The following is a 60,948-nucleotide window of genomic DNA, read 5'->3' as shown; positions in this document are numbered from 1 at the left end:
ACAAATTTTTGGGTTTTTAAATGCACGCTATTGTGACACCAGATATGAGTGGCAATGTGCAGTGGCAGAGGTTGGCAGAGTACACGCTGTAGGCCTGACACACAGACGCTTGAAGACAACTAACTGCTATTCAATCTATAACAGTGAAAAAAACATTTTTTTGTTTTTAAATGCACGCTATTGTGACACCAGATATGAGTGGCAATGTGCAGTGGCAGAGGTTGGCAGAGTAGACGCTGTAGGCCTGACACCCGCTTGAAGACAACTAATTGCTATTCAATCTATAACAGTGAAAAAATGTTTTTGTTTTTTAAATGCAAGCTATTGTGACACCAGATATGACTGGTGGCACTGGGCAAGTGGGCACAGTATCCGCTGTGAGCCTGACACAGAAGCTGGCAGGCAGGCAACTGCAATTACATTACACAGGAAAAAAATCAGACTGATGTTCTAGCCCTAAAAAGGGCTTTTTGGGGTGCTGTCCTTACAGCAGAGATCAGATGAGTCCTTCAGGACTGTAGTGGACACTGAATACACTAGCCTAGCTATCGATTTCCCTATCAAATCAGCAGCAGCTACACTTTCCCTCCTCTCACTAAGAATGCAGTTTCAGAATGAATCTAAAATGGATGCTGTACAGGAGGTGGGAGAGTCTGGAAGGGAGGGTCTGCTGCTGATTGGCTGGAATCTGTCTGCTGACTGTGAGGCACAGGGTCAAAGTTTACTCAATGATGACGAATAGGGGGCGGATCGAACCGCGCATATGTTCGCCCGTCGTGGCGAACGCGAACACGCTATGTTCGCCAGGAACTATTCGCCAGCGAACCGTTCGGTAAATCACTAATGACTAAGGGAGGGAGGGGGTGGAGGAGAGACCACTGAGGGGGGGTGGAGGAGAGACTCTGTTGAGCCGAAACGTTGCACTTTGCACTATATGAGGTGGTGTATCCAGAAATAAACTTACCTTCTTGATCCTGGAGTGTTACCTGTGTTCTTCTGCCTCTATAACTGATAGATTTATCGCTGGATGTAAGCAGTGCCTTCCTGATTATTTAAGTATCAAAAATTAAGCACAATAAAAATAATCTCTCTTTATTGGGGATACATAATCCAAACTAAATCCCACTTGAATAAGTAGGTGCCCATATTATTCACATAAAAATCAGGGGACATCCCTGAAGGAATACTGTTCCTCTCTTTGGATTTTAATAATGCTCAAACATCAAAACTCTTCAATTGTCCATTCCCCCCAAAACGGGGGGAGTTATGTCTTCTCCACTCAGTTACAATATTATCAGATAGGCTATTTTGAAAGTTCCCCTTCAGCGATGATGTCGGCAGGGAACTCTAATAGAAGGTAACCGCCTAGAAGGTGGAACTTAATCTGAGAGGCTGCAGCTGATTTGAAGGTGGGACTAATCACCTTTATATTCTGGAAACTTCCAATGTGAATGTTTCTCCTCTGTCGAAGGTGCTTCTATAGCACCAAAACACGATTTTTTAGTTTTTATGCACCTAGCATTATGCACTAATTTGTTTTATCTCACTTTTCTTTCAATTTATTATTTAGTAATGAGGAAGAGGAAGTCCAGTGGTTAGACACGAGGTTATCTGAGAAGGCAGATAAGAGTGAGAAAGGAACAGCTGCAGGGATACTTAGCATTACCGGCACCCACGAAGGTGTGATAGGGACAGCACTGCTGACTTGCTATTATCTATATCGGCAGTTCAAGAGGGAAGTGGCATGTATGCAAACTATGTGGAGATGGTAATTATACATCTAGATACCCTATAATTTATGATCGCTTCAATAGTGCTCTGTACGATATACTTGACGATATTTCATAACTTTGTTATACCGAGGCAGATGTGACTAATCGAAGAGTGTTTCAAACATGTATATATGCAGGGTATGTGGGAGAGGTTATTGGACACCAAATAATCCCATGAGCTGTGAGTGTTTAAACACTACTTTTCACCATAGTTTTGCTGACAGTGTATAACTGAGTTGTACCTAGGCAGACATAAATAACTGAGCTATAGCTGCAGGGATGTCTGGAGCTGATTAAGAAGCCTAAAGTGGTTCAAACACCTATATATGCAAGACACATGGGGGAGGTTAATGGATACCAAATAACCCCATGAGCTGTGAGTGTTCAAACACCATTCTGCACCACAGTTTTGCTGACAGTGTATAACTGAGGTGTACCTAGGCAGACAAAAGCAACTAAGCTATAAATGTAGGGATATCTGGAGCTGATTTAGGAGCCTTAGGGACAGCACAGCTGATTTGCCAGCCATCAAGCTAATAGCATCCAGTGCTCCCTGTGACAAAACGCTCTAGATACCTTCGGCTTATATAGGTTTTAATGGCACTCTAATAACTAGACCACTATAGTTACATTGAAGATATCCAACTGCTTTAATTGAGTGACTTCCTGATTACCTCGTATTGCTTAGGTTTTGCCTTAGAGCCTTATACCTTTTATTCCTATTATAATATCAACCTCTTACCTTACACTCGGACAAGTCAACACCTTAGCGAATCTCTCCCCTTTTACCATTCTTTTCTGTTTTTTGGTTCAATAGAAGCCCATTAATCTAAGGTCGATCCAAACCAGATATCCTGATGGCTTATTTGAAAATGGACTAATATAATATCGGTTTGTAATTGAGAGACTGTAAGATGCCATAACAGACTAATACCATTAGTACCATTTTCCCATTTATTGACGGATATGAGTGTTTCTGGGTAATACATTTTAGGCAAATAAATATAGCCCGTTGGTTTGCCTATTAGCTATATAATCATCCTACAGTCACTATATGGTATCTGCCATAGGATCTCTTCCTCGTTTATTGTTATATGTTGTATTTTTTGTCACAGTCTTTTTACCATTTTGCACCCCGATGGGGATCTCTCCTCAGGAGATCTTCCCCATTTTCTTTTCTTTTCTTACTTTTCTTTCTTTTGTATGCTTCTGATGTCACCATGATATATGTGTATCTTGCAATTGTAATTGTATATCATGGTTCAATGTGTGTGTATAGAAGTGTGCGCCTCCCATGAGATGTTTATGTGATTTGTATAATTAAGGATGGATTTAAACTGTATGTGGTGTTTGCAAACCCAATCTTAATAACAAGGACCATTCATCGGCAGGTCTCTAGTGGAAAAATCTCCTTCACATTACATCTAGTATTGCGACTCCATTATTTGTGTATGGCACGGGGTGGGGGACTTGGTATCATTTTTCTAAGCTCACATACCATATGCATATCTCATGTTTCAAATCATATTTTCATGTTCCTTTTTAAGACAAAATATTAAATAACACATATGTTCCGGTATTTTGTTGTGGTTTATTTTATTTTTCTGCTTTTTTTTTTTCTAGTGTTCAGAAGTGAATGTCAGGGTTAATTAAAGAGTTTATCAACCATGAAAGGTTTCCTCTTTAGTGATAAATGTAAAGATGCATTCTAAATCTGAACAGAACAATTAGCAAGAAAATAAAAATCAGGAAGTGAGAGGGAGATTTTAGTTTCCATTCTGTGTGTAAAAAAGTCATTATTCTTTCTGTCTCAGAGTCAACCATCATGTCCGTCCTGATATTAACAGCTTTACTCTGTAAGTATCCAGATTTTACTCGTTTTTTTAACAATCTTAATTTATTAACATTCTAAAGGATATAAAACTGACAGAAATAAACATAGATGCAAAAGACAAAAGGGATAATATATACAAACAGTTAACAGACAGAAGCATATGGACATTGATAATATATTACCACTTGGACATTTATAATAAATTACCACTGCAGAAGAGAAACATCAGTCAAATACATCGGAGAAAGGTTGACCACCTGAAAAAGGAGAAAGAAGGACAAGCGATTACATCTTAGTGAGGTGAATATCATATTGGGGAAAGTTGAAGTTTATTTTATGAACGATCAAGTCTATGAGGCTTGTTGTAGAAAGCCAAAAAATGGTGACTCGCATGGCACAGATGGGGACAAAATTCTATTGTAATAAGTAAGTTTATGTTCTTATGCTGCTGGTATCCCCGGAGGGTCAAGCCCAACTTGTCCAGCTGAGAGGAGAGAAATTTAAACAAAGGGGCAGTAGGCTTTTGTGTGGGTTATTTAGAGAAGTAATTAATGCTTCAAGTAAACAAAAAGTCACAGTAACCTCCCTTACTAGGAAGAGGCAGTAACGGGGAATGAACACTGTAAAATATAATAGTAGCAAACAACTCTAACTTTTATTAGAAACAAAAGCATAAAGGCAAAAAGTAGCTTAACATGTAGTGAGAATAAAATTGTATCGAAGGGAACAGAAAACCGGGGGAGCCAAGGTGATAAATGTCTAGGATAATTACCACCCTATGATGCCCACTCCTAAAAAGATACTATCCTCCAGTGGACCCTAGGGTATAAAAACCCACAGCAGGTATGGTCACACTACTTGGAGTCTCTCAATATAGAAGGACGCAACATACTAATGCAGGTGTATGAGGGGAGGGTGCCCCAAAAGACAAGTACCTCAGATTTTAAAAGGAGACAGGGACAGCTTTTGTGCGGCTCATTTAGAGAAGTAATTAATGCTTCCATGCTAGATTTAACTTGGTTTTACCTGCACCTCATGACATTATATATGATAATTATATTTATAGCATTCTAACATATTATCTCTCTAAATGTCATCAGGAAAACACTATTTAAAATAATGTAATGTCCAGCAGTTTTGCATTCTCCAGTTTTTTTCATTATTTTAAGTGTCTTTGAACAAATCCAGAACATACTTTACTGTAATACAGTTATGTATCTGAAATTAAAAAAATATATACTCTGTTATTGTTTGTCTTGAAGGAATATACTCTAGAAATTATAAACATTTAGCAAACTGATCTAATTATATTTCATCAACACTTACTGAAAGCCAAATGTTGTTTTATCCAGGAACAAAATTTGTTGTCTAAACCAACTGATTTCAGCTTTGATAGTAACCTATTGTGTGGATCTGTATCAAATGATTTAACAAATTCAAGTAAATCACATTCACACCAATACCCTGATCTATATGTGTCACGTATTCATCTGGACATAAAAATGTGGTTAATGGCATTTACTGCCCTGACAGGAAAATTTGCCGAGCAACATTACTGTCCTGACAGGAAAAGTTGTGCTGAGCAGCAATCATGCACATGGAAACCTGGTAATTACTTTTGGGGTCAAAGGCCGGTCATGGCAAATCAAATCCACAGGAGGTCCGGATATACATTATCCTTAGTCCAAGGTGTGACACAGTACTGCGTGCTGGATCAACTTGTAATCCTGAAATTACGACAATATGTCTATTAACTTCTTCATAGAACACAATTAAGTTAGGTTGGCATTATTTGTCTTTTTAAATCATGTTGATTCCTGCTAATGACATTGTTCAAAATGAATTCCTGACTATTATCCTACGTGGGTGAATACCAACTGGCCCTGGGGCTTCCTTTACATTAAGTTTATGTAATTGCTGTAAGGCTTAGTAACGCAAATTTGCAAACATACAGCCATAGATTCTTTTTTTTTTTTTTTTTTTTTTTTTTTACGGAAGAAAAAATGTATTTAGAATTTCTTACTTTTTCTATTCCTGGAAATATTCATTTAATTTCCTTGTTGGTCATAGATGTAAACTTTAAAAGCAGACACAGACCCAGAGACTTTAAACCGTATTACCACTACAGTGAGCTTAATTAGTCAGTTTAGTTACCATGGTGCCAGGAGTCCAGTGATCCAATTTTCCAAGTAAGAGTCAAAATACTTGTCAGGATCCAAAATCTAAATTCTGAACTTTTGTTTTTTCCTGCGGTAACTAATATTTGCCACTAGTGGCCTCCCTAACCACTAGCACTGAACTTTCCATCTTTACCTCTACTGCCTGCGTTAATTACTTCAGCTATAGAAGGCCTCACCCACCTCATTACAGGGCCTTTACATTGAAGTTGTTGATTTGCCTGAAATACTTCAGATCCTGGCTCCTGTGAACTGACCTGAGGAATTACCTTCTTTGCTTTACACCTTATTACCAACCTGCTCCATACTTGCCTAAACAACACTGCATTTCTGCTATACTTGCAAACTTGCTCCATACCAACCTGAACAACTCTGCATTCCTACTAGACTTCCAAACCTGCACTATACAAATCTGAACTTCACATCAATCCACCTTTACCTTCCCAGCCTGATCCATACAACCTATCTGCTCCATACCTACCTGCATAACACCAATCTGGACTTTGCCTAAAAGTTATATTACATGGTGTTATTTTCCTGCTTGAGCAATACTCCTTCCAAAAGGGAGCTTATTATTAACTTAAGTTCTCCTTTTCCTGTAACCCTGCAACCTTGTTGTTCTGTTCTGTTTGTCGTTCTATTTAACCTATACTTTTATAGGTTTTATTATTTATTTACATTTCTGTTAATAACCTATTAGGGGCATATTGCCTAAAAAAAACTCCCTCTCCCTCTCCGTATCCGACCTCCTTGAGTTCAGTGCAGCTATGCTAACCGAACCAGGAAGTAACAGGACCCGTTGTCTTGTTGAAAAGCCAGGGGGGTTGTAACGGGACGTCTCGGTAACCTGACCGGTTGCTCCCGCTAGTTCCCTTCCTTCAGCCAATCAGGAACTCATACATGGTTAGGGGACTTAGCTCTATGCACTTCCAGGCAGAGACGACACTCAGCCCTGGAAGCTCTTAGTCCTTACAAGGACCTTTCCCCGCTGAATCCCCTGCAAGATGGAACAGCAGACACAGGGGTTAAATCTTCTTCCTTCCCTTTCATAACAGGTCGATACACAGTTTTGGAGTTTTAAGCACTGACTTCTCTTTATTGCAAAATGGGCTTCTTTTATGCACAGACCCCCGCAGATTGTCTCCATTTGTCAGTATATTTATATTGGCAGACATTTTGTGATAAGACAGAAATTAAAAGTGTATACTGTAAGTCACCCTCAGAACAAAGGTGACTCCATTTTGTATTACAAGGCTAAGACAGACACACGGTTTCTCTCTCTTTTACTCTATTCATTCAAGTCTGAGCTAAAGAATGCGACTAATGTAAACATTAGAGATAAAACCTGAGATAAGGCATAATGTCTAACAGCGAAAGTGGGATGGAATGCTACAACTAACCCAGAGACAAATGTATACATAATTATATATACATATATACACTATCCACTTATAACTTACTATATTATATTAATCATATATATAATTAGTATTATGTTAATATATATACTATTCATGGATAAATATCAATGAAGAAATATCATATTTACTAATGTTAGTGGAGTATAGATAATCTTAAACACAGTTTCACACAAGAAAACCTGACACCAATGACAGATAACACTAAGTGATTTTACTGTCTAAAAAAAAAAAGAAATAATGGAACATTACTAGTTCCATTGTAAGAAAAGGGTGAAATTAAGGTTAGGAGGTGTCAATTCTAAAATTACGATCGAAATTGCAGACACCCAGACTGGGATAACGCTTTGAAGTTTAAAAGTTTTTTGCTTTTTTTTAATGTATAGGGGCCATAAAAGATAAGAAAATTACGTAAAAAGCATCACAAATTTCAGTTAACCCATTATACAAAGAGGTAAATGGACCCCCTGCCAAGAATTTTCTGTGATGTAATTGCGCCATCTACTGACCAAAAGCTAGATGATAGTCTGTAGGGAAGACACACCTACAGTTCCATGTCCTATCAACTAGTGACGTGCAGAGAGTTTTCCCCATTAAAAGTAAGGACAAAGGGAAGAGAGGTACATTGGGACTCTTTGAAACGGATTCGAACTCTCTTTGAATGTGTGTGTGCATATATATATATATATATATATATATATATATATATATATATATATATATATATATATACTCTCTTTGAAACATTTTCTGACTCTTGGATTGTACTCCAGAAACTCTCAACTCTCACTTGGACACACCTAATTCTTACTATTACCTTTTCCAACTAACACAACTCCAGAACCTAAAACGTTTATATATTTTCATACAATCCTCTCATCATACTTGAATGCGAAATTTCTGGAATATATCTACACATCTGAGAGAAAATCTACAACATAACTGGTAATTATGCTAGTTTTATTTAATTTAATTTAATTAAATACATTTTTACTAATAGCGGGAATATATATCTGGATAAATATTGGTCAGATTTTAATTATTAGAACTCATAATTAGCTAAGGAATATATGGTTATGAAAAATCCATTCCTGCAGGTTGAATAAAAGATAACGATATATTAACTGTAAATTTGACAAATGTTTTGTATTGTAAATGTATTGACTTGTTCTGATATAAGATAGTGAATCTTATTTAGGAAAGTTAAAATTCGGCAAACGTAAAATCTGGTAGAATTATTCATATTGGATGGATAGGGGAATGGTCAAATGATCTGGTATTAACATAACTTTAATTGTAAAATATCAATATAATAGGATATCTTGCCTATGAGGATTGTAGCCAGCATGGAAGAGTTAATGTATATGTGTATACACACACACACACACACACACCTCTTTATGATATTTAGCCATTTTCTTCATTTTGGGTGGATACTTTGATGCTCATTACGGCTTACTTGTCCTACTCTCAATATATATATATATATATATATATATATTTATGCACACTATCCCGAGCCTTCAATGGCACCTATCTTTAAGACTGGCTAACATTAGACACAGCTGAGCTATCCTGTGATAAATTGCACCCTCAAATTACAATTAATATGATTCAAGTGTGAAAAATACAATGATGCCAGTGCAAAAAAATATATCTCTATTAAAGGGGCACTCCAGACCCCTAAACAACTTTAGCTTGCTGAAAAGCTTTATGTGTGAACTCTTTTTTCATATTGCACAAAGTGCATATTTAAATAGAAATTTACACTTTTTAAAATTAAACTCTTAACACCCCTGTAGCAGGACATTGCCACTAAGTGCCATGCCCACTGAATATTCAGATGTTTTGGTTCTGCATTTTGTGTCCCCAATGTGTATTTTGTGTCCCCAGTGTGTTTCCTCTTGTATTTTTACACTGTACAATGCATTCTACTTTTCAACCAGGCGGAGGTGCTCCGGCGGACGGAACCCCGTGTGCTGGACCACCCCGATACTCCATTTAGAATGTTTACTTAATAAGGTGTGAAAACCACAAATAAAGGAACAAGCGCCGCGTGTCGGGGACCGTCCTACCTGCTCCCAATCTTCACACTGGGTTTTGTGCCCTTTCTTCTGATTGGGCGGCGAAATGCCTCTCCTCCCTGAGCGCTGATTGGCGCGAATTGGTTTTGTGCCCTTCAGCGGATTGGCTGTTGCTTGGTTGTGGCGCAAAATTTGAATTCACCGAACCAAACCAAGCGACGCTGTGGAACTTATTTCGGGGATGTACAGAACCTGGAGCCCCAGACTTTAGACGCTACTGTCTCGGACTCTGTACACCCAATAGCGCCACTATTTGCAGGGATCCCAGATAGGGCCCAGAGTTATCTAACGATATATGTTTTACCTGTGTGACCCCTTCCCTTACCGGGGCAATGAGCCCCAAAGTTTACCCCCTCTGTATGTTATGTGTCACAAGGTGCAACCCTGTGTGCTGTTGGTATCTCCCAGAACGGGAGATGTTATCTGTAACCCATCCCCCTCCTGCCTGGGATTGTGTTATGTTGAATGTGTGAGGATATTTATGGGGTGATAAATCTTAAAAATAATATTTTCATAAAAAGTATAAAAAATGAATGTAATAATTTTTATTATATCAGAAATTAATATCTTGGCACTGTTCCCCGAATAATGATATAAAGCTGAGAATTACTCACTATTTTTAATTCTCTTAGATCCTAGAGGAAGTTTCACTAGAGGATTCTTACAGTAATCACAAATTAATTATAAAAATATAATTTATTGTGACAATATAAAAAAATAAAATATGCAACATGCGTGACAATCAGTGAATAATTAGCATACCATAAGTATACTATATGGCAATGGTTTCAACACATACAGACAGCTAAAAGCAACCAGTAGTGATGTACCGAACGGTTCGCTGGCGAATAGTTCCTGGCGAACATAGCGTGTTCGCTTTTGCCACGACGGGCGAACATATGCGCGGTTCGATCCGCCCCCTATTCATCATCATTGAGTAAACTTTGACCCTGTGCCTCACAGTCAGCAGACACATTCCAGCCAATCAGCAGCAGACCCTACCTTCCAGACCCTCCCACCTCCTGTACAGCATCCATTTTAGATTCATTCTGAAGCTGCATTCTTAGTGAGAGGAGGGACAGTGTAGCTGCTGCTGATTTGATAGCTAGGCTAGTGTATTCAGTGTCCACTATAGTCCTGAAGGACTCATCTGATCTCTGCTGTAAGGACAGCACCCCAAAAAGCCCTTTTTAGGGATAGAACATCAGTCTGCTTTTTTTCCCTGTGTAATCTAATTGCAGTTGCCTGCCTGCCAGCTTCTTTGTCAGGCTCACAGTGGATACTGTGCCCACTTGCCCAGTGCCACCACTCATATCTGGTGTCACAATAGCTTGCATTTAAAAACAAAACATTTTTTTCACTGTAATAGACTGAATTGCAGTTAGTTGTCTCAAAGCGGGTGTGTCAGGCCTACAGCGTATACTCTGCCAACCTCTGCCAGTGCACATTGCTTCTCATATCTGGAGTCACAATAGCGTGCATTTAAAAACAAAAAACTTTTTTTACTGTTAAAGATTGAATAGCAGTTAGTTGTCTTCAAGCGGGTGTCAGGCTTACAGCGTGTACTCTGCCAACCTCTGCCACTGCACAGTGCCACTCTTATCTGGTGTCACAATAGATTGCATTTAAAAAACAAAAAACATTTTTCACTGTTATAGATTAAATAGAAGTCACCCCTTTGCCTGGCGTCTGACAGCTGGCTTGTCTGAACTATTAGCCCGCCAGCTTTTACGATACAAGCTGGTGGAGTCTGAGGCGTTCAAAAAATTTGTAGCTATTGGGACACCGCAGTGGAAGGTACCCGGCCGAAATTTCTTTGCACAAAAGGCAATCCCCAACCTGTACTCAATTGTGCAAAAGGAAGTAATGGCATGTCTGGCACACAGTGTTGGGGCAAGGGTCCATCTGACCACTGAAACCTGGTCTGCAAAGCATGGTAAGGGAAGGTATATCACCTACACTGCGCATTGGGTAAACCTGCTGACGGCTGCCAAGCATGGAATGCGTGGCTCTGCAGAGGAGTTGGTGACACCGCCACGACTTGCAGGCAGGCCTGCTGCCACCTCCTCTACTCCTCCTACTCCATCCTCTTCCATAACCTCCTCGGCTTAGTCCTCTTCTGCTGCTGCGTCTTGCTCCACATCAACAGCACACCCCCAGCTCCCCAGGTACTATTCCACATCCCGGATACGGCAGTGTCACGCCGTCTTGGGTTTGACTTGCTTGAAAGCAGAGAGTCACACCGGACAAGCACTCCTGTCCGCCCTGAACGCACAGGTGGAAAAGTGGCTGACTCCACAACAACTGGATATCGGCAAAGTGGTTTATGACAACGGAACAAATTTGTTGGTGGCATTGAAGTTGGGCAAGTTGACACATGTGCCGTGCATGGCACATGTGTGTAATCTGATCGTACAACACTTTGTGCAGAAGTACACAGGCTTACAGGACGTCCTGAAGCAGGCCAGGAAGGTGTGTGGCCATTTCAGGCATTCCTACATGGCCATGGCGCACTTTGCAGATATCCAGCGGCAAAACAACATGCCAGTGAGGTGCTTGATTTGCGACAGCCCGACACGTTGGAATTCAACACTCCTAATGTTCGACCGTCTGCTCCAACAAGAAAAAGCCGTTAATGAATATTTGTATGACCGGGGTGCAAGGACAGGCTCTGGGGAACTGGGAATTTTTTTGCCACGTTACTGGACGCTCATGCGCAATGCCTGTAGGCTCATGCTTCTTTTTGAGGAGGTGACAAACCTAGTCAGTCGCACCGAAGGCACCATCAGCGACATCCTACCATTTGTTTTCTTCCTGGAGCGTGCCCTGCGAAGTGTGCTGGATCAGGCCGTAGATGAGCGTGAAGAGGAAGAGTTGTGGTCACCATCACCACCAGAAAAAGCCTTATCAGCATCGCTTGCTGGACCTGCGGCAACGCTGGAAGAGGATTGTGAGGAAGAGGAGTCAGAGGAGGAATGTGGCTTTGAGGAGGAGGAGGAGGAAGACCAACCACAACAGGCATCCCCAGGTGCTCGTTGTCACCTATCTGGTACCCGTGGTGTTGTACGTGGCTAGGGGGAAGAACATACCTTAATTGAGATCACTGAGGAGGAGGAACGGGAAATGAGTAGCTCGGTATCCAACCTTGTGCAAATGGGGTCTTTCATGCTGTCATGCCTGTTGAGGGACCCTCGTATAAAAAGGCTGAGCGACCTGTACTGGGTGTCCACGCTACTAGACCCCCGGTATAAGCAGAAAGTGGTGGAAATGTTACCGAATTACAACAAGTCGGAAAGGATGCAGCATTTGCAAAATAAATTAAAAAGTATGCTTTACACAGCGTATAAGGGTGATGTCACAGCACAACGGGAATCTAACAGGGGAAGAGGTGAAAGTCATCCTCCTCCTCCCACGACCACGCGGCAAGGACAGGACGCTTTAAAGACGTGTTGTTGATGGAGGACATGCAGAGCTTTTTAAGTCCTACGCATCGCCACAGCCCTTAGGGATCCACCCTCAGAGAACGACTCAACCGACAGGTAGCAGACTACCTCGCCTTAACTGCAGATATTGACACTCTGAGGAGCAATGAACCCCTTGACTACTGGGTGTGCAGGCTTGACCTGTGGCCTGAGCTATCCCAATTTGTGATAGAACTTCTGGCCTGCCCCGCTTCAAGTGTCCTGTCAGAAAGGACCTTCAGTGCAGCAGGAGGTATTGTCACTGAGAAGAGAAGTCGCCTAGGTAAAAAAAGTCTAGATTACCTCACCTTTATTAAGATGAATGAGGGATGGATCCCGAAGGGACTGACAGTGGGTGATACATTCGACTAAAAAGGCCTGATGAGATGAGCTGCCTTGGGCTAAAAATGGTCCACACGCTGCTGTATTTTAGCTCTGAATGCCGGTTGACTTGCGTGACTTATCCGCCACCAACTAGGGTTCAAGCCGCAATGTTTTAGGACACTTTCTGCTTGGGAAACAAACATAATTTTTTTATGGCCGCTGCTACAATACCTAATTTTTCAGGCATGTGTACATGCCTAATTTTTCGGCCCTCTGGTGCTGCACTGTGGCTTCAAAAACCAAACCAAAAAAAAGGCACATAACAGGGATTAAACTGATAGTACTACTTAACACACCACAAATTTGAAGTAGGAGGACCGACCAAGCATCTTTTTCCATCTCCCGGTTCCTAAACTCGATGCCATATACATGTCCCCGCATAGGGCGCCAGCTCGTTATTCTCTTGGGCGCCAGCTCGTTATTCTCTTGGGCGCCAGCTCGTTATTCTCTTGGGCGCCAGCTCGTTATTCTCTTGGGCGCCAGCTCGTTATTCTCTTGGGCGCCAGCTCGTTATTCTCTTGGGCGCCAGCTCATTATTCTCTTTTTCACTTCACTAGGGACACTTTACTGCACTATGGGCACTTAGACCCACTCTTTGTCTTGCACACTGTTATTCCTAGCCAGCATCTGTGATGGGAAATCAGGCAGTCATCTAAACGTTTAGATTGAGCTTTAGCTTAGAACACCCTTGAAGGTGTTTAAGGAGATTAGGGCTAGTTTAGAGGATTCTTCTTGGACCTCTCTGAGTCTTTATAGCCCTTCTACCTATCCAGCATTTCTGGAAACTAGCTAAGAGAAAGGGTGGCTGTGTGTCTGTGATACATTTAACTTTATATCACCTTATTGACACTTTATCACTCCGGTCTCCATACTCTCTGCCTATACCCATCTATTTAGAGGGAATTCCCTTGCCCCTGACAATATTATATAAATGGTAATAGTATTACCATTATTACACAATTAGGTCTCTGAGGAAAGGTGTCAATCCATATCTGCCAAGTGACCCTATGTAGGGGGAACAGTCCCTATTCTGCTCTGTGTCAGTGTGTATCAGGGGCTCTGAGGACAGGTGTCAATCCATATCTGCCAAGTGACCCTATGTAGGAGGAACAGTCCCTATTCTGCTCTGTGTCAGTGTGTATCAGGGATCCTTAGGACAGGTGTCAATCCATATCTGCCAAGTGACCCTATGTAGGGGGAACAGTCTCTATTCAGCTCTGTGTCAGTGTGTATCATGGTCTCTGAGGACAGGTGTCAATCCATATCTGCCAAGTGACCCTATGTAGGAGGAACAGTCCCTATTCTGCTCTGTGTCAGTGTGTATCAGGGATCCTTAGGATAGGTGTCAATCCATATCTGCCAAGTGAGCCTATGTAGGGGGAATAGTCCTTATTCTGCTCTGTGTCAGTGTGTATCAGGGTCTCTGAGGACAGGTGTCAATCCATATGTCAAGGTGTCAATATGTCATATGTCAGGTGTCAATCCATATCCATTGTGATTTAGGAATGTTAGGTGATTTCTGCCCTTCTATATCAACTGTGTAATTTTCCATGGGAGTTTTGCCATGGATCCCCCTCCGGCATGCCACAGTCCAGGTGTTAGTCCCCTTGAAACAACTTTTCCATCACTTTTGTGGCCAGAAAGAGTCCCTGTGGGTTTTAAAATTCGCCTGCCCATTGAAGTCTATGGCGGTTCGCCGGTTCGCGAACGTTTGCGGAAGTTCCCGAAAAATTTGTGTTCGCGACATCACACTATATATATATATATATATATATATATATATATATATATAGACACACACCATGATATTTAGCTATTTTCTTCATTTTGGGTGGATAATTTGATGCTTCAGGACCGCTTACTTGTTCTACTCTCTTTTTGGCTATACATCTGTGTAACGGACCGTTTCAGCAGACAAGGGGTTAAAATACGTTTAGGCGATAATCCCCTTTTCACAGACAGGCACAGCTACTGTAAAATCACCAAAACTCACAAATTGGATGTAAGTGAATGCACCAAACTCCCGAACTGCATACAAGGGAATAAGGTAGCACTCCAAACTCCCGAACTGGAACATATCACACGAACATGTCAAATATCCCCAGATAGCTTTGTCAATTAAGCTGCGGTTAACCGCAGCTTCAGGGTGGTCAATTGGCGGCACACTCCACCTCCCAGGTGGTCGTGCAATCGTTAGTTTGTTCGGTAGATAAAATCTACCGAACACCCCGGCAGAAAAGGCACGAATAAGCCTTTCTGCAGGGAAAATAAGTCTTTTAAAGTCTGGTCCATAGTCCAAAGGCAGCAGGCGGGCAACCAGGCTCCTCCAATGCAATGTGGCGAGATTGGTCTTGTCACAATCTGTAACTTTTGTTTCCATGTTATACACAGTGCTGTTTGTTTACATCTATCCATGGTTAACCCCCTTGAGCTACGCCCCTCAGGTGTAATTTGATACCTTTTTATATTCTTTTAAAGGATATTTTGTAATTAGTTAAGGATGGCTTTTCTAGGATATTATTACACGTTAAAGGGACATGTTTAGCACATAGACCACTCTATTTCAATGAAGTGGTCTCGGTGCAGTGCCCCCACCATTTGGATCTCACAATGTAAAATATTTCCATTTTGGAGATATAGCTATGCCTACATTGCGCTAAACACACCTCCAGTGACTGTTAACCTGACAGCCACTAGATTATGCTTCGGTGTCCAGAAACATGTTTGACTTGGTTTTTGACATTTGATATCCTCACACATTTCATGAGGACGTTGAAGTCCTATCAGTGCTTCTCATTTGAGTTGGTGGATCGTTGTGAATGCCGCACATGCACTGTAGGTCCAACAACATATGTCTATGAAATGTGGTTCACTGTATGAAGAGACGACATCATTGTGATGCAAGAGTAGGTAGTTAGGGATGAAGATCAAGAATTCAAGTTAAGGTTTGCTATAAAATCGGGGTGTAAATTACCCCAAAAGGGCAGTCCATAAATCTAAATGACGACACCATCCTAGATGGAATGTGTAAAAAAAATATATATTTTTTGACAATAGTTTCCGCTTAGGTTTTCAACTTTGGGTCCTTGGTCCTTTCTATATTACTGTGTTATTGTACTTTCCAGGGGTTACTCAATTTTTCCCAAAGTTTTTTGGTTTTCTAATTTCAGCTAAATTTTTCCTTTTTGTAAAAAAAAGAAAAAAATTCTTAGTGGAATATTTTTATAGGGAATTGGGTATCCTTGTGTATTCAGTCCCAAGTTATGCTCTGGGAATCCTCTTCCAATAATATAAGGGGTCACAATGTACCACAAAGGGAGTTACAAAAGCAGCATAGCAAATATTAGTAATTAAAAACATGTACATTATAATATGGGGAACACCTATTGGAAGTGTCAAAGACAAGCACTGTGTAAAGCCACAGTTTGCGAAAATTACCATCTCTGGTGATTTTGTACTGTCTTTGTAGGTTTGTGTTTATATACTTTTATTTTCGTAATTTTGTGTAGGTGGGGAGAAGCTAAGTAAGTTTTAGCTGCCGATTAACTGATTTTCATTTGTATATTGATTTGTATTCTATTCAGTTACAGCATTGATTTTAATCTTTAGTGTATTCTTGACATTCGCTTTTTGTGTGTGTAGAGTAAATAATAAACATTTAAAATGATAAATTATGAATTCAATAACAGTAAAATGTATAAAAAAAATACAATACAATAATGTGAAAATATAGCTTATTTGATCATTTCTGCTCTGTTTTTCAGTTGTGGCTCTAAACAATTCACGTGAGTATATGTCTTGCGTATTTATTAACTGAAGTAACTTGAAATATGCTATGTAAAGTATTAATGTGCATGTAATACTATAATGTTATATTCCGCAGGCTCCCAAGGATTACATCTTTAAATAACAGCAGTAAGGAGAAGTGCCATTGTTCTGAGTTAGAGAGGCATGTTTTTAATTGCGGCAGTACCAAATAGAAGAAATGTAATCTCAGGTGGACTGCTTTTGGATATAGCATGGAAACATCCCCATAAGCACAGTATTGACGGGATACTCTAAGCACCACAGCCATTTTGGTTTAATGAAGCGGTTTTGGTGTATAGATCATGCCCCTGCAGTCTCGCTGGCCAATTATTAGCTGGGAATTCTGATTGAAGTTCATTTATTCTGGCCTTAAATTTGGTATTCACTTTGGATTCTTACTTTAGTATATAACCCTGACTGTGCAATAGGCTAAAATATTTAGAATCTTTTTCAGGAAGTGTGTAGTGGGGCTGTGTGAGTATCAGCCAAGGGAGGTGGGGCTACGGCTGCATAAACAAAGTAACTTAACTCCCTAACATCATTAAGCTAAAGTTGTGTTAGTGTCCCTCTAAAATGTACTTGTGGCTATCCCAGTGTATTTCTACCCTTATTGGTCTCCCTGTCAACCTGGCATGCATACATGCAAAGATAACACTAACCCTTTGCAGGGTCACTAAAGGCATCCAAGCCACTTAATCTTAATGACGTGGCCTGGGTGCAGTGGTCCTGTCATGTTAAGGTAAAACAGCTATTTTGCAGATGCTGCAATTCTTATCTTGAACGGTTAAACACGCCTCCAGCTGCTGTTGCACTGACAGCCACTAGTGACGCTTCTTCTGCAATGACTGAGTAAAACCTGGTCACATTACGCTTTGCAGCCCCCATAGGAAAGCATTGATTTAATGCTGTCCTAAGTGGAAGCATGAATGTGCATGCAGAATTCATCATGTATGGGCACCAGGTCCCCAATGCTCCTCTATGAGAATCAATGGGTTGGACCCCGTCGGAGAAAGCACTGGCTAGGGCTGCATAAGCTTGTGGGAGAAGGAAATGTAGGCAGTCACGAGGACATCTTGGCGCCAGAAAAAGGTAAGTAAAAAGGCTTTATTTTATTATTTTTATGGGACACACAATATAGGGCTCAATAAGTGGGGAGAGGACACTAAAGTGTTAAGAATACATAGTTGTGTTCCTAACGGTTTAGTATTCCTGTAAGGCCACGTGCAATATAACTCACATTGCATCACGGGAAGGCCTCCATAACAACCTCCAAAATACCCCTTTCCCATACCAATGTAATAATTCCTAATGAGCTGTAAAGTATGTCGAAGAACCTTATTTAAGTCTCAGATAAGTTTGATCTACCTGTGCCATTGCAGAAGGAACTAAAACCATTTGTATATGTGACTGATATCACTGTGGAGGACAGTACACAACAAAACTCGGAATTTGTTCTATATCCATTTCTGCACTCATTGGCTATTGCTCATAGCCTTCTACCAGTTAATGTCATTGAGTTTTATTCAGTATAAATGTATAATTCAACTGATAATAATCAGTAAATTAACTGGGAGTGTGTTGATCTGCAGGAGCTGAGGCCAGACCCATCATTTCTACCGTTCCAGATACAGGAAAGATTTTTAATGGAGAATCTATAACTCTGACCTGTAACGTGGATGATTCATATTACCACTACCATTATAACTGGCAAATAAACACATGGAAGATAGGTATTGAGAGGAGTTATGTCATTAAGTCTGCAGAATTCAAAGACAGCGGGGATTATACATGCAAGGGTTCCGGTACCAGTGATAGAAGTGATCCTTTCACACTGGAAGTTAGTAATGGTAAGTTATTAGATTAACTCTGAATGTGCTGCTTAAATGTTTTGTATCATTGGCTCCAGATGTTTTTAGTGATGATTGATGTCATGACATCTAATGAAACTTCAAACAAATGTAAATTTTTACACACAGAACTGTTAAAATATTGTTTCTATTGGAATGCGATGAGAATATTGTGGAAGATGTATCTGCATGCAGCAAAAGAAGGGAATACAATTATTGATTGGGATATCTATTAAACAACATATTGTTAATAACGATGATGGAGAACAGCTTTTAGAGCAAATTGGGAACGCTGCACACCTGGGTTAACATTGGAGATTTCAATTACCCGGGCATAAATTGGGATAGAGGGACTAGTAGTTTAGCTAGGGGAATGGAGTTTTTGAACGTGTTAAATGACACCTTCGTGTCACAACTGGTACAAGCACCAGCTAGAAAGGACACTTGTCTGGACCTGGTTCTAACAAACAATGTTCTTTTGACAAACATTCAAGTAGGTTAGCAATTGGGAAAAGGTAATTATAATATGGTGTCTTTTTAAATAATCTCAAAAAAAGACAAATGCACATGGGTATACTAAAACATACATTTATAACAAGGTCAATTTTAACCAGAATAGGGCAGCTTTATAATATACTGACTGGCATTAACTCTCCCATAATCAATGGAATATCTTCAAACAAATATTTCTCAGTATGTACCATTGGGTAATACATATGAAAAAAACAAACTGAAACCCATGTGGCTTAGTATGAAGGTAAACCAAGAAATTTAATATAAGATAAGCACATTTAAAGCATGTCAATCAGACACATCTGAGGCATCCTATGTAAGGAATACTATAATGCATGCAAAAAGGCAATTCGCTTGGCTAAACTAAAAAATGAGAAAGTAATAGCCACAGAGAACAACACAAACCCCAAATTCTAAAACAACAAAAATAATAATAAAACAATGAAAGTGTAGGCACACTGAAAACCGGGATGGGAGTGTTAGTTAAAGAAGACCAGGAAAAGGCAGACATTTTAAATAACTATTTCTCCTCAGTATATATTAAGGAAGAACCTATGGCTATAGATATGCAAATGATTGCTGCAAAAAACTTGCAGACAATTGTAATTGGATGACTCAAGACAAGGTGCTGCAGCAACTAAAGAAAGTTTATATAAACAAAGCTCGAGGGCCTGATGGTATTCATCCACGAGTACTTAAGGAACCATGTGTGAAAATAAGTACACCTCTGTTAATCTTTCAGAATTCTTTTCTTTCAGGAATTGTACTGTAGGATTGGACAAAGGCCGATGTGGTTCGTATATTCAAAACATGTCAAAATCTGTGCCTGGAAATTATAGACCTTAAAGTCTGTGGCTGGGAAAGTATTTGAAAGGTTATTAAGGAATAATATTTAGGAATGAATTGGGAATAACATTATTAGCAAAATCCTAATGGTTTTATAAAACAAAGGTCATGTCAAACTAACGTAATTGCAGTCTACTAAGTAGAAGTATAGATCAGGATGTTGCAGTGGGTCGGATCTACTTGGATTTTGCCAAGGCATTCAATAAGGTTCCACACAATAGTTAGTGTTCAAACTAAAATAAGTTGGTCTAGATGAAAATTCTTCTTCTTGGGTAAAAATATTTCTTAAACAGTACGCCGAGAGATACAGATAGTTGCCATTAATGGTACATTTTCAAGTAGGACAAAAGTGGGACCGCTTCTATTTAACATATTTATAAATTAACTTGAAAAAGGCATTGAAAGTCATTATTCAGTGTTTGCCAATGACACAAAACTCTGTAAAATAATACAATGTGAGCAAGATACCACTTTGCTTCAGAGGGATATAGATAAATTGAGGGATTGGGCATTCAAATGGCAATTTACACCCTAAACGGTAGTGAATTAGAGATAACAACACACAAGAAGGATTTGGGACTTTATATAGGCCATACACTAGGCAACAATGTGTATTGTCAAGTCAGCAGTTGCTAAGGTATTGTCATGTTTAAAAAGAGAAATTAGCTCTTGAGGAGAAACTATAATTCTGCTTCTTTATAAATTAAAGGGACACTATAGTAACCTGAACACCTTCAGCTTAATGGGGTTGTTCAGGTGAGTACCATAGCTCCCTGCAGGCATTTTCATGTAAACACTGCATTTTCTGAGAAAATGAAGTGTTTACCTTAGAATCTAGGAACACCTCCAGTCACTCAGACGGCCACCAGAGGGACTTCCGAGTCAAGTCCTGCCTGATGCGCAGGACTCATGTTTGACGTCTTCACACTTGGCTGAAGACCTCAAACGTGCTATCAGGACACAGGAGTGTGTGAGACAGAGAGTGAAAGAAAGTGAGTGAAAGTTAGAGATATGGAGGGATAGGGTTGGATGGATGGATAGGGATGTGGGGATAGGGATGGGAAGGATGGGATGAGGGGAGGGATGGACGGGGATTGGATGGATAAGGATAGGTGGATGGATGGATAGGGATGGGATGGGATGGATGGGGATGGATGGATGGATAGGGATGGGGGATGGATGGATAGGGATGTGTTGTAGAGCACTCAGTTCATTCATAGAGCGGCATTCAATGGACTCACATTTTTTTTTAAATGGGAAACTAATATAAAAGCAAGGAAGAAGGCTTGACCCTCAAAACGGAGCCTTGTCTCATTCTTGGGGGGATTTATTGTATGCTGTTCCAGTTTGACTGCTAGGAGTGTAAACCTATTCGTATGTTTTTCTTATTCAGTTGTTTACAGCATTCATATGTTTGAGACATTCATATGCTTCTCCGGTTCGGTGTATTGGTGTCTACAGTAGCTGTGCCTGTGTCTCTGAAAGGGGAAGATCTACTAAACAGCTTTTAACCCCCTTTAATGCCCGGGGTGCCGTTACATGGGGGAGTATTAAAGGGTGAGGAAGGTGGAGCTTGTCCAGTAAACAGAAAATGTCAACTCCTGATGACGGGTTGTAGATTGCCTGGATAATAATGGTAGAGGTACCCTCATGCAATGAGAAAACACTAGGGGAAGAAGTCTCAGCAGTGCAAGTCTTCCCTACTCAAGACTTAGCACAATATGCTGTGACCAGGAAGCGCTGTGCGACTAGAAGTGATGTTTTGCCCAGGACGCCCCTGGTCCTGAGGTACAAGCCACAGGGTACTCCGATAAATGATGTATGTGTGTAATATGATTGAAGCTGTTTAATGATGTATGGCTGACTGCTGTTTGTTAGTACAGTATGCATGTTATATTGATCACTACCAGGTGTGATGTAAAAAAGGTATGTGAATTAGAGATAAATATTCAGCAGGTGAATGTTAATGAGAGATGAGATGGGGTGTGTGCGTAGCTGCATTTACAATGGGAGGTCAGTTTGCTTTGAGTTGAAAAATAAAATATTGTAATTGGGAAGATGGGAATAGATGGAACTAATTTAGATCTATATCCAAAGTCACGAGGAGGTAGGCCTAGCAGTTGTATTTTCTATATATCTCTAATCTAGAGTAACATGCTGGTATTGACAAAACATTAATATCATGTTTACTTATCTTTATACCAGAAAAGAAAGCTAGAAACCCCTTGGGGGAACTAGCTTGAACGGGGGACAACCTTACAGGGGATAACCCTTACATAGGTGTATACAACAACAAGGGAAAAAAAAGGAAGGACCCAAAAAATACAAAATACTTCAAGGGTCCAAAACCTGCAGGTGGTCCCTAATTAATACCTGTACAAATTAAAACTTAACTTTTAATATAAGTAGATAAAAAGTATACTAATGCCTATAATATAAACCCAAAAATAAAAAAAATAATAATAATAAATAAACAATGGAGGCAGACATAGAACCCTAACACCTTTTGACTTTTGTGAAGGGTTTATTCCCCAATAGATAAATCACCAAGCCTAATAATGTCCGGGGAAAATCATCCTGAACACTGATTGCCGTGGTTCAGACTGATGGGAGTAAAGGCTGATTATAGAGCTCTCATCTTCAACATATATCAATGGGGTGTATAGCAACCTAATACACCCCAGATCACTGTGGATGTCGAGCTCTTACTTAATAACTCTGCCAGGCTATAATCCCTGTGGGTAGAAGACTGCAACTTAAAAACCCTGCTGGACTGTAACTATACATACTATTGGGGAGGAGTATCATAGGATCGTGCCTAATATTACAGTGTAACAAAATGGCTCATTATGAAGGGAGACCCCTCCTAAATATCAATCAACTGATACACTCTATCAACTCCCCCTGGGCAGGGTGAATATCATCATACAGTGCAGTCCCCTTACAGACAACCCATGCTGCTCAGAGTGGAAGTAAGTCCAAGATCTAATAAGGGAAACATTCCCCGTTAGATAACCAAATTCCCCACCGCAAACTCCATCAATCTAAACTAAGTGACTACGGCTACAATAAAATAGAAGAAATAAGGTGCGTCTGCCTACAAACAACCTAGCTGCCTGACACGCGTTTCGGCGCTGCTTAAAGCGCCTTCATCTGAGGCTTATCACTGGTACTTGTCAAGCGATTACTTATTTATAGCGTAAGCTGGCCAATGAGATTTGGAGGCGTGTAAATCCCGTTCGCGCCGAAACCGGAATTTGAACGGGTCACGCCCCCTTGTGCACGTATCCCCATGCTATTGGTAGACCGTGTGAGAATACTAGACAAAAAATACAACCTATAGCCTCCGTTGCCTGGAGACAAATGTAAACACCATACTGGGTAATTTAACACACAATTGCCCACACATCGTATTAAGGAATCATTCATAAGTTTAATTGATGAGAGTTGTAATTAACCCGTTCTCTTGATGATCGGGATGATACAGACCCATCTGGGTTTGATGCAAACTCTACGGCTGGGGATCTGAGCCCCGATCAGGTCGCTATACTATCTTAATACTAAGACATGAAATTAAGAAATGCAGAAAGGAATCAAAGCATAAGTATTATTACATCTCGTATTCAGTGTGTTACGTCCTGATTTTCACTAGGACTAAGTCCATTCATTTAGAAAATATATACTCATGGACAATCACACTGAACAGATGTAATATAGTCTTAAAGGCCCAGTGACTTACAAGTGACAAGCACCACTGAAATTACATCTTAAAAAGGAAATTTATCAAAAACATATTATGCAAACTAAAGTATCTACAAAGGATATATACAAAAAATGTACAGAAAGTGTAAATTCACAAATAATGTGGCATTCACTTGAATGCACCTAATAATGGGGAAAACTACTTGCTATTTGTCAATAAAGGGAATACACGTAAACCCCTCATTTAATCCATTGGGGGCCAGAGTATTAAACCTGTAGATCCAGTAGCATTCTCGTTTGAGGAGGGTCTGATCCAGATCACCACCTCTCTGACCCAGTTGTACCTTTTCAATCCCTGCGAATCTAATACCTCCTGGATCCCCCTGCTGATGGGTCCTGATATGTCTTGCCACCAGAGTATCCCTAAGGTTCCTAGCGGAATCTATGTGTTCCATAACCCTCCTCTTGAGGGGGCGGACAGTTTTACCCACATATCTAAGACCGCAAACACAGACCAGGAGGTAGACCACCCCTTTAGTATTGCAATTGAAGAGTGTTTAACTCTGAACACTGTTTTATTGTTTGAATCAGAGAGTATTTTGGAATCCTTTAACATATGTTTGCAAGCCACACACTTACCACATTGGTAGGTGCCTTGTACAGAGAGCCAGTTTTGTCTAACCTTTCTAGTTGAAAGGTGACTGGGCACCAAAACTTCTCTCATATTTTTACCCCTTCGTGCTGTAACAGATACAAAGTGGGTCACAGCATCCTTGAGTTGGGGATCTTGGGATATAAGTGGCCAAAACCTTCCCAATATCCGTTTGGCCTGATCCCACCTTGAGTCAAAGTTTGCTATGCATCTAATAGGTTCTTTTTTGCATGGTGTTGATTTATCACTAAGAAGTAGGGTCCTATCACTAGAAAGGGCTCTCTGATAAGCTTAAGGCAGCGGTTTGGGGATCCCTTCTCCTTAAACCTAGCTCTAAGCAGCTTTGCTTGACAATTAAATTCCTCCAAAGTCGAGCAGTTCCTCCTTAACCGGAGGTACAGTCCGACAGGAATACTTATTTTCAATGCTGGCGGATGGTGGCTTTCCCACCTCAACATAGTGTTAGTAGAGGTGGGTTTCCTGAAAAGTGTAGTTTCAATGCATTCTTCGGTAGAGATTTTAAAAGTACAATCCAGGAAATTCAGCGACGAGCCCCCTATTTCCATAGTGAACTTCAAATTCAAATTATTGAGATTGAGTCTCTCAACAAATGCCATGAAAGAGTCCCCCGTGCCCGTCCACCTTTTCCATAGAAAGATACATTTAGTGAAATCAGGGTTCACATCCGTGAAAACCACATTTTCCTCCCACCAGCCCAAGTGCAGGTTAGCATACAATGGGGCACAAGACGTGCCCATAGCTGTACCCTGCACCTGGTGGTAGTACTGGCCATTAAACAGGAATAAATTGTGGGTTAAAACAAATTGTAATAATTCTAATATGAACAGAGAGGCTACATAACAGAGCCCCCCTTGGTAGGTTGATAGAAGCTAGACACTTAAGAGTGTCTTTCGTGTCTCTAAGATATGAAGGTAACTTTTTTACCAGGGGTTTAAGGACTTTGTCTATATAAACACTTGCTCTCCTCGTAAGGTTGTGTGACCCGGACACAATCGGTCTGGCTGTTAAGTCAGTGTACCATTTATGTACCTTGGGTAAACAGTAGAAAGTTGACACCGTGGGGTTTTTGATGTAGATATACATATATTCGTCTTCACCCAAGATACCATCATCGAACGCTGAGTCAAGGAGAGATTTGAGGTCAGACAAGAATTTAACGGAGTGGTCAGTATGTAATACATTGTAGGTCTTTTCATCCTTAAGTATGTTAAGAGCCAACTGAACATATTGAGGTCTGTTTAGCACCACAATATTCCCCCCCCTTGTCTGCCGGTTTTATGATGATGGCCTTTATTGTCAAGCAGGCCACGAAGGTCCCGCCCTTCTCTTCTTGAGAGATTGCTATATGGTCAAGGTACAAGAGTCAATCTTAATTTTCTCTATCATACTGCATGTCGATTCGACAAACATATCAATGTTCTTGAAATCTCTGATGTTTGGGGTAAATTTACTTCTAGGACATAGATCGGTATAGGATGACATGGTAGTTTTGTCATTCTCCTCCAAGAGGGACACTAATTCATTCAGGCACTGGTATTCCCTGACACTGTCCTAGGTTTTTCGCTCTTTTCTCGTTGGTAATGAGAAAATTCTTGTGAAGGGCCAAACGTCTCCCGAATAGGTGGATATCCTTCACCCATTCAAACTTATTAAAAGGGGGGAACGGGGCAAATGATAACCCCTTCATCAACACCTGGGTTTATAATACAGTGAGTACAGTGTCAGAGAGATTCATAATTTTAGTGTTGTTTATCAGTTGTGTTTCCGTGCCCTCCCCCTGAACCTTGTCTGTCTGTGCTGGGGTAGAGATTCCCCCTCCTGGGGGTTTTGTCCTAAAAAATAAACTGCTTTTTTCAGAATGCCTCTAGTTTGCCCATTATTACGAGACCCTGGGGGTATGCTAGTCCCCTCATTCTCAGTATCAGAGGGCTCGTACTCAGAAGTGGTGCATTGATCAGAATCGACTCGTGTAGTTTTCCTAAACCTCCTATAAACCCTATTATTTTTATAGTCTTGATTGTCTCTTAAGAATTTCTGGTGTTTTCGATTTTTAATGGAATCACAATATTTATTCAAATTTTGTTGGAGTTTTTGCTCCTGGGTATGGAAGTTGGGGTCATTTTTATGGTTCTGAATAGCTTCAATTGCAACTTTAACTTTATCATTGACTTCTGAGAGTCTTTTATTTTCAAATCTACAGATGATGTCCATAAAAGTCCTTTCAGAAGGACATCATCCTCCATCTGGGCGTTGGGCATAATTTGTACTCTTAACCCCCTAGGTATCATGGACTCACTTAGATAATTTTGTAGAGAGGATATTTCCCACCCCAGTCTAATTTGCTGTTTACAAATGTTAGACAAATGTCTAAATTTCGAATCAGTACTGGTTTCAGTCTGAACCACAACAATCAGTGTTCAGGATGATTTTCCCTGGACATTATTAGGCTTGGTGATTTATCTATTGGGGAATAAACCCTGCACAAGAGTCAAGGTGTTAGGGTTCTATGTCTGCCTACATTGTTTATTTATTATTATTTTTTTTTTCATTTTTGGGTTTATATTATAGGCATTAGTATACTTTTTATCTACTTATATTAAAAGTTAAGTTTTAATTTGTACAGGTATTAATTAGGGACCACCTGCAGGTTTTGGACCCTTGAAGTATTTTGTCTTCTTTGGGTCCTTCCTTTTCTTTTCCTTGTTATCTTTATACCATTCTAAAAGTCACAGATGACCCAGAAAATAATTATAACTAGTGATGTCCCGAACTGTTCGCCGAACTGTTCGCCGGCGAACATAGCGTGTTCGCGGTGGGCGAACATATGCGATTTCCGGTCCGCCCCCTATTCATCATCATTGAGTAAACTTTGGCACGGAACCTCACAGTCAGCAGACACATTCCAGCCAATCAGCAGCAGACCCTCCCTCCCAGAATGTGTCTGCTGACTGTGAGGTTCCGGGTCAAAGTTTACTCAATGATGACGAATAGGGGGCGGACCGGAAATCGCATATGTTCTCCCACCGCGAACACGCTATGTTCGCCGGCGAACAGTTCGGGACATCACTAATTATAACCCTAAAAACATTAAACATTTTTTCAACTTTTTCTCTAGTACTCTTTAACACAATAAAAAATGTTTTTCTATAAACAAACAATACTAACAAAAACATAACAAACATACTCAACACCTCGCTACAACCAGTGGCCACTCCCCTAGATTCAGTGTTAATTGAAAAGGGTCATGGGAGACCTTTAACTAAGTTGTCTATAGTATAAACAGATAAAATATTCTCCATCATGTATACAGAGTCTGAATCTGTGCATCTCCTATTATTTTGTCCCTCTGGTATTTACAGTGGAGCACCAGTCACTAAAAGAGGAGCTATGTGAGTGGTACCATTTAGAGAATACATTTTTTGCAGCATTAAGCAGGTAAATCATTAGTGAGTTTTTAAGGGTTTGATAAGGAATGTTAGTATGAAATAAAATTACTAGCTCCAGTGATAATAAGAAATCGAAACTCTAGAATCTTGTGATTTATGTGCGAATCCAGATCATATGCCGGAGATCTCCTTCATCACACCACCAACATTTATCACTTGTTATGAGTCTAAGAACTCCTGGGGCCTTATACCATCTAGCTATTAATTTGTAGGCTTGTTCTTGATGTTTTGCGGCTATGAAACAAGCTTTACTGAATCTAAAACATGTTTCCCGTTGGTGTGATTCAAGAGAGATAGATAAATCATCCCCCCTTAATCTTCAATAATACTGCAGATCTGGACCCTGCGACAATGGGATACTTCTTCATTTTGGTCATATAGCCATGCAAATATAGTAAGCGTCAAAGGCACGACCAAAGATGGTTTCAGGGAATTTACAAAATGTTTGAGTTGTAAATAAAACATAAGAGGACCCTGTATGCTCAGGAGCAGTTCAAGCAAATCTTCTCTTGGTAATAATTCACCTGTGAGTAAATTCATAACGTTCCCTAGTTTAATGTTTGTAGCCCCCTCTTAAGCTTCCCTGTAGTATCGTTTAGATGATAACCCTTGGCCAAACTCATTATTTTCTTTTAGGGGCTCAGTGAATTCACCACACCACACAAGTCCTCTCCCACACTCAATTGGTGGGCCAATTGGTTAATGGTCTAATGGGGGTTATTTTTCCCTTTTTTAATTTGGCCTTTATTTTCCCTTACCCTCTTTTATATCTGCTTTTCTGTGCACCATTTCCAGGGGAGCACAGAGATTGAAGGGTCCAAAAAATCCTGTTCTAGAGAAATCCATTTTTAGGGGAAGTCAGGGTCCACTGGATGATTTGTGACGGATGGGAGGCCTAATAATATTTTTTTTAAAATCTGATAGTCCAAAACGTCACCAATCTCTTGGTCTTGTTAAATACTGGCAAGCTCTTCTAGGGGGTTTCACTTTACATAAAAAATGAGTAATTAGACTGCAGGGTAGTAAAAAAAAAAAAAATCTGTAAATATGAATGGGTAATGTATGGAATAGATTAAGAATCCTCGGCAGTACATCCATTGACATAGCACTGACTGTACCCCAACCAGGAGAGATTTGCAAAAGACCAGGTCAATTGTAATCCTCTCCAACATAGGCAAATAGTTTAACTTTATACCCAAATATGTTAGAAGAAGAAAAAACAATTTTGAAGTGATACTTTTTTTGAATCAAGACTAATTCATAGTTGTCTAGGTTAACATTAAGCATTTCACTTTTGGCAGGACTCATTTTAAGATTAGAAAAGTAACTACATTGAGATATTTCCTGCACAAGACTATTACACGATATCAGGGGATTAGATAAAATATCATGGAAACATAAAATGTGACGGCAGATAAGAACCATTTGGCCCATCTAGTCTGCCCAATTTTCTAAATACGCATATGAGGCTAGTTTATGTTCACTTGACTTGTAAACATTGAAACATTTTGCCTAATTGCATTAAGGGGATTCTCCAGTGCCAGGAAAACATATTAGTTTTCCTGGCACTGCAGGACCATGTAGTGCCCCTCCCCATCCCACCCTTGGCGTTGGTCAGGCTCCACCTACTCCCCAGCTACTCTCCTCCCCCGCCGACATCAGCCGGAGGGAGGAGACCTAATGCGCAAATTTAACACACCTGCTCCCCATTCACACCTGAGACCTTGTAACACTAATGAGTCACATGACACCGGGGAGAGAAAATGTCTAATTGGCCGAACTTGGACATTTCCACCTATGGGGTGTACTCACTTTTGTTGCCAACGGTTTAGACATTAATGGTTGTGTGTTGGGTTATTTTGAGGGGACAGCAAATTTACTCTGTTATACAGACTGTACACTTACTACTTTACATCGTAGCAGATTGTCATTTCTTCAGTGTTGTCACATGAAAATATATAATAAATTATTACAAAAATGTGAGGGGTGTACTCACTTTTCTGAGATAATGTATATATTTTGCAGTACACTGATAGAAACATTTTTCTGCCATATTGTTCACAGCTCAAGTAAGCAGCAGTAACTAATCGAAGGGAAAAAATTGGAGAAGCAGTAAAAAAAAAAATGTATTTGTTAAATATATAATATATATTGTATTTCATTTTCCTCTATTCTTACCCTCCATTGGTCACTTGTTACTTGATTTGTGAATAAAATCAACATTGAGTGACTGTCCCCTAGCCACCAATCATCTTTTTGTTTTTGGCAAAATGGACATTATTCTCAATCAAAAGAAACGGCTCGTCCATTGTCTGCTTTGTTTATTTCATGATTCAGTTATATGGTGATTCGGACAACCAGGTGATTACCAAAAATTGAGATGAATCGCAATTCATTTGAAACAGAATTCACAAGTCCAGTAGCCACTCACATTCTCCTTCCCACCGAAGAGCATTTGAAACACATACCTCCAACCAATTGCACCTGGTTGATGCTGGACATGTCCCTAATAGGAACTCATGATTCCACATATCATTAATGTGTAGAATTAAACTTTGAATAAGTGACCAACGAAGCACAGTAAAGATTAATTTACACATATACTATGTTTGCATTTTAGACTGGGTCATCCTACAGGCTCCTCGCTCTGTGTACGAAGGGGACTCCCCGACTCTGCGATGCCACCATTGGAAAGGATATTCTGCAGAAAATACAATATTTTACAAGGCCTCAAAAGTTATTAAAGAGTCATACACTGAGTCTGATTTATATCTTAATATAGTGGATAAATCTTCTGCAGGTACATACAAGTGTTCAAAAGTAATTAAGGGAAAAGGAAAACATGAAGACTCCACTGAAATCACAGTGAAGGGTAAATATTGCTGACATTGTCGGTTTGATATGTTTGCTATGACTGACTATTACAATACTTGCCCTGTAACTTTACTACTCTCACAGAAAGCAGGAAACAGCCGCTGAGAGATATCCACTGACGTGATACATTGGAGACTTTTCTTTGTAATAAACCCTTCATGTTTTTCTATGCAGCCATTCAACTTTAATGTCTTTTATCTGAAATATTATAAGGATCGGTGAGATATATTTCACTTAGAGAAATTGCTTGTTTTTAACACATATACATGTAACAGCTTCAATATGTGGACATGTCTTAGAACAATGTAACTAATACACAGTTTGTAAATGGTTCCACGTTCTTCAGCCTGCTCTGATATGTGGTATACAGATATATGTTGACTTTTACCTTCTCATCATTGTTTTTCATTTTTTTTTCTAGAGCTCTTCTCTGATCCAGAATTAAATATGGATCCATATCAGCTCACAGTAGGTGCTCCCCTGACCTTGACATGTGCCACAAGGCTTGCTCCGTACAAAACGGGCACAGAACTGCAGTTTGCTTTCTACCGAAATGGGCAGAAAGTGCAGGAATTTGGTAAATCCAATCAATACAGAGTTAAATCTAGTAAGCTGTATCACTCTGGAGATTATACATGTGAAGTGAGGACTGCAACCGACAGCGTTAGGAAAACCAGCCAAAAACTAAATATCAACATTAAAGGTGAGCATGAATTTTTATTTTTTATTTTTTTTTAAACAAGTGAAAAATTACCCCTAATCTAGGCAATTAGAACATACAGGTGATAGTCGGAAAATTAGAATATCGTGCAAAAGTTCATTTATTTCAGTAATGCAATGTAAAAGGGGAAACTAATATATGAGATAGACGCATTACATGCAAAGCAAGATAGTTCAAGCCGTGATTTGTCATAAGTGCGATGATTATGGCTTACAGCTCATGAAAACCACAAATCCACAATCAAAGTAAATTAGAATATTGTGAAAAGGTGCAATATTCTAGGCTCACAGTGTCCCACTCTAATCAGCTAAGTAAGCCATAATACCTGCAAAGGGTTTCTGAGCCTTTAAATGGTCTCTCAGTCTGATTCAGTAGGAATCACAATCATGGGGAAGACTGCTGACCTGACAGTTGTGCAGAAAACCATCATTGACACCCTCCATAGGGAGGGACAGCCTCAAAAGGTAATTGCAAAGGAAGTTGGATGTTCCCAAAGTGCTGTATCAAATCACATTAATAGAAAGTTATGTGGAAAGGAAAAGTGTGGAAGAAAAAGGTGCACAAGCAGCAGGGATGACCGCAGCCTGCAGAGGATTGTCAGGAAAAGGCCATTCAAAAGTGTTGGGGACTTTTACAAGGAGTGGACTGAGGCTGGAGTCATTGCATCAAGAGCCACCACACACAGACGGATCCTGGACATGGGCTTCAGATGTCGTATTCCTCTTGTCAAGCGGCTCCTGAACAACAAACAATGTCAGAAGCGTCTTACCTGGGCTATAGAAAAACAGACCTGGTCTGTTGCTCAGTGGTCCAAAGTCCTCTTTTCTGATGAGAGCAACTTTTGTATCTGATTTGGAAACCAAAGACCCAGAGTCTGGAGGAAGAATGGAAAGGCACACACTGCAAGATGCTTGAAGTCCACTGTGAAGTTTCCACAGTCTGTGTTGATTTGGGGAGCCACTGGTGTTGGTCCACTATGCTTCCTTAAGTCCAGGGTCAACGCAGCCGTCTACCAGGAGATTTTGGAGCTTCATACTTCCTTCCGCAGACGAGCTTTATGGGGATGCTGACTTCATTTTCCAGCAGGGCTTGGCACTTGCCCACACTTCCAAAAGCACCAAAGCCTGGTTCAATGACCGTGGGATTACTGTGCTTGATTGGCCAGCAAACTCGCCTGACCTGAACCCCATAGAGAATCTATGGAGCATTGCCAAGAGAAAGAAGAGACATGAGACCGAACAATGCAGAAGAGCTGAAGGCTGCTATTGAAGCATTCTGGTCTTCCATAACACCTGAGCAGTGCCACAGGCTGATAGCTTCCATGCCACGCCGCATTGAGGCAGTAATTGCTGCAAAAGCGGCCCAAACCAAGTACTGAGTCCATATGCATGCTTATACTTTTCAGAGGTCCGATATTGTTCTATGTACACTCCTTGCTTTATTGATTGCATGTAATATTCTAATTTACTGAGATTGTGGATTTGGGGTTTACATGAGCTGTAAGCCATAATTATCGCACTTATGACAAATCACGGTTTGAACTATCTTGCTTTGCATGTAAAGCGTCTCACATATTAGTTTCCCCTTTTACATTGCATTACTGAAATAAATGAACTTTTGCACGATATTCTAATTTTTTCGAGTATCACCTGTATATATCAAGCTCCAGAAAGTTTGTATAACCCAAGTTTCTCTGTCCTATTGAATCAAATATTCTTCTGCTCTTTGTATCACTATTTTGGTTTAACCCCTTAAGGACCAAACTTCTGGAATAAAAGGGAATCATGACATGTCACACACGTCATGTGTCCTTAAGGGGTTAAATTTAGGGATTTGAAGCAAACTGTTCTCATTATCTTACTAACAGCCAAAGGCTTGTTAATTAATATATAACCAGAAAAAATATAAATAAGTGTATAGTGTGTTTCAATCAATATGTGAGTAAGATACAAAAAAGGATCGGTATATAAGACAGTGTTTCCCCACATCTCAGAAATAATCATACATAAAAAATATATACACCAAAGTGTATATATGTCAAAGTGCAGAATTACAAAATAAACAAACGTATTCTAATGCATATGAATATCGCAGTATCTAAAAACCTAAAATAGAAACAGAAGATAAACACATAGTGTAATCTGTATAGCTGTTTTCTGTTTCTATTTTAGATTTTTAGATACTTCATATGATATTCATATGCATTAGAATACATTTGTATATTTTGTATCTTTGCACTTAGGTTTTATTTCACTCTGGTATATACATTCTTTATTTATTGTTTAATATGTATCTTTAAGAAGATTAAATACTAAGTCAGGGAAAAATGTGATGGGCAATGCTTTCATGACAAAGGATGTTTGGTAACCTAAAAGCGAGCAATTAAAAAAAAAAAAATGTAAAACTCCCAATGAGTCGAAGGCATAGGTTTGTTTCAATTTTGTTATATACTTTTAACCAATCCGCTATTATTTTAGTCTCCAGTATCTCAACTGATGCCAGTCCTGATTATTCTGATACACTTTTGTGTCTTGTGTTCCTAATTTAATATTTTATTTTTTATTTTTATTATTTTGTAGGAACTATGACCAGACCTGTGATTTCCCTCACACCAAATTGGGGGAAGATATTCACAGGAGATTCTATAACACTGACCTGTAATGTGGGATTTGAAGAAAAAGATAACCAGAGATATTATTGGTATAAAGACAAAAAATGATATCTACAAGTGAGAAGACCTTTGAGATTGATTCTGCTGTAACGGAAGACAGTGGGCTTTACCAGTGCCAAACCCGCAGGAGTGGCTTCAGTGATCCTATCACACTGGATGTCCGTAACTGTGAGTTACCTGCTTCACAGCTTAATTATTATATCTGGTATCTGTCTCAATTATCTACTCGAGAGGCAGGGCATTCTAGAAGAAACAGCATCATTCTACCTAACTCCCACTGTATATATTGTTTGCTTAAAAGTTTAAACACCCAACAAGCATCAGTGCAAAGATTTTTGGTGAAGATGCATTTTGCTGCCCCCTTTCCACATGAAGGATGCATACACTACATTTGGGCAGAGGTGCCACATAACACACAATGATAATTGGTTTGGAGCTTCTTGGAACTCATCAATGCCATGGGGCTTAAGCCCAAAACAAAGTTTGGTGAACCCACCTCAAAGCCCCACACCTGGTCCTTTACCATTAAGCCATTTAATAACTGAAATACATGCCTCTTACCACACTTGTAGATACACACATAAAGACATAGATACACAGGCACACACATAGACACAGGCACACACACAGATATTAGTATACACATTGACAGGCACATAGCGGCATCCACAGAAGCAGCCATATACAGACAGGCACATAGAGGCATCCACAGACGCAGGCATACACAGACAGGCACATAGAGACATCCACAGACACAGGCATACACAGAAATGCACATAGAGGCAGACACAAGCATACACAGACAGGTACATATAGACATACAGGCAAGGGCTTTTTCACTCAACAGTATCTTAATGGCTAATTTGCAAATTTTAGGCCACAATAGCAGAATTGGAAGAAAAAAAAAATTCACATTTTCAAAATTAATACTTTGTATAGCTTGGCTATTTTGTCCTAAATTTGGCTTGTCAATAAGCTTCAACTCACTAATTAGTGTAGAACCTCATAACCATTCCATCTCTATGTCTAAATGATCTAAAACATAACTGTAACTGATCACCTGGCACCCCGACTGGGTTACTCGGTTGAAGGATGCTCCTAGCACTTTCTGAGGGCTCCAAGACACCATAACCACTGCAAACTCCACGAACCGCCACAGCTTGGTTGGGGTCTCGCCGTCTCCTACCCACCCTGGACCTACGACAAGGCTCCAGGTACCAGTGGGTGAACCTTTCTTTCCCCAGAGAGTGAAGCAGGAACAAGCTCTTAAAAGAGTTTAGTTATTATCCAAGGGAGTATGAAGAGCATCGCAATCCCTTGTAGCTGTTTCCACCAATAAGAGACAGAACTGAAGGTTTAATGATACAGCTGCTTCTTTTATACACATCTCCCCACAAGGTTACCACCAACGTGGACCTTGTGGAACACAGGACACAACGTTACAACAGCCAATCAACACAGTACAGTACAGTCAGACACTCCCAGCTAATGCACACAAACTCTCCCCTCTGCCTGTGATACAATTACCAAACAGAATGGACTAACTTAATTACCACAGGCAGAAAATATCCAGTTTTACCCCAAGAAACACCCCCAAACAACAACATATCCCCATAAATCCTACATCCCTGGATAGCCCTGATCTGGGTGAATAACATATCCAAACATCACCCAGATCAGAGCAGGGGTTCTAAAGTTTTCTGGAAGTCACATTTGACTGACCGCAAGCATAGCTTTAATGCCCAAAACAGTTCCATAGATTTAGGCTGTGCGGCCAGTCTATCTCCTCCTCTATCCTGGGGATAATTGGCTAAAGTGGCTGTGGTAACTTAATTATCTCCAGTAACAAGAAATATCTCTAAGTCAAAAACTGTTCCAAAAAACACATGCAAATACATAACTCTTATAATACAATGTTTAACCTATATGTCCAACATATCCCCAGATAGCTTGGATCTGAGCGCTCAATATGTCCAATGTTAAAAGTGCACTATAGTACAAATAAGGGTGGGATCAGAAAATAGCAAGGGCTGATGGGAGATTGAGGAGGGACAAAGCAGCCAATTTAAACTGGTCTGGCAGTGTCCCTGGGACAACGCCCTGCTGGAGACACAATAGGACAGAAAAAAGGGGAGGGGAAAATGCACATTTTCCCATGGATTTAAAGGGGATTTAAAGTGTTTTAAAATCCAAGCAATGAAGGCAAAAGCTGCAGTTCAGGAACAGAGGGTTCTGTCTCAAGTGCCTTAAACCCCAATAAGTTACAGGGGCCATAATCAAAGGGTAGGAGGCTGACAAGCAGGTCCCTCCAAACACTCATGGCAAACTCCCTAAAAAAGGGGAGTTTGTTACAATAACAATTGATCAATATATCAGGCACTGCATTAGCTAAAATTGTCAGCTATGTTAAAACAAGAGAATGGTATCCAGGCCCTGTTCTTGTCATTTGAAATCTTAACAGACTTGCTGAACATGCAGAGACAAGGATTAATAATCGGCACGATGGAGTAAGGCTGTCTAAGAAGCAGGAGACTGTAAGTGGGTACGATTAGCAGTGGCATGTGCACAGTCGTTATTCGTCATGTGCTAAACCTATATTAAAATGACACCTGGACACCAATTTCTGTTGGAGTATAAAGTCCACAGCTTTATTAAATTATATAATTTAACAATTTAGGGTCATTGTCACAAGTATTAATTACGTCCGACCTTCTTGCCCAATACCCCCGACAATGACCCTACCAAATAACAATAATAAACATTCCAATAATGCATAATGTTTAACACATGGCCTACCAAAGATGCCCCATAGCCATATGTTTAACTGTAGGGGTGTACCCAGACACCCCTACACCCCAGGTTCGTAGCCAACAACGAGCTTGAACCTACCAACCATTTTCCACTCCGGCATACTCCAGCCTAGACCTTGGCCTGCCCACTTCCTATTCCACCTAAATCCTCTTTAACCCAGGCCCTATTCCGCCACAGCACATGACTTGACCCCCTTAAGGACATGTGCGACCCCCACCACACAGAAACAGGGCCTGGGCAATACCATCCTGAAAACCCAAATTAAGCAAATCCAAACCCACGTCTGACAGATGTACCCCATCCTTCCTAAAATACCCGGGCAGCATGCCCTCCAATTCCCTGTGACGCACAACCACGCCACCCGTCCTTCTCACAAAAACCGCCATGGTCTTATTGACCTTACCCTTACATCGCACTACCGCAGCCGGATCCCTGGCGTGTCTCCACGTAAAACAAGGCACCATTTCTGACCAAACCAATACCACGCCAGGAACCAGCTCCCGCAGCCGATCCAAATCCCTTTTCATCTTCCTCAACAGTTCCCGCTGGGGGATCAAGCCTAGGTCGTTCCCCCCACCGTGAACCAATATTACGTTTGGGAATGACCCCCATTTTAACCTTTTTAACAATTCATTACTGATGCTCTGCCAACTGAAACCCCTGAACCCCAACCACATTAGAACCACCCGTCTCCATAGGGAAGCCCAGTTGCGCTCCGTTTCTTCTCATTGCGTCCCTCATCCGTGCCCAATGCACGTATGAATGTCCAATCAGCCATACCAACCGACCTAAAATAGATAAAACAGTGAACAGCAGAGCAATCTTAACAATAAACGCCCCAGCCCCCCGTTACACCAACCTGTCAGGTCTAACGTACGAGCGGAACCGAATGGATTCCCACCTCCCTATCTGCTTGATCCGCTCGTCTCCCAGAACTATACGAGCCAACTCTCTTGCAGCCCCAATTCTAAAAGAATGTGTCCCAAACTGCATGGGGTCCAGGCCCAACTTACACAACCCTGCGCGAAATATCCTAATGAACTGAAAACCGGACAACGTCTTACCATCAGCATGAATGAAGAAACAGCCTTCCCTCTTGGGGCGAACTTCCAAGAACTCGGCACCGCAAGCCACCGGGCAAACCCTAGACCCTGGCACCGAGCATCCCTTACCGAAAACGTCTGTCTTCGAGTGGCACAACTTAATCAGCACCCTATCTTCACTGACCGCCACGTCTCCCCACCGTAGCCCACCAACCCCCGCTTTGTTGATGCTAAGAAGTTCCCCAATTCGGAATGCCCCAAAGAAAGCCCAGACAAACGCCCCGGAAAACAACACCACCTCATATTCAGAGTAACATAAGGTCGGCAGAGCCTCCACTAGCCCTTGCAGCACCACAATTACACCGGCCTCCTCGTATCCACTGATTTCTTACCCTTCCGAAAACCTCTTATGGCTTGCCTCACCAGGAAATGTTTCGTTATATCCTCCCATCCGTTAAACTTGAATAAGAAGGCCAACGCCGACATGTGCCTGTCTACCATAGCTGGAGACGCCTTTCTGGCAAATAGTCGACACAGTACACATAACATGTCTAGCCACTGTCCTGCTGAATGGTCCCCTTCCACTTGTGCCACTGTCTCTTCCCACTCTTGCCAAACCTTTTCATATGCCGCCCAGGTGCCCGGCGCTAGGGAACTCCTTATGAACTCCCCAAGATGTCCCGAGCTGCCACATTTCTGCCGGACATGCCAGTCCCTCCTCTCGTGCTTCCAGAGCTGCTTCCCGAAAACGTTTCCACTGTGAACGAGACATCGCATCAGCCACTATATTCAAGAAACCCGGAACGTGCCCTGCCCTGAACACTATATTGCTAGACATACATAGAAGTACCAAATGCCTTAATAACCGTATCACTGCAGGTGATGATGCAGACAAACCGTTGATAGCCTGGACCACTGCCATATTATCTGAATAAAAGACCACTTTTTTGTTTGCGAGCTGTTTACCCCATAATGAAAAAATGAAAAATTCCAGGAACGCTAGGTTCCTTATCAGCAAGCTCGCCTTCCACTCCGCCGGCCATTCTTCGGCGCACCATTGTCCCGCTAAATAAGCCCCGAACCCCACGCTCCCGGAAGCGTCTGTGAACAAGTCCATGTCTTTGGAGGATACCCCTGGCTCCCGAAAAAACACTTTACCTTTAAATTCCCTTAGAAACCTTTCCCAAACCCCCAGATCCGCTCTCATATCTGCCGAAACCTTAACATAATGATTCGGCATCCGCACTCCACTCATCGCCTGGGCCATCTGCCTACAAAAAACTGCCCGTAGGAATCACTTGACATGCAAAATTTAGACTCCCCAATAGGGACTGCAGTCCCCGTAAGGTCACCTTTTCTCGCATGCCTCACCGTATCCACTAGCTGACAAAGCTTAAGTAGTTTGCCCGCGGGCAATCTGCATTCGTCTTCCACCGAGTCAATCTCCAAACCGAGGAAACTGAGGCATGAGGTGGGGCCGACCGTCTTATCCCCTGCCAAGGGAACCCCAAAAGAGTGCGCCACCCATTACCAGTATCTGGCCACACCGCTCGGACTCCGCCGGCCCCACGCACAAAAAATCGTCGAGGTAATGCACGATTGACCCCCCGGCCGACTCCCGCTGCACCACCCATTCCAAAAAGGTGCTAAACTTTTCGAAATAGGAACACGAGATGGAACAGCCCATTGGTAGACACAAGTCTATGAAGAAACCCCCTTCGAAGAAACACCCTAGTAGGTGGTGACATTCCGGATGTATGGGGAGTAGCCGAAATGCTGCTTCCACATCCACCTTCGCCATCAGTGCGGCGTGTCCCGCTCTCCGACCCAACTCGCCCGCATGATCGAATGATGCATAGGATATGGAACACAGTGCCGCGTCGACATCATAATTTACCGAAGTCCCGTGCGGGCGCGATAAATGATGTATCAGACGAAATTTGCCCTCCTCCTTTTTAGGGACCACCCCCAGCCGAGACACACGTAAATCGTCTAGCGGCGGGATGCAAATGGCCCTGCCATCCCCCCCATTTGGACTTCTTTCATTAACTTTTCCCATACAACCCCCGGGTGTTCGCGAACCGATTTAAGGTTTGCACACATGGTTCCCGGACCCTTGATCCTGAATGGGATAACAAAACCCTCTGTAAAACCTCGCCATAAAAATCTCACGTCTTCCTGGTTACCATACTGCCTTAGCCAAGGCAGCATCGCGCCAACCTTCACCGGCGACGTTCCCAGTCGCAACGGCCATGGCTGTTGACAATGCTGTACCCCCAAGGTTGGATTTCCCTTTCTTAAAGCACCTGTTGACTCCATGATTGCCCCCGCATCAGGAACATTTATGTTTAAATCTACACGAAGCCCCCCACTTGCACTGCCCCTCGTTGTAGAGCTAGCAGAACCCCTTTTTCTGTCCGGCCGACACGGCGCCTCCTGTGGCCACACCGTCCGTCCCCTGAAAAGGCGCATTTTTCTGCGCCATCATTATTTTCATCCATAAAGGCAGGTCCATCTGATCCCACCTCATGCTAGGATTCGCCGTCAAGCGCTGGCGAAATTGTTCGTCGTACTGCCACCATGCTAAGCCCTCATAAGTCCTGTAGGCATCCCCTATCCCGTCCAAATAACAGAAAAGCTGTGAGCATCGTTCTGGGTACTTTTCCTCGACTACGCTTGCCAAAATACAAAAGGCTCTGAGCCAGTTCCCAAAAGTCTTAGGTATCTTTCGATACCGCCGCTTTTTCTCTTCCTCCTCTTTTTTGGCATCTTTCTTATCCTCCTCCTTCAAGTTGAGGAATTCCTTGAGCGGAAGCAAGGAGAAGATTTCCATGAATTCCCCTCTCCCAATTTTTTCTTTTACCTCCGCTTTCAGGTGACACCCCAATGGCCCCACGAAGGACACACACACACTTTTTGCCGTGCCATGTCCGCTATTTTGCCACCCCCTGCTGCCTGCTGTCCTGACCCGTCCGCCTTTTCGGTTACCAACTCCGCTTCCCCGGTTTCGCCGACACCCGACCTGCGTGCCAATGTCACCTCAGCCCCCCCTCTCCTTATCTCTCCCGCTCTCTGGCGACCATACCCTTCCGAACCACAGAGGTGACCCCTCTTCTCCCGCCCAGGTGTTTAGGAACGATTTTAGACAACCCAGTAAGGTCCCAGTGTGTGGTGCAATTCGTGACTCACCGCCAGGTTGCTTTCCTTCCGTCCGCCTTGCCAGGCTCCGGAGAATCCGGTTGCTGCCGACTCCAGTCCGCCTGGCCCCTCCTCGAGACCGTAGGTGAAACACTCCTTGACCTGCCGCGAGAATATAACCTGGGTAGTCTTTCCTCATGTCCCAGGTCCCAGCTATGTAATAAATGGTTAACTAGCTGTCTAGCACAAATATTATGTTGGTTATTGATTTTTATATGAAAACTGTGTTTCTCTCTACCAAGTGATAATCCCATTAGCAATGCATTCTGGGATAATTATCTCCTTGGTACAGCAATGTATGGTGGGTATTCTGTGTGTAAAACCCAGTTCCCCATGTAGTCCCCTACTGGACAAACCCTGCATTGTGACTTGGGAAACCCCTTACATTTGTAACCACATAAATACTGTGCCTGTAATTAAAAACCTCAGTTGACCTCCAAGCTATGTGTCGTCTAGTTCTTGGGAGGAAGGGATTGTAACTACGCTACCTGCATTTTGCCGGTTTTGGACCTGCTTCATCCTGTCTACCAGCGGAGATACCGTGGATACTACTACTACTCCGCTACATCTTCTAAGCAGGTTTTAAGAGCTCATCACACACCTCAACACGAGGTATCCCTGTATATGAATGTACTCCTGCCATTGTGATTAGTATTTATTGTTTTAATTTTGAGCGTAGTATTCATTGTTAATTATTTAGTGATAAAATAACTGTAAAATAATTGTAAAAGTCTGTATGTATAAATATATATTTTATTTGCACACCTCTTCATAAATATACACATATTTTTGTAGAAATAACAGGAAGCCATACTACTTATAATTTTTACATCTTATGTAGTAAATTCAGGTTATTGTATAAAATATACACTCAGACATGCCAATTGATCATTGGGTGTGAAAAGGTTAAAAATTATTATTATTTTGAGAAAAGACATCATTACATCAAGACAAAATAGTCCTGTTTTTAATTTAACTATTGATTTTTAATAATAAGGAATCAGATAATTTATGCATATGGACTGAAATGTATATTGCACTCTGTATTTGTATTCTTTTTTCATAACCCACTCTGTAATATTATGAAATTATTTTTGATCTCTCTCTTGTCAGTATACTTGTATTTATGTCATATTTACCATCTGTATAATTTCCATGTAAGCTCATTAGAAAAGTAAATGCAGGTTCAATATTAGACATTCACATTTGCACGGCGATATTCTGGCAGAATGTCATGTCAATTAGGGTAATTTCGGACAGCCTATCAGAGTAAAGTATCTGCCCTTATATGCCCACAACCGACATGGAGTCGGCAGCACGTCCTGAGAAAGCCGTGATACAGTGAAACGCGTCGACGTCATACAAGGGTGAGGAGCTTGCGGAGGTTGGAACCCACGGCGGCAAACAGCTCTATCAAGTACACAGCATCATCTCCACTGCCTGCAGCAGTTTGAGAGGTCCAACCCGACCGGAGGAGTTCCCAGCAGCCCACCCACAGACTTACAAATAAGCTGAAGTTGTGAGTAACGGCGTATGCCATGTGACTAACCACCCAATCGAGTAAGAGGCAGAGATTTATACTGCTCTCTTTTCCTGTCTCTACTACTGCATCTTTTTAATGCACTTTATGTCTCGTTTTTAAAGCATTTTATGTCCTTTTTAATGCACTTTATGTCCCATGTTTAAAGCACTTTATGTTTCATTCAAATCTGCATGTAGCAGAAAATAAAATTGTCTAATTTTAACATACTCTCTTATTGGATATAAGGGTGCATTGATTGAAGCTCTTCTTAAAACACCATAAGATTATCTGAGATTAAGGTTATTTTATATTGAAATTAATTATAGAAATATGGTTATTTGATTAATGGTAGCAATCTGCACTATTATTTTATCCTTTGTATCTTTTTTATATATCCCATAACCTTTGGAAGGAAAAACTAAATCTGTTGACAGTTTGTATATATATTTTCTTAACTATTACTGTATAGAACACTGCTCCACTTATTATCACACATTGTTTTGCATTGGTTAATTTGGGGAATACACCTGAGTGTGTAGCGGTTTCATATACACAGATTCAAGGGCACTATTCAGCACCCAGATTTTCTGTTTTATATATACACACATTCTTTTGGGATATGGAAACACTGATAGGTGTGTCCTGGAGGGTTAATATATATATTGGCTTATAAATATACTTATTGGCTTATATTTATATACTTCCTATAAAATATAGAGCTCAATTTAAAATTCTGGTTCTTGCTTTCAAATCGTTACATAATGCTGCTCCCATCTAGCTATCCTCCCTTATACACAAGTATGTCCCGTCTAGGCCCTTACGATCTGCTGAAGACTTACGTCTATCTTCTGTCCGTACTCCCACCTCTGATGCTCGCCTTCAAGATTTCTCGCGGGCTGCACCGTTCCTGTGGAACTCGCTTCCCTCCTCCGTTAGATGCTCACCCAGTGTCCACGCCTTCAAAAAATCGTTAAAAACACACTTCTTCATAAAAGCGTATCAATTAAACTGTTAATAGCTCCCAACTGATTCCTCTTCTGCAACTGTCACTAGTCTAATACTATCCTTACCTTTTTGTGTCAATTTACCCCACTCCCTCTAGCATGTAAGCTCATTGAGCAGGGCCCTCAACCCCTCTGTTCCTGTGTGTCCAACTTGTCTGGTTACAACTACATGTCTGTTCGTCCACCCATTGTAAAGCGCTGCGGAATTTAACGGCGCTCTATAAATAATATAATAATAATAAATTTACCATTTTCCTATTTTAGATAATATCATTGTGCAGACACCTTATTATGTGTATGAAGGGGACTCCCTGGAATTGAAATGTAAACAGAAAACAGGGTATTTTGAATTTTCCTCCCAGTTCTACCACGGTGACAAGCTCCTTCAGTCAAACTCTGGTTTTCACTCACCGCTTCATAATGTGAATATCTCTGCTTCGGGGACATACAGTTGTAAATGTTGTAAATCTAATTACTATTACAAAGGCTCTGCAAATGTCATCGTACAAGGTAAATACTGTTGAGTTTTTTTGCTGGTTTAATATGTTTGTTATAACTGACTGTATCAGACATGTAATTCTTACAAAGTATACCATGTATGTTTTACCCTATGAGACAGTGTTATTGATATACAGTATACTTACATCTGTATATGTTTCTGATCGTTATCTTTATGATATCTGAAATCCCACATAGGGATGGGACCAGAAACAGGCCATCTGCAATGGATAAGGGTAGCAGGGTCCATAAACTAGGACCAGATTGAGAATGTCAATCAAGAGATGAACAACTACAGAGATCATTTGGGGTTTGAAAGAGGTAGTCATTGATAAGAAAAAGGTGAATTATACTAGGAATAGGTGCATTGCAGAATAGAACTGAGATCTCAGTCTGTAATGGAAAAGTTCGGGAATTGCATATAAAGTATGCTCATTAAGGTTTCAATTAGAGCTCCCCCCAACTAAACTCAATGGAGATGCATCCAAAATTCTAGGATAAATAATAGTCATATCACTGAAAGTGCTGATATTAATAGTTTAATTTTAGTTTATTTCTTGTAATTCGGTCAATACACATATTCGTTATTGTATTTTCTAGAGCTCTTCACTGATCCTCAAGTACATGTGAGCCCATATCCTCCTAATTTAGGAGCCGCCACAAGTCTGACGTGTGACACAAGCCTTGCCCTGCTCAGAGCAGACACAGAATTACAGTTTGCTTTCTATAGAAATGGAAACATTTTAAAGGATTTCAGTAAATCTAATAGATATATCATTGCACACCTTTCTAAGTACGAGTTTGGAAATTATACTTGTGATGCAAAAACTTCAACTGGGAGTGTAAAGAAAGCCAGTCGAAAATCAAATATCGAGATTGCAGGTGAGATTGGAATGACTGAGTGATGACTAGACCTAAATATAGGTTGGTAGACCAGTGGGTAATGAACAGTTTTATCTTGTCCTGCTGCTAGTTTCTGCATTGGGGTTTTCACTCTAGCAATGTTTCTCAAAATCAATCTGTAGGGTAATTAAAATTCACATTAATTTTATCTTTAAATCCAAGAGTTTTAGTACCATCCTGAAAGGACCCAACAGTCATGTGCACTCAAAAACCAAACATTGGCATTCCCTTGTATGCTTGTAGGTCCCTCTTTGTGTCTCAGGAGTCTCTTAGAAGTACACAACACATCAGTGGGGGATACACAGCAGTTCTTCCTCTAACATTACATTTATAAAACCCAACACACCTCTAAGAAGATGGATGAGGAAATAGATGAAGATATTCTCTACCATTTTGCTAATTTACTCCTACTGGCCATGTGTTCAAATACAGGGGAGGATCCTACTACCACCACTGGCAGGTCCTCTCTATTAAAAGCTCCCATCCTACTTCTATTATGGAATATTTCAATATTGGCAACCACAGGCATATCAGGTGGGGGAAGATGATAAATAGATACTCTCAGAAGTTGTATGAGCTCATCTTAATCTCCATATGTATTCACTTATCAGTATGACCGACATAGTAGCAACTGCCTAGCGGTAGCAGCAAAAAGAGAACCAATCCACTGAGTACCTTCTTAATTTGTAACTCTCCAGAAGCAGATTTGGAACTACTGGATGTCCATTCAGAAGATGTATCTAGAGACTCATTAATATTGTGAATAGAGTCCTGAATTTTGCCCCCAGATGTTCAAATTATTATAGCTATTTGGGACGGAGTATATCAGAAGTATTGTGAATAAATCTCTATCCATCAATTTTATTATTCTCAATTTTTTTTCTCTCTTTAATCAGTCATAACCTCCTACAATGTACTAACAAGTGAACACTACTAATGTTTTTGTTTTTTCCTACCTTGCCGTATAATTGGTTTTGTAGAAGCCTGGGCCAGACCTTTAATTATAGTCACACCAAACACAGGAAAGATTTTCAAAGGGGAATCTATAACTCTGACATGCGATACTGCAAATGAAGAATATGAGAAGTATTACTGGTACAAAAACAATAATGCAATTAGGCATCGATATAAAACGTTCATTATATCAGCTGAAGAGGAAAACAGTGGTGTCTATCAGTGCATGATTTACGGTTATTATAAAAGTGAGCCTTTCACACTGATAGTTAACGAAGGTGAGTACTTACCTTACAATCTGCCTCTGTTTTCTAACTTTCCAGGTTTACAATTATTGTTCGTATCAATTATCTTATTATATTTAAGTGTCTTTTACAGCATGATTTTTATTATGATTTTATTGTTTAAATATTGTGATAAAGTTTTATTTAACAGCAAGTGTATTGGAGATTGTCTTTTGTAACATCTAACATTAAAAAAAACAAAAAAAACAGGAGCACTCAAAATAAATTTTAGTATAATATAAGACTATTATGTGAGCCCATAATTCATAAATACAGAAAAATAAAAAGAAGAATACAATCTGTAATAATATGTGCATCTCTATAATGTACCAACTCACAATATTCAGAGCCAGTACATAAGACCCTTTTGTGGTTTATAGATTCTACTACACTTTCCTCATGGAATGAGACAGGTGGTTAAACCTCCTTAGGACTCCCCACTCCTTCCCCCACACCCAAAAAAAGATAACAGTATTTAGTGCAGAATATGGAGATATAACTTTAAGTGGAATCTATAGTGGTGCTTGGTCACTGCTCCGCCTCCTCCAAAGTCATCCGACAGGGGGGATCATGAGCACGTGTGCCAAGAGCATTAGGACCTCCCCTTAGGGAAGCAGTGAATCAATGCTTTCCTATAGGGTTTTCACTGGTGCTGGATGTCCTCATGCAGAGCGTGAGGACATCCAGCGTCAGTTAGGCGATCTGTAGTTCATTAGCATCCAGGAAGTGCCTCTAGTGACTGTCTGATTCACAGTCTTAGTCTTAGTCTTAGTCTTTCTATAAAACGACAATATTTTACATTGTAGGACTAAGTGGTCTGCACCCAGACCACTTCAATGGAGCTGAAGTGGAGCTGAAGTGGTTTGGGTGACTATAGTGTCCCCTTTAATAACAACCCACAGTTGGGCATGCTCCCACATTTAATGGGAGTTTATCCCTTTGGGGATGCATGGGACATCCCGGGTCAGTGAAATCCCCATAGGAAAGTACAGAGTTTTCCTATGGCGAGGGCCTTATGCGCATGCAGCGCTCGCCGCACATGCGCATCAGCACCCTCGCTGGATGATGGTGGAGCGCCAAGGGAGATAAGTGCTGGAATCGGGTGCAAACAGTAAGAGTTTTAAAACTCTTTCAAGGTCAGGGGAGCCACGAGTGAGAGGAGAAGGAGGGGGAGCAAGAGGGAGCTATGGTGTAAGGAATACAAATTTGTCTTTAGAGCAGATCTATAAAAAATTTTAAAAATCGATCATTTTAAGTAAAGTCAAAAGCTAATTAGTTTTGAAGTGCTTGCAGTGCCTGTAAACCCCAATCTTAGGAACATCTGCAGCATGTTATCACCAAACCAAGAAGAAATACAGCCAATAATGATGCTCCTTCAACATTCTATAGCTCTTCTGAGCTAATACCCTTTCTAGGACTTGTAATTTAAGGCTTGACTTACAGCTGTATGTTGGAGTACAAAAAGAAAAGTGCAGGCTGTGCTAGTGGGGCAAAAATATAGGACCAAAGCGTATAATTACAAAATAAAAAAAATAGAAGATAAAAAAGTGATTTCTGAACACATTTATTGTAGTTTAAAGACCCAATACGGTGTGCATTATTGCTTTGGAGTTGTTATACACTCAGGCACATCAATAATATGGAGATCCTAGAATTAAGGGGTTATTAGGTAAGTAAAAAGGGACAGAGGGATTTGGGCCCAAAATAGCGACTGTCATTTTAAAAAAATGGACACTTGGGAGGTATGCCACTGCCATCTCTGCTTGGAGGTCACTGATGGCACTTTGTCAGTTTATGGTATTATACTTTGTTTAAGTACAAGTGTTTTCATTAATTTAACATAATTATATGTTGCTTTGCAGAAACGTTGGTCAGACCTGTGATTTCTGTGACGCCAAACACCAGAAAGATATTCATTGGAGATTCTATAACTTTAACTTGTAATGTGGATTCCGTCAGTCAAGGGGACCAGAACTATTATTGGTACAAAGACAGCAAATATATATATATTACTGGAAAAATGTTTACAATCCAATCTGCTGAAACTGATGACAACGGAAATTACCAGTGTGAAACCGAGAGGGGCGATCAAAGTGATACATTAAATTTAGATGTTAGTAATGGTGAGTAGTTACACAGCTCAGCTATTAACAAGGAAAACAAAACAAAAAATTAAATTCTGCCTTGATATCTGCTAAGATGCCTATGCAACACCACTAATGCTTTCCTAAAACAAGAGTCTTCATGGATGTTACCCTATTTTCCTCATGATCGATGGGGCAAACGTGCCTATGCCACAAGCTCCTGGAGGAGCCTGCTAGCTAACCTCCTGCCTAAAGACTATAGGCCATATCCAAAGACCCTGTTTGGGAGTTAGCAGCTTTCCCTGGGTGCCCCTGGTTCATCACTTTCCCTTCATTCAAATGGAACTGAACACTAGCTCCTTGTTGGCCATTCGCCACTCAGCGGTACTTTGCCGCGATCATCATGGAACTAAATTTGACATGAGGACTTTGTGGGTTTCCGGTCACCTCAGCGGGACTTAGCTGCAAATGTTATGGAACTATTTCCAGCATGAGGTGACTGTGCGGCTCCTGGACAACTTGGTCCAGGATTTTGAGCAACTGCAACCCGCCAGGGGAGCGCTTTTTGAAGGGACGGTGCTATGGGGCACAAACGCTACCTAAGAACCAGCCAGAGCACCCTATATTTCGGACACAGGAGCTCCCGTAAATTCACCACCCATAGCACCAAATGACCTGAAATTGTTTTGGTCATAGAATCACGTGTACGGCCGGTCAGAAATTTAACACTGTGGTGTTTCCCCTACACTGCATGGATCTGAGCGCTATTTGGACAACATGAGCGCGCAGATCAGGGCTATTTGGGGATGTATTATTTGTAGGGTTAATTTATGTGTTTATGATGTTCGGGGTATTTTCATGTTTGTTTGCCTCTCTGTTCCTGGGAGATAATTAGCTTATCGGTCTTTAACACAATAATCTCCCAGGCACAGATATTTATGGGAGGAGCCTGTCTTACATTGAATGGAGACCCCATGCTGGAAGCTGTGTATAATAGCAGGCAACTTGGCCATAAAATAAACAGTTCCTTGACACCCTTCACTCAGTGACGACTAGTGTTTGGGTGTACCAGTTATAGAGCTATACTCTCTGCAGGAGAGCTTCAATCACTAGAAGCTGGTTCCAGGACCGTGTTGCAGGGTGGAAAGCGACTGCGAGACCCCGGCCAAGCTGCGGCAGCTAGGGGCTGAAGTGCTGATCGTGTCCTGGCAATAGCTATGGAGCGTGCTTGGCGGAGGTACCCAGTCAGGGTACCAGGCGGTCCACCACAATCGTCTACTTCAATTAGACTGTGTAAGCCAATATCTACTAGCCCACTACCCCATTGGGACCCCATGAATCCAGTGATTCTCTAAGAGAAGAACTCACTAAGCTCGGTTAACGCAAGTGAGGAGGAGACACTCCTACCTTTTTAACTGACAGACAGAATTATACAAATAAAATCATTTAGAAAAGAGCCAATTTCTCTTAAAATCAGCATTTTATCAAACGTGGGCAGCCAGTTCAACTATAATGCACTTCAGTAAACTGAAATGCTTTGTTGGACTGGGGTGTTTCTTAAACTACTTTGAACACAAGTATGTCCCGTCTAGACCCGAAGACCTACGTCTATGCTCTGTTCATACTCCCACCTCTGAAGCTCACCTTCAGGCCTTCTCTAGAGTTGCACCGTCCCTGTGGAACTCCCTTTCCATATCCATAAGACTTCAAACCAGTCTCCATTCCTTCAAAAATCATTGAAAACTCACTTCTTTAGAAAGCATATCAATTAAACTGTCAACAGCTTTCTTTCCCCGCACCCTGATTCCACTCCTGCAACTGTCAAAAAATAAATAAATAAAAACAAACAACTAAGACCTACTATCCTAGCAAGCTACTTTTCTACCCTACCTTTTGTGTCACTATACCCCACTCCCTCTAGCATGTAAGCTATGTAAGAGCAGGGCCCTCTTTTTCTGTACATCCAACAAGTCTGGTTATAAATACGTCTCTATTAGTCCTCCCATTGTACATCACTACGAAATATGTTGGTGCTTTATAAATACTAATAATAATATTTCAAATAGTTATAAAATTAAACAAAAAAATCCTATTCTGATGAAAATTCTCCTGCAGCTCAACAAAAGAGTTAATTCTGTCTGTGAGGGGAGATACACACTCAACAGTTTATTTTAATAAAAACGCAAAACAATACTTACTTACAATTCCCTATGATCCGGGATGTGGAGCCTATCAGGTGTTGAAATTTGATCTTGTTTCTTAGTCAGCTCCTGTTTCTCTGAGTTTATTCCAAATCATTTTTATCACACTTGGATCCTATTTTTTTTTTTTTATAAATTCTTTATTTTTGCAGTGCAGGTGGTTACAGAATATAATCTTACGCCACAACAGCGTTTGTCAATACAGAAATGGAAATATATTAAGCAGTGGCTTTGAGTAAATGTGCACATTTTTTAAAGAATCAGTATTTTTCACTTTTAAACATTAAACCATATGAACAGTTGTACAGAAGTGAGAGATACGGGGTTAGTTATGATAAAAATAGGGGTAACAATGGTAAGGTACGACCTTGTGTTATCTTTGGATTAATCTGACATTCAGTTTTGTTATTTTGTGTTATACCATCTATAGTAGGCCGGGATTGTTTCGCGGTCGTGTGTCCGACCTCTAAGTACAGGTTGAGTGTCTGTGTATCTGAATGGTGGGTCTCGGTGGAGACGTACGGTTCCCTGCTGGGTAGCGGGCCGAGCAGCCGGTCTTTTTATTGTTGCGCGTTGTGGTATGGCTCATAAGTCAGTGATGTCAGGGGTTCTGATGGTGGTCGTGTATGGGGGATTTCTGGTGTAGGGGTTGCCTATGTAATAATATTTGATGAGTGTGGTTGCGTCGGCAAGGCCTGGCAGTTGGGCATGGTGCAGAGGTCATGGGGTAGTTGGGTAGGTGGTAGTGATGGGTGCCTGTCGGGTGGGGGGAGTGGAGTGGAGCTGCCTCCTCGGGACCCAACCAGACCCCCAGTAGGGTGGGAGGGGTGGGGTCTAGTTGGTGGTCGCTGCATCAGGGGTGGCGGTTTAGCTGTATGGGTTCATGGTATGTTACCATGGAAGAGAGCTGTGTCCTTCCAGCCAAGGGTCCCAGACTTTGTGAAATGATTTTGGGGTGTCATGTATTTGTGCTGTGAGCCTATCCATGTCGATGTTGTCAATTATTTTAGTGTGTATTTGGGGATGGGTGGGAATGTGTTGTGTGGACCAGACTTCAGCGATTGCTCTCCGAGTGGCTAAGGCCACTCTTGCGATGAGTTTGTTTTCGTTACGGGTGAAGGTGTCCAAGGGTTTAGAGAGTAGTAGGGCCCATGGGTCTAGGGGTACAGGTTTGGTGAGTATTCTGGATAGGAGTGTCGTGATTGTTGTCCAGAGGGGGGAGAGTTTGGGGCATGTCCACCAGCAGTGGAGGAAGGTGCCGGTGTCGCCACACAGCTTCCAGCAGAGGTTAGTGGGGATTTGTTTCATTGCCTTTAGACGGCAGGGGGTGAGGTACCATCTGAAGAGCATCTTATATGCCTGCTCTTTGTGAGTGACGCAGGTGGAGATGGATTTAATGGATGACCAGATGTCCGTCCAGTCGGTTGATTCTGCTGGGGGTCCCAAGTCGGACTCCCATGCTGTGATGTATGGGAGGGCTACTTGAGTGTGATGTGTGGTTAGTGTCGTGTAGAGGGCCGATATTTGGCTTTTCCTGGTCGGTGAGCGGAGGGTGTCTCTTTCGAACCCGGTCAGGGTCGAGGTGGCTGCTATTCGAACTGTGTCTGTTGTGGCGAAGCTTCGGAGTTGAAGGTATCTGAAATAATCGAATGTGATTAGGGTTTCTGGGTCGGGGATTTCTGCGTATTGCAGGAGTTTGCCATTGGGATAAAGGTGGCCTAGTCTAACTATGTCCCTGTCTTCGAAATGGGTGTAGTGTTGTGGTGTGAGACCAGGTGGGAACATTTTGTTGCGAAGTATTGGGGTGAGGGGGGATATGCCTGTGGATAAATCGAATTTGTCGCTAAGCCGGTCCCAGAGGTCCAGGGAGTGGGTGATCGTTGGGGATGTGGGTGGCGGTAGTGGTCTGTGCTGTCTCGGGAGCCACATGTATTGGGAGGGGTGGTCCTTGCCAAATATAGAGTGTTCTAGGTCTACCCACCGTTTGTGTGCGGGGGGGAGATGCCAATGTTGGATTTGCGTCAGGTGGGCTGCATTTAGATAATGTGTGAGGTTGGGAAGGCCCAGGCCTCCATATGGTGTAGGTACGTATAAGGTGGCTCTTCGGACTCGGGGTTTCTTCCCGTTCCAAATGAATCTGTCTATAGCTGTTTGTAGGAGTTTAAGGTCGTTTTTCCTACAAGGGATGGGTAATGCCTGGAATGCGTAAAGGAACTTTGGTAGGAGATTCATTTTGATCGAAGCTATTCTCCCGAGCCAGGAGATAGCCATCGGTTTCCAGCGTTCGAGGTCTGAGAATGCTTTTTGGAAAAGGGGGGGGTAATTGGCTGAGTAGAGGGCGGCGGTATCGCTGGTAATTTGGACACCTAGGTATGTGATTTTTGTTGGGCGGATGCGGAAAGGGAATTTATGTTTCAGAGTGTGGATGGTGGAGTCAGTGAGGTGGAGCGGCATGAGGTCTGATTTTGTGGCGTTTAATTGATATCCTGAGATTGCTGAGTAGTCTTGGAGGATGGATAGGAGGGCAGTCAGGGTTGGGATGGGGTTGGTTAGGGTGAGGAGGATGTCGTCAGCGTATGCGGCAACGGTGAATGTTTCGTCTCTGATGTGGAGTCCTGTGATGTGTGGGTTGGTTCGTATGGTCTCTAGGAGGGGTTCGAGGGATAAGGCGAATAAGAGGGGGGAGAGGGGGCAGCCCTGACGGGTGCCGTTCAAAATAGGAAAGGAGGGGGGGGTAATGTTGGGGATCAGGAGTTGTGCGGCCGGTGTGTGGTACATTGCTTGTAGAAAGTGTGTGAGTTCTTGTGGGAATCCAAACTTGTGAAGCACTGCAAAGAGGTAAGGCCAGAGAAGGCGGTCGAATGCCTTCTCGGCATCTAGGGAGAGTATAGTTGTCGGGAGGTGTTTGTAGTTGGCGTACCAGATTAGGTCTATTGTTCTTCTCGTGTTGTCTTGTGCTTGTCTTTGTGGGATAAAGCCTACTTGGTCCGGTTTAATGAGTTTCGGTAAAAGGGGGTTGAGTCTCATCGTCATAACTTTGGTCAGGAGTTTTAAGTCAATGTTTAGGAGTGAGATGGGGCGGTAGTGGCCTGGTTCGTCATGGGCTTTGCCTGGCTTGGGTAGGAGGGTGATGTTGGCTTGAGTCATGTCTGGGGGTAGTGGGTTGCCTTTGAGCATTGTGTTAAAGACTTTGCAGAGTCTTGGGATGAGAATGTCGCTGAATGATTTGTAGTAAATGGCCGTTAGACCGTCGGGTCCCGGGCTTTTATTGGGTTTTAAGGTTTTGATTGCTGTTGATAGTTCTTCTGGGGAGATGTCTGATGAGATTAGCGATCTGGCTGTGTCCGTGAGGGAGGGGAGGGAAAGCTTCTCAAGGAAGGCGTCAGTTAGGGATCGGGTTATGTCAGTGTCTGGGTCAGGGGTATGGTTGTAGAGGGTTGTGAAGTATTGTTGGAAGATTTTCCCTATCGTGTGTGGGTCATTGCTCATTGTGCCGTCCGTATTGCGAATTTGGGAGATTCGTTTAGTTTCGGTTAGGTTTTTGAGGCGGTTTGCTAGCATTGCGTCCGCTTTGTTACCCTTCTCGTAATATTTCTGCTTGGTCCACGTGAGTGCTTTTGTCGTGGCTGAGAGTGATAAGCGTTTGAGTAGGGCTCTAGCTGTTGTAAGCTGTTCGAGGAGAAAGGGGGTTGGATTTAGTTTGTGTAGGGTTTCTAGGCGGCCTATTTCGGCAATGGTGTCTAGCAGCTGTTTGTTGTGTTGTTTTTTGCGGGCAGTTGCTATAGCTATCAGCCTACCCCGTATTACCGGTTTGTGTGCTGCCCAGACAGTGATTGGGGAGGATACGGATGGGTCGTTGAGGGTGAAGTATTCTTTGATGTCGTTGGCGAGGGACATGGTCGTTTGTTTGTCGTGTAGGAGTTGTGAGTTGAGTTTCCATGTCCATGGGCGTGTCATGTTAGGGATTGAGAGGGTTAGGGATATGTCGGCATGGTCTGACCAGGTTATGTGTCCGATGGAGGAGTGTGTGATTCTTGTCGTGATGTTGGGGGAGATGAGGAAGTAGTCGATGCGGGAGTATGTGTTGTGAGGGTGGGAATAGAATGTGTAGTCAAGGGTTGAGGGGTGTTGGGCTCTCCAGATATCCAGTAGGTTTTGAGTGTTTAAGAATTGGGAGAAAAGGGCATCATTTTGTGACGGTCTTGAGTCCTCCTGAGATTTGGTGGTACGGTCCAGGACTGGGTGGTGAGTGGCATTGCAGTCGCCGCCTATAATGGTGAATGTTGTGTTAAGTGCTGATAAGTGGGTCGAGAATGTTTGCCAGAATAGTGAGTCCGGGGTAGTGGGGGCGTATAGTGATGTGATGGAGTAGGTGGTAGGACCTATTTTGCCCGTGAGTGTTAGAAATCTCCCTTGTTTGTCTGGGAAAGCTTGGATATCTGTCAATGGGCAGGATGATTTGAGTATGATGGCCACCCCTTTGGATTTGGCATCTGGCGAGTGGGCGAAGAAGCTGCGGTTGTATTGTTTGTTCTTGAGTGGGAAGTGTTTGTGATGGGTGAAGTGGGTTTCTTGAATCATAAGGATGTCTGCTTTTAGGCTGTGGGCCCATCGTAGTAGGGAGTGTCGTTTTTTGGGGCTGTTTAGGCCCTTCGCGTTGATGGAAGTGCAGTGTAGTTTTAGCGGCATGGCCTGGGAAAGGGTAAACTCTTGCTACAGTGGGGGGTGCGGGGGGGCGTTAGGGGGGGGGTACCGGGGTCTGGGTGGTACCGAGGAGGCAGCAGAGGAACTTGGTGTTTTGTGTAGGGTGGGTTGGGTTGTTAATGTGCTGGGCTTACTTTTATTGCCAGCGAGGGTAGACTTGGTTGCCGGGGGTCTCTCTGGCCTGAGTGGTCGGAGACCGTCGGCACTTATCAAGTCGTGTGTGGGGGGGAAGTGGTCGTCTTTCTGGGAGCGGGCGGCAAACAGTGTGCAGTATCTTGCGGGCAGTTTCAGTTTAACATAGAACCTGAGTAAGTGTAACTTGGGAGGTAACTGTTGTAAGTCAGGGCGTCTCTAGTCTGGTGTCCCTTCGGTGGTGCTTGAGGTCCTGTAGGAGGACTTGGGTATATGCGCTGCCGAAAGGAGAAGGCCAAACCCGTGGGTCGTCCTGAAACTATATACTTGGGTGTGTGTGATGGTGTTGTGCCGCACCCCGGCACGGTGGATGGTCTGTTGGAGTGGATCGCTATGGGGGCCCTCGGTTCGGGAGTCCCAGGTTGGCCCGGAGGCCGGGTCCCCTTAGGTCTAATCTTCTGGCGGGGTGTTGTCGTGGGTGTTAACAGCGGCATAAGAGTGACATATTTATCTGGGTGCGCTAGTTGCACCGGCGTCGGGACCATCGCGGCCAGCCGCCCCCCCCGTCCCCGGAGGGGGGGGGGGGGGCCGCCAGGGCCCCGAGTCATTTAACATCTCTCCCCCCTCGGCCCCAGTCAATGGGGGCTGTTGGTGCAGTAAATTACTGGTTTGTGGTCGTAGAGGAGCCACATCCCTTTCGATCCCGGGACCATCACGGCCCGCCGCCCCCCCCGCCTCCTCGGAGGGGGGGGGGGGGAAGGCCGCCAGGGCCCCCGGCATTTAACATCCCCCCCACCCGGCCACACCCAACGGGAGCCGCCAGTGCGATGGCTGTTTACTTGTGGTCGCTGAGGAGCCACTACCCTCCCGACTCCGAGGCCGTCACGGCCCCCCGCCCCGGCGGAGGGGGGGTGGGGGGAAGGCCGCCAGGGCCCCGGGTCGCCCCCCCCCCCCAACCCCACAGAGTGTCCCCAGTGCATGTGTTAGCAAGCCATTCATCAGGAGCGATCAAACAGTTCATGTGCAATATTCAAAGTGTAGACTCTCCCCGCTGGGCCCGGTGCCATCGCTGCCCGCCGCCCCCCCGCTCCGCAGAGAGGGGAGGGGGCCGGCCGCCAGGGCCCCGAACCGCAGCCCCCCCAATCTCCCCCCCAGCCCTGTGGTAGGCAAAATGAGTGGCCCCATTGTGTTCTTACGGTTTTCCAGAGTCAATAAAGTTCTTACAGTTCTGTCACCGCCATGCAGGTGGCGGGGCGTCGATCTGTGCATTCATCGGCCATGCGGGGTCTCTGTCATAAGCGGCCATGGGGCGTTGGGCCGCGTGCTTGGGTTTGCCATGTGTCCTTGGTGCTGGGTTCCAGGGGCCCGAGCAGGCGTGGAGAAGTTCGGTCGGGTCCCAAGGCTGTCGAGTATTTCCCCGGAGCCGAGGGCGGGAAAAGTGCTTGGAGTTGCTGTTTGTTCGATGCTGTATAAAGTTTGTGTCCAGGTCCCGTTGTGGTCTTTAAGCTGGGTGCTTCATGCGGTGTGACCGCTTGCTAGGGCCTGAGGCTGCGCCGTGGAGCCGGTCTGTTGCTGAGGATTTGTACGTGTCGGGGTGCGGCAGCGGGGCTTGTCGTGTTTAAGCGTGGGCTTGTGACGGGCGTTGTCGCCTGTCTCGATCTCTTTGAGGCTGTGGTTCCCATGTGCGGTGTTGGGTGGAAGGCTGCTGTATAGTTACAGCTAGTTCTTGGGTGAGGTCTCGGAGGCCTAGTTGTGCGGCGAATTCTCGGGCTTCAGATGGCCTGTGGAGTGTGTATGTGTGGTTGTCGTGTCTCACCACTAGTTTGAAGGGGTGACCCCAGGAGTAGCGTATTCTCCGCGCTTGCAGTGCTTGGGTCAGTGGTCTTAGTTCCCTGCGTTTACGGAGAGTAGTGGGTGCCAGGTCCTGGTACAGTTGTACTGTATGGCCTTCAATTTGTAGTGGGGTCTCCCTTGTTGCGCGCATAATCGCCTCTTTAATGTGGAAGTAGTGGCATCGGATAATGATGTCTCGAGGCTGCGTGGTGTTTGTGGATGGAGGGCGGAGGGCCCTATGTGCTCTGTCGAGGAGGAGGTCTGACGGCGGGGCGTCAGGCAGCAAGCTGCTGAAGGCCTCGTGTAGTATGGCGGTTAGTGCCTCTGGTGCTGAGGATTCTGGCAGACCCCGTATGCGAATGTTATTACGCCTTGACCTGTTATTCAGATCTTCTTGTGTTTCTTCCAAGTATGTAATTTGTTCTTGTAAGTCTTTGAGGGAGGCCTCGTGAGTAGAGGTGGTGGCGGTAACCTCATCCATTTTGTTTTCGAGCGCATGTGTGCGTTTAGAGAGGTCAGTCAGTCCTTCTTTGAGTGGGGTTAGGTGTTTGGAGAGTTCTTCTGCCACTAAGGACTTCATGTCAGTCAGCAAGTCCTTTAAGTCTTTTTTGGTAAGGGGAGATGATTCCCTTTTGTGGCTAGCTATGCTTATATCAGAGTCTGAATCTGAGGCCTGCTGGCTGTGGGAGCATGGTGTCTCCTTCTCTGACCTTGTTTTGAATATCGGAGCCACGGCTGCTCCGGTCTTCGATTTTCGTCCTCCGCCCATTGTGCTGTTGCCTGGTGTGGGTCAGTGCTGTGGGAGTCGGTCCAGGGCTAATGTTTCGGTTCCAGTGCCCTTATTATCTGCTGATGTGCCGTTTGCCGCCTCGGAGCTCACTCAGACTGCGGCCATCTTCGTCGGCGGTTAAGCTCCGCCCCCACTTGGATCCTATTTTAATAAATAATAATCTGGTTTTCTGCATAATATAAAAAAAATTCCAATGTCGTTTGCTCTTGTTAAATGACTCTGGATGACTTTGGGTTCCATGAGCCTATGCTTAAGGATATTGTAGATGCAAATGCAATCAAGGGGGAACCTGCAGGTGAAGATGTGTTTAGATAACTGGTTCCAGTGCTATAAAGTGTACCTTCTCTCAGATCCATTATTCAGTAGAGTGACGGTGATCTTGGAGCCACGCGGAGGACTGATTACCGAAGGAGAGAGGCTGAAAGTGACCTGCTCTGTGGATAGAGGGTCCGGGAACCTGGAATTCAAATGGTGCAAGCAAGATGGTGAAACCTGTGACAAAATGTATGAGGCAGGATCGCACCAGGAACATTTTCTGGTGAAATCTATGGTGGAAAGCTACAGTGGAGACTATTTCTGTTCAGTAACTGCCAACAACATTCAGGTTGCTTTCAAAAGTGAAACGGTAAAGATATCTGTGCACGGTAAGAATACAAATGACAAAGTGACAGTCATGAATTAACCTAGCTTGGGGCACATTGGAGGACAATTATTCTTTTAACTGTCTTATCAGTTAACTGCATTCAATATTATGTTATAAAACAGCCACAATGGACCTCCATAAACAACTGTTTGGTGAACAGACAATGTAAAAAAATTCCCAGTTTAATTGACCAGCATATTCTACCAACCTTTCAGCTCCCGATTACTTCTTGTGGGAATATCTGAAGCATACACTTGAGAAGCTCATGGAAAATATCTGTGCAGAAATGAGAGCACTAGAGCCTCAAATATTAACCCCTTCAGGACGGAGTCAATAGTGCACGTTCTGATCAAAACAAAACGTTAACAAAAACTGGAATTTGCGCTACATGTCTGTTCAACCGTAATTCACCGCTGTCACATTAAGTGCACCCACACTTATTATATATCATTTTATTCAGGGGAAACAGGGCTTTAATTTATAATTAACTATTCATATATGGAACATAATTTATTATGAATACAATTTTAAAAAATGTGAGAAAATAAGATTTGTTTTTAAATTTGTATTTCCGTCTGACATTTTAGCTGTGAATGTCATAATACTGTTAGTTTTTACTGCAAAAAAAAGGAACACATATTTGTAATCAGCGATGTCTCACGAGTACAACAGTACCCCCCATTAACATGTTTTATGGTGTTTTGGGAAGTTACAGGGTCAAATATAGAACGTTTTTCAAATTGAAATTTGCCAGATTAGTAATGTTACCTTTGAGATGGTGTGGTAGCCCAGGAATGAGAATTACCCCCATAATGGCATACCATTTGAAAAAGTAGACAACCCAAGGTATTTAAATTGGTGTGTGTTTAGTCTTTTTTAGTAGCCACTTAGTCACAAACACTGGCCAAAGTTAGCGTTCATATTTGTTTTTGTGTGAAAAAAGCAAAAAACTAATATTTGCCCAGTGTTTGTGACTAAGTGGCTACTAAGAAAGACTGGACATACCCCACTTGCAATACCTCGGATTGTCTACTCTTGCAAATGGTATGCCATCATGGGGGTAATTCTCATTCCTGGATTACCATACGCTCTCAAAGGCAACATAACCAATCTGGCAAATTTCAGTGACAAAAAAATCAAATGCAAGCCTTATATGTGACTCTCTAACTTTCCAAAACACCATAAAACCTGTACATGTGGGGTATTGTTATTCTCGGGAGACTTCACTAAACACAAATATTAGTGTTTTAAAACAGTAAAACATATTACATCAATAATATAGTCCATAAAAATGCCGTTCGTTTGTAAAAAAAATGCAAAAAACTTCACTTTTACTTAAAATATCATCGTTGTAATACAATTTACCAGTTTGAAACACTAATATTTGAGTGTAGCGAAGTCTCCCAAGTAAAACAGTACCCCCTATGTACAGGTTTTATGGGGTCTTGGAGAGTTACAGGGTCAAATATAGTGCTTGCAAATTAAATTCTCTGCACTTTCTCCCTGTGTTGTCAGGCATGTCAATCAAATTTTAATTAATCGAATCACATAATTATGCTAAAAGATTACTTAAATATACATGTAGAATTTTAATATATATGCATTTATAGGTATTTAAATTCTACGTGTATACTAATGTAATCTTTTATGTAATTATATGTATTGATCTATATATATCTATATATATATATTTGCGGTTATTTGTATTTTATATATAGATAGATATATATAGAATGTCATTCTAAGTGTATTTTGTTACATATATATATATATATATATTAATAACAAAATACAGTTAGAATGAAATTACATATGCATATATAATTTATATTAAATTTTGTTTCAATATTTTATTTATTTTATTATTTTATTTATTTATTATTGTAATTATACATATATATATATGTGTGTGTGTATATATCTATTATTATATATATGTAACGTCATTCTAACTAGTGTATTTTAATACGAATATATATACTTAACATTAAAATACACTTTGTATATATAAATCTAAATATATATAAATAAATACATACATTTATTTTATTTTTACACATGTCAAACATTCATTGTATGTAATATCATTCAAAATTGGTTCATTAGTAAAAAAA

The 60,948-nt window shown here is 42.0% G+C and overlaps 1 protein-coding gene across 1 annotated transcript; it reads left to right on the top strand.

Annotated features, from left to right (window-relative positions):
- The first annotated feature begins 1,331 nt into the window (after nt 1-1,331).
- On the top strand, nt 1,332-34,207 carry LOC134582662 (high affinity immunoglobulin gamma Fc receptor I-like). Its single transcript, XM_063439315.1, has 9 exons — nt 1,332-1,357; nt 1,571-1,680; nt 16,640-16,654; nt 16,895-16,915; nt 18,527-18,784; nt 30,585-30,836; nt 31,260-31,541; nt 34,139-34,155; nt 34,196-34,207. Exons 1-9 carry the CDS (start codon nt 1,332-1,334, stop codon nt 34,205-34,207), a joined length of 993 nt encoding a protein of 330 aa, XP_063295385.1.
- Nucleotides 34,208-60,948: the final 26,741 nt, after the last annotated feature.

The sequence above is a fragment of the Pelobates fuscus genome, chromosome 13 (assembly GCF_036172605.1).
Source record: "Pelobates fuscus isolate aPelFus1 chromosome 13, aPelFus1.pri, whole genome shotgun sequence".
Lineage (NCBI taxonomy): Eukaryota > Metazoa > Chordata > Amphibia > Anura > Pelobatidae > Pelobates > Pelobates fuscus.
This window is presented reverse-complemented; position numbering and strand designations above follow the sequence as displayed.

Bases quoted from the DNA above. Each gene is read 5' to 3' on its own strand.
- LOC134582662 (XM_063439315.1), top strand. From the start codon at position 1,332: ATGTCGGCAGGGAACTCTAATAGAAG. The intron at 1,358-1,570 runs GTAACCGCCTAG...TTTATTATTTAG, and splicing joins GCAGGGAACTCTAATAGAAG to TAATGAGGAAGAGGAAGTCC. The intron at 16,916-18,526 runs GTGAGTATATGT...GTTGATCTGCAG, and splicing joins TGTGGCTCTAAACAATTCAC to GAGCTGAGGCCAGACCCATC.